The 71,870-nt window shown below is 32.2% G+C and overlaps 9 protein-coding genes across 11 annotated transcripts in view; 4 read left to right on the top strand and 5 right to left on the bottom strand.

The window, feature by feature from the left end:
• LOC119637802 (venom acid phosphatase Acph-1-like) overlaps positions 1-5,197 on the bottom strand; it is a 10,068-nt gene extending 4,871 nt beyond the window's left edge. For both annotated transcript variants that reach the window (XM_038034122.1, XM_038034121.1), the window contains exon 1: positions 4,945-5,197. In XM_038034122.1, the coding sequence (XP_037890050.1) occupies positions 4,945-5,115 (171 nt within the window). In that variant the 5' untranslated portion in view covers positions 5,116-5,197. The remainder of the gene's footprint in view (positions 1-4,944) is intronic.
• A 3,463-nt stretch (positions 5,198-8,660) lies between these two features.
• LOC119637905 (venom acid phosphatase Acph-1-like) lies at positions 8,661-13,780 on the bottom strand (the record flags this gene model as incomplete). The annotated part of the gene is made up of 7 exons (XM_038034347.1): positions 8,661-8,849; positions 8,910-9,251; positions 9,392-9,577; positions 9,679-9,837; positions 9,918-10,001; positions 10,077-10,175; positions 13,718-13,780. Coding segments are annotated over 7 exons (1,122 nt in total), but the record flags the coding sequence as incomplete, so codon positions are not given.
• Positions 13,781-19,619: 5,839 nt separating this feature from the next.
• On the bottom strand, positions 19,620-23,462 carry LOC119637964 (venom acid phosphatase Acph-1-like). Its single transcript, XM_038034446.1, has 7 exons — positions 23,292-23,462; positions 20,908-21,006; positions 20,765-20,848; positions 20,550-20,708; positions 20,281-20,466; positions 19,880-20,221; positions 19,620-19,808 (listed from the first exon to the last, which is right to left on the bottom strand). The coding sequence occupies exons 1-7, from the start codon at positions 23,457-23,459 to the stop codon at positions 19,620-19,622; spliced, it is 1,227 nt and encodes a 408-aa protein (XP_037890374.1). The 5' UTR covers positions 23,460-23,462.
• Positions 23,463-37,257: 13,795 nt separating this feature from the next.
• LOC119637904 (cuticle protein 19-like) lies at positions 37,258-44,261 on the top strand. The gene is made up of 4 exons (XM_038034346.1): positions 37,258-37,284; positions 37,354-37,378; positions 43,894-44,001; positions 44,062-44,261. Exons 1-4 carry the CDS (start codon positions 37,258-37,260, stop codon positions 44,259-44,261), a joined length of 360 nt encoding a protein of 119 aa, XP_037890274.1.
• Positions 44,262-44,563: 302 nt separating this feature from the next.
• Positions 44,564-46,023, top strand: LOC119637876 (putative eggshell protein). The gene is made up of 2 exons (XM_038034271.1): positions 44,564-44,939; positions 45,003-46,023. The coding sequence occupies exons 1-2, from the start codon at positions 44,666-44,668 to the stop codon at positions 45,203-45,205; spliced, it is 477 nt and encodes a 158-aa protein (XP_037890199.1). The 5' UTR covers positions 44,564-44,665; the 3' UTR covers positions 45,206-46,023.
• A 2,476-nt stretch (positions 46,024-48,499) lies between these two features.
• LOC119637903 lies at positions 48,500-52,113 on the bottom strand. Its single transcript, XM_038034345.1, has 4 exons — positions 51,671-52,113; positions 51,358-51,607; positions 48,805-49,172; positions 48,500-48,738 (listed from the first exon to the last, which is right to left on the bottom strand). Exons 1-4 carry the CDS (start codon positions 52,083-52,085, stop codon positions 48,512-48,514), a joined length of 1,260 nt encoding a protein of 419 aa, XP_037890273.1. The 5' UTR covers positions 52,086-52,113; the 3' UTR covers positions 48,500-48,511.
• Positions 52,114-52,543: 430 nt separating this feature from the next.
• Positions 52,544-53,124, top strand: LOC119637954 (pupal cuticle protein Edg-84A-like). Its single transcript, XM_038034430.1, has 2 exons — positions 52,544-52,823; positions 52,888-53,124. The coding sequence occupies exons 1-2, from the start codon at positions 52,547-52,549 to the stop codon at positions 53,085-53,087; spliced, it is 477 nt and encodes a 158-aa protein (XP_037890358.1). The 5' UTR covers positions 52,544-52,546; the 3' UTR covers positions 53,088-53,124.
• A 5,201-nt stretch (positions 53,125-58,325) lies between these two features.
• Positions 58,326-58,980, bottom strand: LOC119637974 (larval cuticle protein A2B-like). The gene is made up of 2 exons (XM_038034460.1): positions 58,661-58,980; positions 58,326-58,594 (listed from the first exon to the last, which is right to left on the bottom strand). The coding sequence occupies exons 1-2, from the start codon at positions 58,968-58,970 to the stop codon at positions 58,398-58,400; spliced, it is 507 nt and encodes a 168-aa protein (XP_037890388.1). The 5' UTR covers positions 58,971-58,980; the 3' UTR covers positions 58,326-58,397.
• A 12,375-nt stretch (positions 58,981-71,355) lies between these two features.
• The window catches only part of LOC119637973, a 16,140-nt gene continuing 15,625 nt past the window's right edge, over positions 71,356-71,870 (top strand). The window contains exon 1 of one of the 2 annotated variants that reach the window (XM_038034458.1): positions 71,356-71,391. In XM_038034458.1, the coding sequence (XP_037890386.1) occupies positions 71,380-71,391 (12 nt within the window). In that variant the 5' untranslated portion in view covers positions 71,356-71,379. Of the gene's footprint in view, positions 71,392-71,538; positions 71,566-71,870 lie in introns of those variants that run through there. The other variant, XM_038034459.1, reaches the window with a different exon arrangement.

Here is a 71,870-nt window from a genome sequence, read left to right as displayed (position 1 = left end):
GGTTGGTAAGTGTTCGAGTTGGTATGTCTTAGGATCGGCATATGTTGGGGTCGCCATGTGCTGACACCCTTTGCATACCCTTTCCATATGCTTTTCATACCCATGGCATACCCATCGAGCTAAGATCAGGCTACTGAGGGAACACGAGTGGCGAATTGTAATTGGGCTGCACGTAACCCCGAGTATATTCGTACTCTACCTGCGCATAACCATGAGTAATCCACGATCAAAAATGACAGAGGAAGAACAGCAACTAAAGAGCCCTGCAAATCCTCAACGACAAGGCGAGTATGGGCGTTATGAGAAGACACATTAGTCGCGCAACGAGAGCATAGGCAAATGAATTGAAGCAGCCAAGATCGATAAGAAAAAATGTCCCAGCAAAAAGCCTGGTGAGGTAAACTATTATCTTTCAGAGTTTCTAACTGATTATGGTTTTTTCCGAAGTTTTTTACACAGATTTGGATATGTTAGTCCATTAATGTGTCTAAACTGTGCAGGGACGGAAGAAGAGGTGAAGCATACGATATTCATATAAAATATAATTATTACTACTACTATTATTATTATTGTTACTGTTTTATGTCTGCCTCTATATATCTCTCTCTCTCTCTCTCTGTATCTAAGTATCTATTCCTCTCTCCGTCTCTCTGCTTTCTTTCTTTTAAAAATGCTGGTTAGTTATAACAAAAAGCGAATTTGAACAATTTTTAGAAATGAGTAGTTTTTTTTTTTCTTTTCTCCCATCAAATCTTGTGAATGAATTCATTTTCGTTTTTAAGGAAATTTATAAAAATTCGAGAGAAAACTTTTTTTTTTTTTATGACTAGTCACTTATGGGATGTCCCCTATTTGTTTAACACGTTGACTATATGAAAGAAGAGAGGGAAGAGAACGAGTTAGGGAGGTGGTGACCGCAGCTTAGTTGATAGGTGATCAAACGATAAGTGTTTCTACCCTTTACAGAGTGAGCATTCGCTATAGCTGCAATTAAAAAAAATTCTACCGCACATTACATTTAAACGTGCGAACACTGCCTTGGTGGGCGCGATTCGTACCAACTCGGCTCATCAGGCGGCTAAATTGATTGAAATTGATTGATTCACATGCGTCAATTTAAACAATTTATCTTAATTTCTCCATATTTGATAGTTCCAAAACTGCGGCATCTTTAAATATTTCGCTAATATATTTCATAACAATCTCACTGCAATATGACTTTAAGCTGTTGCCAACATTCAAGGACGGAAGACTTATATATCTCTGGCACCAGTTTTTAGCTTATTGTGCGAAAAAGTTTGAAATTGCGTGCTTATAAAATCGTAAATTGTAATTGTAAATCTTAAAATGTCAAGATACGTGCTAAAAATAAAATTTTTTGAGATGAAAGCGCAAGCCCTCTATACTTTTGCGAAGAAGTGCCTATATTTACTGCATTATCATTCTGAAAAAAGAGACTCAAAAAGTAATAAACCAAAAACCTTTGTTACTGATTATCCTTCAACTTATTTAGCCGGAAACGTATTAACTTTAAGTCAAAACTCAGTCGTTGCACTTAAAGTTGGATCACAAAATGGGGATAAAAATAACTCACTTTTCATTAATTGATTTTCACGATTTTTATTCTCTATATTATTTCACATCACACGTTTCACTTAAAACACATTAAAATTAATAAAAGTACACCAACTAATAATTCTGTCATTGAAAATTTACAGCGAAATTAATAGAAGCAGATATATATTTCATATATATATTTTTTTTTTTTTCTTCCTCACTCACATATTTTCGTTTTATGCAAATGTTATGTGAGAATTCTATTTAATTCTATATGATTCTACCGTGACAGTAGTTGGTGATGATGCAGCTTTCGTTGATTTGTTAAAAATCCAGAAGTTCATAAATATTCATATGATTGTCTATGAATTTCGCGCTGTACGTATAAACTATTTTAATTACAAAACATAACTGCATATGCAACGAATTTGTGTGTTTTGGGTGTATGTTTATAAAGAATTGAATAAAACATTACAAAATTTTCATATTTACATATTTGTTCGCATTTATTTGTAGTGTATGCCATAGTTAAACATACACGGCGTTTATCAATGCATTCATGCACAATACACAATTACTCATAATCAAATTCGCTCCATGATATGCTGATAAATTGTTATTATATGTTACCTATTCTAGTCTCGTGTCTTATAGTGAATTTTTACAAAGCACTTAAGAAACATTTCACTAAATAAAAGGCAACTTTACTTTTCCATTTAACTAAATTTATTTTCTTGTCCTAAAATTGTAATTAAATTGACGTTCAGATTACTAAACGTCCGAAGTGGTCGTTCAGAAGGCTGAGTTTATATTATAGATAGTTTTCATAAACAAATTCTCTGCGTGCATTTGACACGTGACTTGATAACAAAGAAAACTAATTATGTTTATGTAGAGAAAAAAGTTTTATTCTCACTTACTCACTACCTTACCTTATTCACTAACAGAGAGATATTAAACATATAGAAAACGTGTACGTATTCAGAATTGAAATTGAAAAAAATCTTTCTAAATTTTGGAAAGCAATAATTGTACTATTAAAATTTTCCTAAATTAAGCTTCAGTAATGCACTCTAATACCCATATGCAGAGTATATTTTAAGCAGCGCAAACTATAAAATTATTTCTATTCATTGTATTGGTAAAAAGTCGGGTTTTTTAATGATGGTCACTACTCTCTATTGCTCTCAATAGAATTTCCATGAAGAGCTATCGATAAATCAAACTATCATCAGCATAAACAACTTTGCTGCAGCAAAGTGCAAACGATTCATGGAACGGGATCTATTTAACACCAGTATATTGTTTTTAAATGGCCCAATCAGAACGATTTATCCGTAGCGTTAAATTTACTCAAATCGATACCAGTTACCATAAAATATAGTGCATAGCGGGCGAACAAAATTTTATAGACACAATAAGAATGAACAAATAAAGTAAAATAGAAAACTTGGCAGATACTTACTCATCGAAACCATAAGGTCTTCGATCAACGATATCATGCCTACTTTAAGAGGGATAAAGCAGTTAATAAAATTTATGCATTCTAGATAAATAGAACACGTTGATTACTTCTGCGATCGCTTAAAACACAGTTATGACATAAAATTTATTCAACGCAATTCGAATAAAATCTTTTTTATATTTTTTTCGTTTATAAGAGGCCAAGATACGCGTCAGATTCTAAGTTTATTTATTTGTTTGCTTGTGAAAGCCTTAAGACTTAAGGTCATCAAAATTAGGACACAAAAGTAAAACTTACAACATAAAATCTTCGGTCAATTCCACAAACTAAAGCCCAAAAAACAAACTGAAAAAAGCTCTCAACAAGCAAACTTTCCAAGTATTCCTGCGGCGCTAATTGTATATATATAAATTGTAAAATAATTCGAAACCGCCTAATATTTTCATTAGAATATGGTTAAAAGCACAACTATATAATATTTTAGTCTGTATTTAAAAACGTATTCACCAAGTAACCCCTCTGTTTTCAAACAAAAATGTGTGCAGACTTTGCACGCCTACTTTAAATGACGAATACTCAAGGTGTGCGTAGTTAATAACTAATAAAAGTAAATAAGTTTCTAAATATATACGTTTTTATAGAACGTAACAATATTGTTTAATTTTTCTTAACAATATCAGGAGAGTGAAATTTGCCTCTTCATGTACACTCTTTAAAATCAACAGTTATCAACAAAACAATTGCAAATTTTTGGATTGTTAAACTCTATTATGTAATGTATTGCATAGTATTTAATGTTTAATATTATGTAAAAGATTGTGAAATAGTCTTGCATAGTCAAATGAAAGAAGTGAAAAGTTAATAGTTGGTTTGCATCATATAAGGATTTTGGATGATACTTTGCGTGGATGTAGATACTATTCGCGAATAGTATAAAAATGATAATAGTAAGGAATAATTTAAGAAGAAATTTTAAGGTCTAAGAAGACTAAATGGTAGGCATAGATGGCTCTTAAACAAAACCTGAGGGAAATGTTAAAAAATAATGTAACGCCTAAGTTATTCTTCTGCAAAAAGTTTTAAGATAATCACGATTACAATAAAACCCGAACCGTCTATTCCACTCTTTAAAGTGCTAGTATATATTTCCTTTATTATATTTCAGATATTTTTCCTTCTAATTACAATTCAATATGCCTCATATAAATTTCTTGTAAAGGACTGCTTCGCACATTCTATGCATGGTATTTATATTAAGTCAGACATAAGTCTCCTCTGCAATAAGCTCCTGGGTTCAGGAGACAGTTTTGCCATCGGTATGAATGATTAAACGGCCTGTTCGGTATAAATGTGTACGCGCGGGGATGCTCTTAAAAAAAATTAGACGCAAATCAATATAAATACCGCAGTAAAGTTTGCTGTTGTTGTTTTTTTAGCTACATGTAAATAATTAAATAAATGTCTTTTCTTATCAGTTAATTGCACGAGACTTGGGTGTGAATATTATTATTGAAATGCTTAGAGTTCTGATGGTTTCACATGGTTTTACGGTTCAGTGTTATGAACGTGCAAACATGCTGATAATTAATATACTAAGAGAGAGAGAGAGAGAGAGAGAGAGAGAGAGTGAGAGAGAGAGAGAGAGAGAGTTAGATATGTAGCACTTGTTGGGTATTGGAGGTACATACTCCTTTCGGAAATCCCCTTGACGTGTGAGAAATGACCAAATTATTGTGCCGCTTGATATACTTTGTCTTATAAAATCCGCGGTAGATATAAAAACGTGCAAGATAGCTTTGACCCTTTTATTCTATGAAATTTCTTTTGTTTTCTTCCTTTTTTTTATTAAAAGATATTTACATATATATATATATATATATATATATATATATTATAAATATATTTTATATCTACAAACTTACCACATGCAGCAGTTGAAGCGAAGAAAGATCTTTTTTCGTAACACCATCTAATGAAGCAGATGTTTCCGTTAATACTGCGGTACCGTAAAAACTTAATGTGAACAATATTAATGCAAGTACGGAACCCGTCATTGCGAGACAAAGTTTTCGATTGCAATGCGAACGCGTCATTTCGATTAGCGGTATTTTATATTGAATAAAAAATTTCTGTTTTTTAATTCGTTTTTTATAAGCTTTTTTTTTTTTTTTTGTTTTCTATTTATTTTCTAATTAATACTTGTTTCGGTTTTTGCTCGTTTTACTGTTTTTCTTTTTGCTTATTCATGTTTCGATTATTGAAAATGATTACAATTTATAAGGAAATATAAAACTAAGGCATTCCAGTGCAATGGTATAAAAGCGACTTTTTTCTCATCACATCCTGACGGCCGCACAGGGAAGCCATTTCTCATGTTTCTATACGAAAAAGCTTAGTATAAGAATGTGTACAAAGGGGAAAAAATAGTTCGGGTGTCTTTCTTTAAGTGTTCAAGAAACTGGAAGAAGCCCCTTTATTAGATTATACAAATCATACATTAAACATGTCAATTATGAGTTACTTTATCGTACGAAGGACGAAATTTGCATTTAAAAAATACTGATATAAATTTAAGCATCAATTTTCCTTAATTGGAAAAAATTAAAACAAAATATCCCAGTTTCATGTAAATAATATACGACGGATTGACGAGTACTAGCTTCAAAAGTTAATTATAAGAAGTCAAAAACACTCCCGCTGTTTATTTTTACTACTTACGTCACGATGCGAATCTTTGAAGAGAAACTGAGAAAATGAAGTTTCACGCTTTAATCAATCTGAGATGCATTTAGCTTTTGGAACACGTTTTTTTCAAAATCAATTTAAAGAGTTTATTTTAATAGGTAATAAATACTCTGCGCCGTCATTCTCTCTATACTTAGCTTGGATTGCATTTTAGGCTTATCGATTATCATGTATGGAAATCATTCAGAATTTTATCAGAGTCGTAACATTGCGCATCTATTTAAACCTGATAAGTGTCCATATCAAAATTTACTATGCGATCTGTTACACTCGACAAGTAACAAATATTTGTATACCTTCCCTTTTTTTCTTACATAATTGTTTCAGGTTTTCAAACGTTCATATGGGAATCGCGATTGTTTTAAAACATCCACTTTCCAGTTTTTAAGGAGCTTTGAGAGTTCTATCGCGTAGACGAACAGAGTGCCATGGCTTAAAAATCTTCTCCTAATCAAGAATACGCTCTAATAAGAGCTATTATAGATTACTGGTGTGAAATCAGCCAACTGTACATGTCCCACATTTTTATCTTTGCTAAAAGGTCGGCTATCTTCACACTTGGTGCGCGCCTCTGTTAAGGCAATTGATAATTGAACTATACTGAAAAATAAATAAAATGATTTGAGAAAAACTAATCAAAAATTAAAAATGCAAGCATAGATAAAATGAAAGATCATACAGAAATGTTGTAAGAAATTAAAAAAAAATTTTTGTGCTACTATTTACCCATATAGTGCATGTGTAGTATTGGCGAAAAGTTACAATACACAAAGTGTTTATAAAAAATTTTAGCTAATACCGTAAATTAAAATTATATGCATAATGTTTTAGCGTCTTTTAAAACATTTCAAAAATCTATGCTTGACGGAATTCGTCAAGCGTATATGGAGAGGGCTGGTTTGGGGCGAAATTTACGGTAATGAACTGGACCCAGGGTAATGAAATTAGGTTCTGCTAGGTTGTAGCGTGTTGCACGGCATATCAAAAATGTATAGCCGCTTAATGTCTCTGAAAATTGTTATTGCGCAAATTGAACATTGCTTTCTTTTAGTATTTGCACTGCAAATTTTGCATGAGATTTAGTAGCAGTAACTTAGCTTTTATGTTTTATGTTCATAATTAAAGGCTTAATATGTTTTATATGCGCATTCTAGCTAATATTATTTAATTTTAGTATTTATTCTGCATGTTTGTTTTTTATTTCGCAATAAATCGTTACTTAGCGAAGACTTTTACTGAAGACACGAACCATAAAAATGTGCGTTATCTTGGTGAGCTATCTTCGCTTCAGTTGTAGATTGTATAGATTTCTTGTTGAAGAAGGAGAGGAAGTAACAATAATAATAACAATAATATGTATATAATTCTATTAAGCTTTACAAATTCGAATTGAAGTTAGTAGAAACAAAAATTTTTCCTTTTATTTATTCTCTGTTTTATTTTTTCTCATTTATTTATTTAATTTTTTTTTTGTAAAATTGTGAAACGTCAAGTATTTTAGCATAAACGATTTTTTGAATGCAACCATTACCTTGACAAATTCGCGAATGTTTTATATATAGTGTAGCACACACATACATATATTTAAACTAGTACGCGTTCACTTAAAAATTAATTTTAAAAATTTATAAACAAAAAAATTTATTACTTAATACGAACCTAATGACTAAATACGTTTTCTTTAAATAACTTATAATTTGATTTTAAAAAAATACTTTTTTTACTACCAATGCCCGCTTTCTAGTTTCGATTCTAAACGGCTACTCCACGTTTACTTAATTCTGTTGAAAAATTTTAATGTCACCGTGTGTATGGATTCACTCACTCACTCACATCAATCCAAACTAATAAATATATATTTTTTTTTTACTTATACGTATATTGTCTGCATACGAAGCGAGAAATATGAAATCGAGTCAAAGACCACTTAAATGTTTGACTAAATTTGTATTTACTTAAAATGATAGTTACTTGCATTCATACAGGATAGAAAGATATATCTGATGGCGGTGAGACAAACAGAAAGAGAGAGGGAGCAAGCGAGATATAGAGAGGGAGATACTGACAGACAGATAGAGAGAGAGAGAGAAAAAGAGAGAGAAAAAGAGAGAGAGAGAGAGAGTGTCATTTAGACAGTCGGATAGGGGGAGAGGGAAAGAGAGCAACTTTTCAGAACGGAACAATGTGTTTTCTATATAGAGAAAGTATAGAACCTTACGTTATTCATTTATTAATTTTTTTTCTTTTTGCTGCTGTTAATTACCGCAATCTTTGCTTTTTTTATTGTTGTATAATTTCTTAACAAGCATAAGATCACAATGTGATTAAATAATGTTTTATTGATGCAACACATAGATGGATAAACAGAGAAGGTGACTGTTTCTTTTTCTTGTTTTTTTCATTGCACACAACGTTCAATTTATTAAAGCAATTTGAAGTTTACTTTTAGCTCTTAAACAATTTAAATATAAATAAAAGAGCTGGAAAGACAGATTATTGGATGTTGGAATCACATATATGTAAGTCCAAATGTGTTCAAATTTCTTTATCGAACATAACCCTTAAATACCCTTTCTTTCTCTTTCTTCAACTTTCTTCTTCATATCCTCATAGACATTCTTTCTATGGCAACTTTACCATTATATCCGTCCGTATTTCCATTCTTCCGTTATAAGTGGTTACAATACAAACGAATTTGTTAAAAAAATAATAAAGTAAAATTTGCCTCCCCTATATGCTAGATGATGTTAGTAACGTTTTCACTAACAAGCTTACAAATGTTCATGATCTGATCAAAAAAGATCCCTACAATTTCGGTCATCTAAATTAGTAGTAGATAGAAATGCGAGAAAAAAGGAAAAATTCGACCCACAATTAAAGTAGGTTTTTTATTTTAATTATAATCGCTTTTCAGATACTTTTCAAATGCTGGGCCTTCCTTTAGTCGACACATCTCTTCGTAGGCAGCGTTTGGTATAACGTCTTTGACTAATTCTAAAACCTTATCCAAAGGGCAAGCGACCGTGCATCCGGGCAATATTAAAGGTTCCAAGATAGCTTTGGGATCATTTCTAAAGAAAAACTATAAGGAAAACGTGTAAACATACGACGGCAATAAAAATGTTGCCTCTAAATTACTCACCTTAATGTAATAGTCCTTACCGGACATTTGACGGTGCAACTCAATTAATACCAATGCCGAAAATTTGGGCAACTGCCGTTTCCATACTTTTAAAGCCATCAGAAAATTGGTTACTGACCAGTCATGAGCACAATACATATAAATTTTTCTTTGTGAAGGTCTTAAAGACCCCTCTGCCTTGCTCAGCATATGCTCAAGCATCAATTGCAGCAGAGGGCCTCCTTTAATTCTTTGCATCTCGGTAGTGTACGCATTATATATGTAACTTTGTTCAGCCATAAATTGCATTTTAAATGGATAATAATTTTGTGTCCAAGATGGCAAATTTAAGCCATAATCACGCTATAGAAATTTAATAGAAAAAAAAGGAAAAAGGGGGCAAAAAAAAAAAAAAATGCAGTATTTCAATATTTTCACAATGAAGTATTAGAATACTATAGGTATTGTGAAAATCTTCAATACAATTCATTGACTCAGTTCACCTCTGCCAGCAGTGTTATATAAATTGACGTTATATCGTGTGCCGTTGTTACATTTAGTCCCGTTATCTCAGTTAATTCCTTAAATAAATTCTCATGCCGTTTTAATTCCTGTTGCACTTCCGATCTTTGTAATACTTCCTGTAATGCTTGCTGGTAACGTGGGCAATCAGCTGTCATGCGCAGCCACTGTACAATAACATAAAAGCAATTGTTTCAAGTAATTCTTTTGTTATGCAATTCTCTTTTTCTTTTTTTCTTTTTTTTGTTTTCAAATTGTTTTATCTTACAATATCCCTGTCTAAAGGCTGTGCCTGAATGGGTATAGGTTGCCAATTCAGTTTTATGTTCCATTCCATTACTGTGTTCTTAGGTGGAAACATGCCCGCCAACACGGTAGCCATTGACATCAAAGTACGTGGTGAGGCAGATGATTGAACGTGGAGCAGCTGCACAAAAAAACTTATTATATAAAAGTTTACTTTTTTATACACATGTATATAATGTACGCATATAATGTACAACATACCTCTGGTGTGTAAAATTGGGTTAGAAAATTCTCATAACGTCTCGCCAGCCATTGACCCATTTTAAAGAGTTCACGTTTACCCGCCTTAAAAAGTTTGCGGTAAAAATCTCTTATCAAAAAACATGTACACCTTTAGGAACGATAGATTATTAGTCTTACGTTTGTCAACTGTCCCCAACCATAAGGATAAAATGTTTCTCTTATGTACGGGTCATTTGGGTATGTGTTGACCGGTGTACGCGGGCCATGGCGAAACAGCTGGAAAAAGAAAAAGAACAATGTAAAATTTAATAAAAAATAACATGACTTAAAAAAGTATTGAAGCTGCAAGTTAATAATACCATGAAGGAGGTTTTTTTAATAAATATCCTAAACGATAAAGAAACAAACAAGTACTTATGCCAGAAGGCCGACCATACCAAGCAGCTGTTTTCTTTCGGATTTCGGCTTTTATATATATATATATCTACTGTCAACCACAAGTTATTGATGAAATTGCATTTAAATTTTCCGACTATTTTTGGAAATAAAAAAGTTTTTCGAACTATACGAGTACGAAGACTGGCGGCCTACTATAACAAATTCATCTCACTACTGAATGATTCCACCTATCCTATTGTAGCACCTGACCCGACGAATATGTATCAATGGAAACTGAGAGATTATTGTTCATATGAGCGTTTTAGGTTGTATGACTATTGCTTTAGCAAAACGAGCGAAGGCGATTAATTAAAAGTAAAAATATTTAATAACTGCCTAATAAAAAACGTATAAATTTAACATACATGCACTTTTCGAAAATTTTTTTCATCGATCGGCTCACAACTTTTTTTCGACAATTGTAAGATCAAACTCGTAGATCTTGATAACTAAAGGCCGAAGACGAGTCTTTTTTTAAGACAGAATGTAATTGGTATGGAATAATTCATTGACTTATCCACGCCAAAGTGCTATCTATACTTTGGCCTTACGCTGCAGTGAAAGTTGTCTCGTGGAAATGTCAACGATATTTTAGTTTTGTAGTAGATGGCAAATAAATTCCATTTGCGAGAAGCGTTAGCTCTTTGTTTTATGTCAAAAACGTTGCTGTTGACTAGTGGCTGGTAATGAAAAACAAACACAATAGAATCTCCAACAGAGGAAAAAAAATTATTAAAGCCAAAAACATTAACATTAGCAGTAGAAACGCATACCCTATGCAATTTTTTTCTTTTATGACCAGCCATTCTCATGGAAAGTCTCTTGCGATGCTGGGCAGGAAGAGTTATAGGTAGAGAAAGATCGAAAGACGGTTTAGTGCCTATGTACCTTAAGCGCGATAACGTCGGGCACGTTGGTAAACACTGCTGAAATAATTTTCTAGTGAGTGGGAATGCTGACAAATTCTTGTGGTCCGTGGCACCGTACTTAATTGATGGACATATCACTTTTATCTCTGTGGAAAATATGCCCTGGATGTATCTATACATAAGTGCCACATAGCCTACAATAAGCCAGTGCTCCAGGGTGTCGAGAGTTTTGGATACACTTTCATCCCTTATGCGCATCTAAGCTATTCGCTGGATCCGGTCGAGCGCCTCCAAAACTTCTTTGTAGGCTCCCGCTTACAAATGCGACTTATGTTCTAACTTTGTCCGGATATAGACGATGTAAATAGCCGTCGAATGTAATAAAGCAATTGAGCGGAAAAATAATCTTAAAATAACCTCAGGAATGAGAGATGAATTGATTTTTCAGCATAACGCAGTCATTTCCGTTGTACCCGCCATTTATGCCCTCTTCGCGCTACCAATTAAGTTTCACTCAATTAGTCTTTAAATTCTTATGACCAGAACGCGCGTTGTACAGAATTCATGGGCTGCGCGAAAGGAGAGAAAAATAATGTCAAACGATAGTACTTTAACTAACGTACTATGTTTCATTTTATTTATTGAATAAATTGCTGTTGTGTTAAAATTCAAAGCAAAAGCGCAAATGTTCTCCTGAATACGTACTGGGGAGGATACGATAAGGATTGATTGCATTGAATATAACAAAGGATGACTATTAAGAGAAGGATTCTTTACTGGTTCACGCACTTCAACGGTGTTTGCAAACGGTTTATAAAAATTTTCGATCATATAACATATGAACGGACTTGCAATTTAACTACAGAGAGTTGACACTTTATCCATAATCGGAGTGAGCGTAAAGAGCTCAAAATATATTATCTAAAAAAAATACGTAAAAGGTATCGCTAAATTTTTTCTCCTCTTAATTATTGGCATTGCACTGAGCCTCATGTTGCTGCATTTATTTGTAAACTTTATTTTCCAATGGTGTGCGATTTTTTTTTTTTTTTTACAACGCAAAAACTAATTGAAAAAAAGCTTCAAATGCGGTTTTATGCCTTAAATAAAATTTCGTTTGCTAAATCATAAAGTTGCCACTCGTTCGTATATACAGACATACCAATTTTACAAAAATTTTGAAAAGAATCTTTCCATTTTTGCCGATCTTCAAGGGCTGTAAGAGGTGTCATCAACGAAAAACTTTCGAAGTGGGAAAAACGACAAGTAGGAATGAGCAACGAAATAAATTTGAATCGAAAAAGGGAAGAACTTTCATTTGTATTTAACCATTCCGGATAGATTTTACACACGTTTCGTATGGGGAACTCTACAGTCGTCCTGAATCAGAAATTCTCTTTGAATAAAAGCAATTTGTTGCTTTATAAGGGCATTCAATGGTGATTTTTGTTTTGCTTTGATGTTCCACGTGAACTGACAAAGTTAACATGCTATTTGAAAATAGCTACGCAAAACAAATAATTATAAAAACAAAGCTGAACCAAAAACTATTAAAAAAAGAAAAATTCAATTTATATGCATATTATTATATTATACTCTAATCAGCATATAGATAACATTAAAGTAATTAAGGAGAAAACACACGCACACAAGGCATCTAATTATGATAATGATTATAAAAATACTTGCAATGATATTAAAAACAATAAAATTTCAAAACTTTTTGTAAAACTTAATGCTATAAATTGAAGTTTCATTTTTTTTTCTTTTCAATTTACATTTAAAACATACTTGTATGCAGAGAGAAAAACTAGTTCCGTCTTGTTGAAAATCTTTTGTATCCTCGGCCTTAAACTAGTACATAAAATTTGCAAATTTTTCCGTTATTCGCAACCGAATGATATTCTCTCTCGATTAAGATCATTCTCGGGGATATGTTTAAATATTTGTACTAACTTTTGGAACAATATCTTTTATGATAAGCAATAAAATAAGCAAAAGAAGTCTTATTACGACGCTATTTATAAGAGGTTCTTGATATGGCGTGCGGTTTTATATATATATACAAAGTTTTAGATCAATACATAAATAGTAAATAATTACATTTTTCCTATTCTGGCGACTGCTATGGGTTGTGTCAACTTTCAAAATTCATCCGCGATCATTAAGTATTTCAATTTTCGTTGCTGAGGGCATTTCAACAACAGCGATAGATAAAATGAAGAAAGTATGCACAGACTGACATCAAAAGCGTAATTTTTCACTGATGGCACCAACAAGAAAGCGCGTTTAATATACCCCAATTTTTTTTGATAGCGGCCCCTAAATATAAAATGCATTTTAATTGAAAATTAAACTGAATAAGACCTTCAAGGCCGCCATCATAGTATGATTAGAAAGGTTGACTATATTGTAACACAGCTTGTCGTTCAAAATTACAATCACTTAAGAAAACAAAGCTAGAGAACAAAAGGAAAAAAAAAAAAAAACGAAAAAAAAAACTTTAATTACCACATGAACTAATTGCAACGTTGTTGGCGGTGTTGCAGTTGTAGTAATATTTAAATTTTCCGCATCATAATAATTATGATAATAATTATGATTATTGTATGTCTGAGATGCACTCAAATTCACAAACGGCAACTTGTAACCATTAAAACTGCCACAAAAAGTTTGTGGTAGCCAGCAACTTGCTATAATAGCCACGAAAATACTGCGAAAAGCCATTTGTTTGCTTTTTTTCTTGTTCTTGTTCTTCCAGTTTTCGGTGTTTATGAGACAACAGATCAGAACTAAGTGTGAGCCTAAATCAACCGCAATTGAGGTATATGAAAGGCATTCAGTAAGTTACCACCAGCGTCAGTCGCCACCGGCCGCAACTAGTCAAGCAATGCTGTTTTCTGTTAAAATTGCACGTACAACTCCATCATACAAAAACATATATCTATACATAGACGAAAAATGTTTGGTTTTGTTACCCATTTATGTGCGAAAGTTATTTTTTAATTGTACTCTGTCTGTGATGCTATCGGGCACTTGAGTCTTCACCTTACATTCTATTACACACATAACGAACCATGTTTAGATTTTGAATAACTTATTCAGGGGAAAATTATTCTAGTGTTATTCTAAAATTATTCACAAAATAATTTAATATTTAAATAACAAATATTTTTTATAAAAAACCCATAGATGTGAGAAATACTCAATTGCGTACAAAAGCGCACAATAGGTGCAATGAACAATTTTCTAGCAGGCGTAGAAGGTAGGGCGCATTAAATTTTCTCATTTCACTTGCGTCAGCTAGAAATTCTTACCAAAACTGTCTATATTCTTAATAAATGTGAGATATTTTGCCAAGTTCACTATACCCGTTTTTATGTCCATCTGTCCGTTTGTCCTATATTAAAGGAACAGCAGGAGATGAAATAGACAAAGAAAAGACTCGTGCATATATCCTTAAATTAATCATGATTCAGCCACAAAATATTGCTCAACTGTCAAAACTAAATCGAGAAAAATTCAAAATATCACTACTTTTCCATTAATAGCAATGCTTGCAACATGTTGCAACTATTCATTTGAAAACTTGTTTGAACATTTGTTTAAGCATTTGTGGAAAAATGCAAAAATGCTTACAAATGCCTGACGGAGAAACTTCAATAAACTCTTCAAAATTTCGCACAAAATGAGTGTATCTCTCGTATTAACTAACCACTAGTTTCAATAAGGAAATACAACTATGATTGAGGATAGTTGTTTATTAGCGTAGTAATTTACCTATATATAAGCAGGTTTAATTTCTTATAATATTTCAATTATGTTTTCTTTGAAAAGTAAATAAAATAATGTTGATTGTTTATTAAAATTTAAAATAGAATTAGTGAAGAACAATCGCTCTCTCATGAATATCATGTTAAAAAAAAAAAAAAAAAAAAAAAAAACGAATATTTCACAGTTAAATACAGTGAAACCAATTAAAAATTAATTTCGAAATAATTAACGTAATTCCTTCGTAACATGTCATCATTTTTCTTATGTTTGCTTTTTGTTTATGAAGCAAATGTATTTACATATCATTTATTGTAGCGTATTCGCAAATTAATAACTACAAAGCTATACTAGCTCCACAGCTGAGAAATTAGAATTAGTAGAAAGCCTGAATCCGAAATTAGGCTTCAAGTTCAAATGCGTTAATCAGACGAATATATTAAAGTCGACTGCATTGAGCTTTTAATTGGCGCATTCATCTTACTCTTTGTAAAAAACAATTCTAGTCGCAACTTTACCCTATACACACAACTAGCTTATTTAACGTTATCACGCAATAAATTCGTTATTCTCGAAAAAAATAGAGACAATATCAGAAATAGACTACGACCTTAAAACCACAATGAATCATGTTGCACAGTAAAATAAGTTGCTAGCTACCATTTAACAATGTAAACTCTGGAAAATTCCGCGTATGTTTTTCACCCTCTAATAACCGGCATCCGATTCAAGCGGCACTACACACAAATAGTGCCGATCATTCATTGTGTAAACAATTATCTACAAATGAATAGCGATGTTACACGAGGATATATAATTGATCTATGTATGACATCTCAACTAATGATCTGCATATAGCAATATTAACACCACATTACCTAACATAAACGAACGAATACATGAAATATATTCAAAGAGATTGTTGTAGAATGGGTAGACAATAACTACTTACAGCTCTTACTGAAATAAAAAGTCTGTAAAGCATCGACATTGCGTTTAGATGCATGCAACGCAATAACGCATCCGGCAAGATATGCAATATACTGCAAAAACTTTGAAGCGGTTTATCTACAAAATCTGCACTTTAGAAAAAAACTTACCTACTCACGTACCTCACATTTTTCAGCGTTTAGTTTAGTACTCGGACAGGAATAGTATGTATATAACACCCACGGCACTAATAATTATGAAAGTGGTTCAAGCGGAAAATATTGCGAATTTTTGAGTTCACAGTTTCACCTGACACGCTAAACTAAACTAAATTAATTCAATGCAGTTCTTGTTTCGTTTATTGTTGTGGTATTATATTGAATTTATTGCGAAAGTGGTTAAAATAAGAAATATGCAAAATGAATTTATGAATCTTCAAGAATTACCCGATGAGAACAATGATAGCGACAACATCGAGGGTTTTTCCAGTCTTGGCTAGACATTCGCGTGATTTATCGGTTGTTCCCGGGACGTATGCGTAGATCCTCGCATCATTTTCCGTAATATCCGTTTCATAACCGATTGATAGTTCTTTGCTCAACAAAATCGCACATTGTAAAAATCAGAAAAAATACATTCAGCGTCTAATGAAGATAATGCAAGCAATTTGCATTCTTTTGAAAACAGTATTAACGAACCTTTGCCAATTGTGAACTTGTAAATGATAGATAATATGCTTCATATTAACTCCAGTAAGACGAAAGCCTTACTTTTCAACTCTCTTCAAGCCGGGTCATTCAATCTCAATGTAAAAATATCAGGGTATTCCACTGATCTTGTAGATTCAATGGCTTGTCTTGTGGTAATTCTTGATCGCCAACTCAATATTGGCGCCCATCTGCTAAAGCTTATCTTACGCTCCGAAAATTGTGTAATCTAAAGCTATATCTGTCTATACCCTTTAAACATTACATTGCGCATACGCTTCCTTGTTAATTATTGTTTTGAAACCTTTTCTGGGCGCCCAAGACCTAACTTAGGTAGGCTTCAAAGTATTATTAACCATACAAGACGCTTTGCTTTTAATGTCTCACTTAGAGAGCACATCTCCTTCTCTGTTCATGCTTTCTCAAAGTTCTCCTTTCCCGATTATCTCCCCGGTTATTAAAAATTCAGGTTGTTTATCTGCTTTTACCAAATCGTTTAATCTGGTTCCTCAAGTATTTTAATAAAGCAACTGCAATTCTCTAAAACGAATAGAACTCTTTATGAGTTGGAAAAATGTGGTTTTATTATGATAACTCACCAGCCGCAAAATCTTTTACGGTGAAATGGCTTGATGATGCCTTGAATACGTTTAGAAGAAAATTGACTACACTACTCAACTCGTAACTCATACTTTGTTGCCGGTAGGAATTGATGATTACGGAATTTATTGAGTCAGATAGTTACATTTGCAGTCATTTAGCTGACTTGCATATTCATTTATGTTGTAGTTTCTTTTTGCACATAAAATGTGTCTATGTAAGTAGGTAATAGGCCTACGGCTCTATATTTACTTAATAAATTAATAAATGAAATAAAATAAAAATTAAAATGAAATTTTGATATTTATGAGCGAACCTTATGTATGCTGATGATTTTGATTAAGCATATTCAATCGGTAGGAGCAATATTGCAACATATAAATATTTGTGTCAAAATGTTGGCTCATTTTCAAGACTTCTTTAATTCTGACTGAATTAACAAATGTCACAATGTTTACTTTCGGTCTTAGCTATCTATGATTCTCACCGATTATACTTTGCACCAGAGCGATAGCATAGCTTGAAAGGATTAGTGTTGCCAAAAATACGCGACAATACATGTGCATTCTTTTTTCCTTTTTTTCTCTAAACGGGTAGCCAGGGAATGATGGCGATCAGCAAAGTTTTTAGAAAGAGAGGGGTGGGGAGAAGGAATGGCGTGTGAATCTTCATCTTGAAAACTTCTGTTGCAGAAAACGTTACGAACGAATATGAGTACAAGGTGCTCAAAAGTAAACTATTTCCCCGATATCGGACTACGTAACACTTGAAAGAAATGCAAAAACAAGTAAGCCATCATCGTTCTCCTAAACAAAGCAAAAGAAGTAAAAGAACGAAATTTTTATGCTCTATAATATGAAGTTTCCGCAGCTGTTTTTTACTATTTTCAAAATAAAAGTTTTTATCGTATAGACATATGAACTTTGAAGGCGTTTCTTTTGGAACGTTTAGGTCGATTCGAATCTCTTTTGCAAATTTATAGGCGATAACTGCATTTTCGCTAACAGGAGAATGTTTACCACAAATGTTACAAAATTGCGCCATCCAACAGATGGGCAGACGGCCAAGAATTTATGCACCTTATGGGAATTTTGAAGCTTGTCTCTGCGCGTTACAGAAGTATTGAAAGAATAATTAAATTTTAACACACTATAATATTGGGTAGGTGTGGTCAATTTTTTTTCGTTGTGTACGCAATTGCTACAGCATCGCCAATAGAATATGCGTCGAAATTTTTGTAAATTTATTTGCTACAGTTTATAAGTAATGAGCAAAAAAATCAACTTTTAATTCCTTTTGAAAAACAGAGGTGTTCTCAGTATACATTGTATTGTGGGCGTGTTCTTTCACCGTTTTTGCCCATTTTCAATACCAATCTGCATGCAAGAACTTCTAATGTTTTTGCGATTTAATTTTGCAGATGAATAGACGGACATGTTTAAATCGATTTAGAATTTGAGAAAATGTTTTCTTTTCGCGGCCTCTGATGCTTCCTTCTGGCCGTTGCAAACGTTTCGACAAAATGAATACACCTTTCACTGAAAGATGGAGGGTATAACAAAGTAACTATACTTTTGAAATGCTAAGATGCACTTTAAAACTTCTGTAGATGTTTCTAATCGTCTAAAAGTTGTTGCCTTTCGTCTAAAAGGAGAAGATGAAGACTATTATGGTATCACTACATACCAGTATACCCATTTTACCTATATGGTAACAACATGCCATTACTATAAGGTTCCAGAATTTAAAAATCTCAAAACTTATAATGGCAAAATTCTAAGAGCACGTAAAAGAGATTTGGTTTTTAAAAGTATTTAAAGCTTAAACATATAAGATTTGGTCAGAAGACCAATTACATTCAAAGTTAAAATGATATGCGATATAAAATTCTTTTTAATTCCTCCCTTATGTACCTTGCATAGAGTTTCTCATTGTCCGAGGTAGTAAATACTTGCTGATACAAATCCGTTGATGATAGTATTTATATTACTGCAAAGTTTCAATGCATTACGCATTGAATAAACTTTATTTAATATTTTTCTATATAAATTTATCTTCTTTAATCTAATATAACTTATCTCTCTCTTATCTAATGTAAACTTAAAAAAAGCTTTATCAAGTTGAGTGGCCAAAAATTTTTACTCATCTGAGCATATTCATTGACAATTATCTGGCCACCTTAATTAGTAAATCGTAGATTAAATCAAAAGCTATTGAATATAATAGAGATTGAAAACAGAAAAAATTTATTAACAAAAAACCATATGCCATAGACAGAAACTCACATATACATTTAATTTTCTCGTACACCATGCATTACATATAAATTAACAAGTAATTATGTTTAGTATAATAATACTGTTTTGAAGCAATTATCATATAATTTTTTCATACACGTATGATAATTACTGATCAATTAACCTGGGCGGTGGTTCGGTAAAGCTAGCATTCTTTGGCTTGCAACGTTCTGCATATAAATCATTAGGTAGAACATCATGACTAAAAGCAATTAATTTATCTAGAGGACACTTCAGTTCGCAACGGGGCACTTGTAGTTGTTGTAAACAGCCTTCTTTACTATTACGTAGGAAAATCTTAAGGGAGACAAATTAGTTAATTAAAATTAATTATTAATGTTTTTCTTTTTAGCTTATGCTTGCTTCACCTCTACATAATAGTCACCCGTCTTCGAATGCTTATGTAATTCGAAAATGGCCATTACTGAGAATCGTGGCATTTGTCTTTGCCATATTTGCAAAGCCATTAATATATTTCCCACCGTCCAATCGTGACCGGTGTAAATGAATAATTTTCGGTCCAATGGCTTTAATTTATTATCACGTTTCTTTAGCATTTCATCAAACATTTTTTTGAGGAATGGACCGCCTTTAATTTTTTGCATTTCTTTAGTGTATGCATTATAAATATAACTTTCTTCAGCTAAGAATTGCATTTTCTCGGGGAAGTAATCTTGAGTCCATGCAGGTAAAGGTAAACTAAAATCTTTCTAAATTTTGGAAAGGTTACACTTAACAATAATTCCTTTTTTTCCAACATAATTCTTACTTCCGCTTCTAAAGTGATGTATAAGGAGTTGACATGTTCTGCGTTGCTTACTTCCATCCCGGTGATTTCCGTTAGATTTCTAAACAAATTATGATATTTAAGCATTTCCAGTTTAACTTCTGGCAATTGTAAAACCTCTTCGCGTGCCTCAAAGTATCGCGGACAGGGCGTGCGTACTAAAAGTAACTATGATTTTATTTATTTTTTTTAATTTTAAAAAATTTTTGAAGAGAAAATGAATGAATGAGTTTGTATAACTCTGCAAATACCGAATCTTGGTCCAAAGGTTCTGAAAATATTGGTATCGGTTGCCAATTGAACCCACTTAACCAATCCATCGCAGTATTCAATGGTGGTAGCATACCAGCTAAAATCGTGGACAATGTCATCATCGCTCGTGGTGAGGCTGTAGCTTGAGCATATATTTTCTATAAATATTTTAAGTTTACTTTTCCTTCGAATCCCTAAAAATAAGTAAACTCACGTCTGGTGTATAATAGGGATCCAAAAGTTTACCATAACGTCGTTTTAATAAAACACCGAGATCGTAAAGTTCACGTTTACCTTTCTACAAGGATTAGGCTGATTAGGATACTTTAAACTGATGCTTTTCTCATTAATACTCACATTGGTTATATGACCCCAGCCAATAGGTTCAAATTTATTCTTTAGATATGGATCATTTGGGTACGTGTCGACAGGAGTACGAGGTCCATGACGCATGACCTGAAAGCAAGTAACAAAATGTCATTAAAAAAGCTCTTCTTCACTAATCAGAGACTGTTTATATTTTTTATGAAAATCTGTGCTTAGCTTTTGCAACTGCAAAAACATCTTCCCCATTTCATATTTAATTTATCCTAAAATTTGATCCGTTGCTTTTATATGTGCATCCCTGGGGCACAACGTATATTAAAAGCATTTAAATGGTCTCAGCCAGATCCCTATCTCCAGTCGAAGTTTCAGGTATACACAATTCGCCTTAATTCTAAAAATCGACTCTGGGTGTGATCAGATTATAATATAAAATCACTATAGCCAAAAAGTTGACATAACTAAATAATATAAAATCAACCTCGACCCAAAATGCAGTAAAAATGTCTACGGAAATTCTAATTGCAATTAGCTTACTGCTAAGCCTAAAAAGTATACAAAAATCTATGAAAGCGTTAAGAAATAAAGTTGTATCTGTGTCAATTATTCCTAGGGTCAGCAGGCAATAAAAGATTTATTCGCCATATATTGAACCGAACTTTCGTTCTTCTTCTTATTCTTTCCTTTTATTATATTTTTATTGCTTAAGGTTAAGGTTTAAGAAAATTGCACAAAATGATATTAATGGACATATGATTAAAAGTGAACGAACTCAGTTTAAATAAGTTAGCGTTACAGACATTTTAGAAGGACCTTTACAATAAGCAAATCAAAGTATTTATCTTTTATGTAAGACTTGTGCATAACTTTTTCTCTCGAATATCTTATATTTTTTATGTGGCTTTTTTAAACATGACTTTTTAAACGACTAGATTTTTGCATGTGGACTTCGAACTTATCCAATAGCAATAGCAAAAATTGGTTAAATATTTTTATACCATTGATCAAAAGATGAAACCATATTGCACTTCTTTTTCCGCTTTTTAAACAAATACATCCCATAATCCCCATGAAATAGATATATATTTTTGTTCAACTTTACTTTCTCGATTGATTTCGTCCTCGATCTCCTTCTCTTTGCCTGCCTATATTAGCTATTAGTCATAAGAGAACAAAACTTAGCGAGTATATAATATTAACTAGGAAATTACTAGGCAAAAAATCTGCCCGCAATAAGCCAGTGACTGTAAATTCCAAGCGGTAGTAAATGTTTGAACGCAAAGCCAAAGCAATGTCGCACTTTTGAGTCTTAAGTTAGCTTAAGTTATATTACAAAAAAAAAAAAAAAAAAAAAAAAGATGATTTTCGAGTAACGCACTAAATTATGAACATATATGCTATTGTGATTCAAGCCAGTCGAACCATTAACGTCAACGAAACTGAACAAATAAGAGAAAAAGACAAATAGAATCGATTATTGATGATATTCTGTATATGATAGAGATTGAGCTGATTACAATGTATTATGAGCTGGCCGATCACTGGAAAGCGCCACTCAAAAACAAAAACAGACGCAATTAAATCAAATAATGTCGCAATGTGCCAAAATGTAAAAATACGAGTTCGTTTTCAAAATTTCTGGAAAATCAGAAAGAGATAATCTATTTGGACAATTTTGTAGTCGAGAGAGATACTTTTAAAGAGGCATAAGTTCCTTATAAAAATATTTTCATATAGTCTGTCTTAGATAATTAGTTTTTAGGGATATGCTCATAGATCAGATAATGGTAATCTTTGTTAATTCATTCTTTATCATTAAACTTTCAACCTGTCGCGCTGTACTTGACGTTAATTCTCAACGATTCTCAAAACTCTCAACAAAAGTGGATAAATGAAGATTTAAATTTCAAACAGGTCAAAAATATATAAAAAACTTAGTGTCTCGGATACCAAAGATTATCAAGAATTTAATAAAAATCAGGAGCTTCATTATTAAGTATAATAGATGAACGTAACGTAATTTTGAACCTTTTGAAATGTATTAGGTGTTGGAACTAAAAAAGCTCAAAATATAAGTTATTATAACTTTTTTCCTCTATTCTCTCTATTCATTGGATATACAACGGAAAATATAATATTTGACAAAAACTGCTTCCCTTTATTAACATTCAAATCAAAGAACGCATAGATCGTAATTCCTTAATAAAGACCACATTGAGACTTTTTGCGTATTCTAGGGTCGGGAGTTTGTTTTTTGCAATTGTCAAGTTGCAGCTCGAAATCTTCATCGTACAAAATGAATATTAATTCTTTTGTAATGGAAGCTGCGGTAAAAATGTCTACATCCCCTTTAGAACTATGCGGTTTCTGTTATTTAAAAAGTTTGTAATTAAAATTATGTAAAAATAAAAACTTACAATATGTACCAATTCCAACGTTGATTGGCCGGTATCCACTTTTGTATTAAAACATTGATATTTTAATTTAGTCTTTGTGGTCACGTAGAAAATCCAAATTAGAAAAATTGCCATTAAGCTCAACCCCGCGAATATGAAAAATTGTTTACGAGAGAAATGAAGAATCATCTAGACTTTTAAATTAAAAAATAACTTCAAATTAATTATTTAATAGCTATTACTATTACACTTTATGTACATATTTATTAATATTTTATGTCAATTAATTTTTGTTTTATTTTAAAATTTTTCATTTACTTTCTTTTTTAATTCCAAAGATCGCTTATATTTGCAGCGCTACGTTGTCGATATCTATGTGTGCCAGACTTTAGCTGAAGATTATTTGAAATGAAATAAACTGAAGTGAATGCTTTTTAAATCCTATTTATCATAAAATATAAACAAAGAATATAATATGAAAATTGGTCACCTGTGCATGTGTATTAATGTTAATCTGACAGAGAGCATAAAAAAAAGATTCTAACGAGCTGCTTTGGCGAACAGTACAGTGAGTCAAGCAAATTACATGTTCCTTATAATTTTCAAATTTAGTTAACTTTTAAGTGAGCTCGAGGTTGTTCCATCGTTTCATGCAGCCCGGACTTGTAATAATGTGAAGCTACGTTTTAAAGTCAAGTTTTCCATGAAATAAGCCTATCGAACGACCTATTATAGTTTCCATACTCTAATACGAATTTTTCAAAAGATAGGCGGTATTTTACGCTATTTTGCTTAAGTCACGTGCAGAGGATAACCAATTTACTCAAATTATCTCGAAAATACGCCACAAATTGATAGCAAATTAATCCACTCCATAGGAAAATTGCGAAATCAATAAATTTGAATCATCGCAACTTTTCACAACTCTCCATTACGTTAGTGCATAAACATCGCACAGTACAGTCGGACGAGTTTATTTCTTCATCATGCATTTAATTGTTCATCTCTGTGGACAATTTTAAACGAAAGCGGGCGTAGTAAGAAAACTAAACTTGTTATGATATTGTAAAATTTTCATTGGGTTTTTTTTTTGTCACGCCCAGAGGATTCTTAAATTTACAACATAGTTTTTAAATGCACACTTGTTCATAATTAAATGAGAAACTTTCCCAAAATAAGGAACCCTCGGCGAAAAACATCCTACAACAACAAATTTAATACTAAACTCATCTAATGTGTTATGAAGTCGTGGTCGGTTTATGCAACTGTGCTAATGGCTTATGATTTAATTATCTCAGGCTTCGGTCCTCATTGTTCGTTGTGCTCATTATTCGATTGATATGAAAAAGAATATAAAGTCAAACAATAAATTGTTTATGATTTTGTTTAGTATAGTCTTTAAATACATAGATAGTATATGCACATGCACGATATTCAATAAACATTATAGATATATGAATGTTTACATATGATATCATATATGATTAATAAATTCAATTTATCTCGAAGGGTAAGGCAGAAATCATATCATTTTTATAACATTTCTAAGAAGATTTTATTTCATTTTATACTGCATTGCACTGTTTTAATTATAAAGAAATAACGCTACTATAATATATTGTATATATAACAAATATAAAATATTCAGATAAAGCAAAACAAAATTTGGCATATAATAATCTAGCGAGTGAACAGTTTCGAAAATTTATTGCAAAGGTGAGAAGAAAAAAGTAGACTGAGAGAATAAGAAAGAGAGAAACAATGTTTGTGACCGCGGCTAATAAACTTGTTGGTATCAAACGGGTTAACTTTGAAACGAGTCGAAAGAGTAGCAAGAGCAACAGACTAGCATGCAACAGAATGTTCTTATATGTACGTGTTTATTAAACCAGAAAAATAAACCTAAACATTGTGTTTATCAAACGTTAACAATGTTATTGTTTTCAAATAGTTAGCAAAGCAACGTTGCACTTGTCTACACACATATGTATGGATTCCTCTTACTCCTCACTCACACATTGGTATCAAAAACTTTAACAGCAAATGATACATGAAATAGTATATTTAGTGATATTTTAACTACATGTACGTATATGTATTTATAGACGTAACACATACATATACATATGTACACAGAAACTTCTTCTATATGCCTAATAGTGAGTGCATTTACTTTGTAACTCCGCTCAGGTCATATTGATTGACTCTCAATCGACCTACACAGTGTGATTAATATAAATTGTTTCACACACACAATTCGAATTTTCATATCCTAAGCTTCTCCACACACCAGCGCTTCCAGTCAAAACTCTCGAAAGTGGGCATTGCAAAAACTGTGTTGTAAATTCAAGAACCCTCTAGGCTTGATAAAAAGAAGATCTGATCATATTTTTACATAATTATTATCATCTTAGTCTTTTTACTACGCTGGTTTCCGATTAGAATTGTCCACAGAAATGAACAATGAAATGCGTAACGAAGGAATCGGTTCATCCGGCTATACTGTACAATGTTCAAGCACTAATATGGCAGAGAATTGTTTAAAGTGGAAAGAAATTGACAATGATTCAAATTTACTAATTTCGCACTTTTTCTAAGAACTGGATTTATTTGCTATCAGTGTGTGGTGTATTTTCCATAAGGCAGAGAAGCAATTCCCCAACAGAAATTCTATCTTCAAAAGCCACACCTGGAGAGGGTGTTGCAATTAAAAATCTGTCCTCTATTAAAATAAAAAAGATATAAGCGAACTGTTTTTAACCGGGACATTAAAAAGCTGAAATTAATAAATTTTTTAAATAAACTTATTATCTATCTTAGGCGCGTTAGCAGCAAAAATTTAACTATAAAATCTCTGCACAATTACTCTAGAGTATATTTATTAAATCTTGCACTGCTTGCGATATCGAATGCATTAAGTTTGTCAGGATGTGTGTAAGACCCAATAGGAACCAGCAGGACTTAAGATAGATCCACGATTTAGATTAGAATCTGCATAATCTGCATTAATCATGTCTACATGTCCGTCCGCCTACTTCTCTGATATTTCTCTACATGCGTCTATAATCAGTCCCAATTTTCAAGATATTTTGACGAAATTTGCGACATTGTTGTAAATTGACCCGAGAAACTAATCGGATATTGGGCAATGTATTCCCAGTTTAGATGTTACCAATAGAATAACAAAGTTGATATGTTTCCCAGTTTGACGACAGATGAAAAATTTCGGTTGTTTTTTAGTTTATTTCCTAAAGTATGGAAAACATATGCATTGATATATATAACAATTTCAAAAATTTTGATATCTTAATTGTTGTCTAGTTTTTGCTTTAAATACAAAACCGGAACTTTATTCGATTGACAATTTTAACCTAATTAATATGCAACAGTATGCATTTAGAAAGTTAGCTTTAACTGTAAACACATTTTAAGTCTTTACTTACTTTACTTATTGTGTTTAATCGAAATTTTCTTTGTTCGAAAATCTTAACTACATTTCTACACTCTCTACAGCATCTGAATGTCTGAATGTTTCAAATAATGTAGTCAAGTCATTATGTTACCTCAATAATCCATTAGAACAGAGTTTATCAAACTTTTTCTTATGATCTCGCTGTAAACCTTCTAACTTAAACTAACCTATCCTAACCATACATTATTTCAAAAAAGTGTCTTAGCGAAAAAATTTGATTAAAACGTTTACAAAAAAATTGTTGAAAAAATATACCAAAGCTATATATGTAAGTATGTTTGTATTTCAGAAAAATTATCTTTTAATATGTTTGCCCAAGCTCTCTTCATAATATAGATAATACGGTGACTGAGAAAGACTTCTCTCTACTAGAAAATTATCTCTTTTTAAAGACATTGTTTTTTTCTCTCCGCTGCCCCCGCGAGCACATTGATAACACTTTGGTATATATTTTACTGTACCAGTACATTCGTTTAAAAATAGCAATAACCAAATCGCAGAAGGACGATATTTATACTATTTCCACGCGACCGTCCGTATTCATTCAACTCAGCAGTGTTTTCGCTTACACTTAAACGTTTTAATTACTATTCGTTTTAATTAATTTGTTTTTTGGTTTACTACTATACCAATTACAAAAACCAAACCTCCTCTCCTATTTATAACAGTTAGCAGTCCGTCTGAATTCAAGATAAAAAATGTTGGGAAAATTGCTTAATCGTTTAATACTGTTTTCACACTAATAAATTTTATCTGCGTAGAGAACAACACAATTTATTGCGATTATAATTTTTGTTATCGAAAATTTTTAAGATTTGGATAATGATGCATTCTTGAAAAGCACTACGAAAAATATTGCAGGCCCCTTGTATAATGTAATTTAAAGTCTTCATAAGATTTTCTTTAATTATTTTACCAAAAACTTTATGGTGTTTGCGAAATTACAAATTCTCATTCAATATGAGACAATTATTTCAAACAAGTAAACGCATATCTATATGTTATGCGCACATTTCTCTTATATTACACTATCATCAATTTTAGTCCCAACACCCAAATCGAAATATTCGGTAGTCGGAAGTATTATAACACACTTTGATAACTTAAGTAAGTCGCAAGTAGATTGAAACCCACAAGCGATACATTGAACTCCAATACAAACGACAAAATTGTGCTCTATATTTATAGGATATAATGAAGCTTTTCGTAAAATTCCTCAAAAGCTAAAAACGAAATCGGTCGCAAAGTATATCTTGCTTGGTTCACCGGTGCCAGGAGAACACAATTTCAACTCTAACACAAACTGAAATAAAGTAAGTTACGACTTCATAAACAAATCGTTGTTAGACAAGAAAAATGGCATTTTCGATCATAAATATATAATATAGAACCCTCATTGGGCGTCAACTAAGGTCTATTTCTTTGAAACCACATAAAATGGTGAAATTTTTACCGATTATAACAAAGGCAGCGTCGCACTTATACGAAAGCGCGAAAATTCTGGTAGCGCGGATTTATGGAGCTACCAGAATGATAGTAAAAAGTCTTAAATAAAGTGTCAAATTTTGACTGTTTGTCATTCATTGAGATATTTTTGCCGTTCTTTCGTCTTCGCCTTCGCCTTCCGCTATTGCTAGTGCATTGCTTACCGAGATATGAAGAAACCATTGATCATATAAACAAGGGGATACCTTGATAACTAATGGGACTAATCAGGCTAATACGAAAAATGAGAAATAAAAACGCGAAAGCATTCCACATCCATCACTAGAACGTCCACACTCACTGAAAAAAAATCTATATTTAGCAAACACGCGTTATGAGTTTTCAGACATTGTATGTATATATATTCAAATATTTTAACTTGTAAAACGAAACTCTGTCATAGCAACATGGGTTACAAAGTGTTTAGGTGTTTGTGCGTACATATATATGCATTGATATGCGTGCGTGCATACGTAAAGATACTTATTGGGAATAACCATGGACAACCATAATATTGGTTTTATTGAGAGGTATTTCAAAATGTACACTAAATAAAAACCATACGTACATGGATTCTAAAATCTATATAAATGTGTATATGTATATATGTGCTCATGTGCGATTCGGTTTAATACTCTAACATAACATTTTTACAACACACATCACATAATTTTGGCTTAAAGTACCATTAAAGTGTACATTATTTTGCGGATTTTTGTTACGTTGTTTTTGCTGCTGGTGCTATTATGCTAGTACTTTCGGTTGTTGGTTACTGGTTTGTTGACAGCAATTTCATGATGCTCTTTCAGAGCAACTATTTAGTGTTCCTGTTATACGTATTCCCTTTATTTTATTTTTATTTTGTTTTTTTCTTTTTTTTTTTTTTCATTTTCTTACCACACACCGATCGTCAACACTGATACTTGTGCTGTTTTAGATGTTAGATGCTGGCGAAAGACAGAGAGAAATGTTTATAGCTGCATGTGTTGGCGTCTGTTTAAGTTAAGCTAGTTAGCTGACCAACAACACACAAATAATATTTTAAATGCGTATGTAAGTAGATACACACGTATATACATATACACATATTAATAATGATGATGATTACAAGCCAAAAATATATTATCAAGTTTGGTGTTGTGTTACACTAAAGAAAAGTCAACTTTTTATGACAATCATTTTTCTATCGTAAAATCCACAATCAGGCGCATACTCCCAGAAAAACGTATACAACCTACTGCCAACACAAATACATATATACATGCAGGAAATTATTTGTTAAAATGACACTGTACCTTTAAATGCTATATGTTGTCTATACGGCACGTTCCATCGCGTTTACACACAACCAGTTATTGTAAATTTTAAATTAATTGAAGACATTAGATAAGACGCCAATTAATAAATTATGATTACATTCTTAATTAAATTTTCAAAGGACTGTAATTTACTGAGAAATGAAGTAAGTATGCCTGGCTAAGTTCAATTTGGGTGATTAACAGATTTAAAACTCTGATCCCTCTTTCATTCTCATTCATATGATGATAGAAGATTTGTTGTTGAAATTATTTATTATTATGGTATGCTTCTAGGCACAGTTGAATGGCTGCAATGCACGAATCTTTCTCTTCGCTTTCCCGTCACGTTACTGGATATGTATATGAACGATGATATTCGCTCAGCTATAGCGAACCTCAGTCTTAATATCATAAGAAGCAATCAATTCAATTTCATGCATGGAAATTTCTGTTGTATTTGTTTTTAAATTATATTTAAAATCTTTTATCCGTTCTTTTTTTTTTTTATTAAAAGCAAACGAAAGTACAAATTATTTAAAATTTCTCTTTAAATTCATTGCAGTCGACTTATGTGTATATATGCAAAAATAGTTTTAATGAAAATTACATTATAATGTTTCAAATGTATGAATGAAAATTTTTTCACTCTAAATGTACACTGCAGTGGTTCGTATCAATGCGTGTCTCACCCAATAAAATGAAGGCATTGACAACGGAAGAATCGAATAATTGTGTACTTCCGAATAAATTAATGTCGGTCGAGATAATAACAAAACAAAAAAAAATGCGAAAGGCTAAAAAAACGAAATAAAAAGTAGTAAGTTTCGAATAAAATTTGTCGAATTTTGTACACCTTTCATAAACATTAAGTATATAATATACTCAATTCAATACAATACAAAAAATATGCCAATTTCCGCAATAGCTGCTGAAAGTGTGAAAGAATGAAAACAAACTGCTTTCTATTTGCGTTGCGCGCGCACTCACATATACAAAAGCCATAAATATTTACCAAATGATTACCAAAATTAAAATAATAACTGTGGTGTATATAAAAGATCAATTTTTCCAAGACCATATTGATTCAATTGCTTTTGAGCGCAGACTTTACGTCGATACAAAAGATGTAAAGCAAATGCTGGCAAATAATGGAGTATTTTAATGTCATTAAAATAAATTGCCACTTAATCGGTTTAAAATATCTTATACGCACTTTCTCATCTCCAATCCCTTTGGCATACTCCTCTCGAACACATTGCGATGGTATTGCACCTTATTCGTAACGTATTCCTTTTTACCGTCCTTGATTGTCCAACAATTTGTAACATAAACAGATTGAAATAAAAGCAACAATAACTGAACAATGATAAAAGCATACATGTATATTTTAATGTTTCTTTCGATGTGTGCATGAATTGCTCTTTGTTAATATTTTTTGTTGTTTTTTAACAATTTAATTGATATAGTCGAAAATAAAAGAGATTCTCGTTTACAGCCACGCATATCTAAGTATTACTTTCGTTATAAATAAAAATTTCAAAGCAACTCAAGGAGACAGCAGTATAGCAATCTCAAGAAATCAGAAATAGTTTCGAGAAAATTTCAACACCAAAGGAATATTGACTTGGCTTTTATAATATCCACTGCATGCACCATACAATTAGTTAAATGACCTTGCACAGCGATCGAAAATCGATCCAATCAATAAAATTTTTGTATCATTTTTATACATAATAGTTTAAGCGGTCTTTAAGAGAATAAAAAAAAAGAAAGAACAACAGCAAATATTACAAGACGGCATTACTCTTTAAGCACCATTTTGGTTTGCTTTACAAACTGTGTAGAAGAAGAAGACTTGATCACGAATAAAACAGAGAATTGTGAACGACGAATAGAGATCACTGACAAGGCTACCTAAAGGGTCAAGAACACGTTGCAGTTTATTACGCCTGCTTTTAAATTGAAACATATCGTGGTAATTCACTTCATTTCATATATATATATATATATATTAGTTTGGGGAAAAAGAAATCCATTATTTTTATATGAACTTCAGGACTTTATTTAGCATGCTTCGGATTGTCCGATTTGGGTCAAATATGCACCGTTTTGTTGTACGATTTGTTGCCATTTTAAAGGTAACTTCAAAATGCCTCTCTCATAGAAGTCCTGGTCTCTATTTGCAAAAAACTCTTGTAGTCGATTTTCACAATCCGCCCTAGATTCCAATATTTTATCATTAAAGAAATTTTGCAATGCAAGAAAAAGATGATAATCGGTTGGTGCCAAGTCCGGACTGTATGGCGGATGCATTAAAACTTCCCAACCAAGCTCCCGAAGTTTCTGACGAGTCACTGTAGATGTGTGTGGCCTAGCGTTGTCCTGGTGGAACACGACACCTCTCCTGTTGGCCAATTCTGGCCGTTTCTGGTCAATCGCTATCTTCAAACGGTCCAGTTGTTGACAGTAGAGATCAGAATTTAGCGTTTGGCCATATGGAAGCAACTCATAATAAATAATCCCCTTCCAGTCCCACCAAATGCATAGCAAAACCTTCTTGGCCGTTTGAGGTGCTTCACCGCTCTTTGACCACGATCGTTTTCGCACAGGGTTATCGTATGTGATCCATTTCTCATCTCCAGTCACCATCCGTTTAAGAAATGGGTCCATCTCATTCCGTTTGTCCAAGGCTTCGCAGATGGAAATTCGATCCATCATGTTTTTTTCTGTTAATTGGTGTGGCACCCAAACATCGAGCTTCTTTCTGAATCCAGCTTTGTGTAAATGGTTTAAAACTGTTTTATGGTCGATTTTTAGCTCCTGGGCGATGTTACGACTGCTAACATGCCGGTCAACTTCGATCATTTCTCCGATTTTATCGACATTTTCGACGACCGGCCTACCTGCGCGAGGTGCATCTTTAACATCAAAAATTCCTGAACGGATTCTACGAAACCAAAATTGCACATAATTGGCTGTTACAGTATCGGAACCATAAACACCATTCAAAATTTTAGCCGCCTGGCTTGCATTTTCGCCTTTGTCAAAGAAAAACTGTAAAATGTACCGAATTTTCTCTTTCTTCACTTCCATTTTTAACACGCTGTAACTCACAGCTGAATGCACCAAACAAAAAACAGCAAAAGAATTTTATTTACTGAGAAATGTCACCTTTCCAACGAGCATAAATCTGAAATTGTTTGACGCGATACTTTACGAGAAATCTATCAGTGCAGCCATCTACCGAAAAAATAATGGATTTCTTTTTCCCCAAACTAATATATTCTTAATAATTGAAGAATTGGTGCAGAATCATCATTTGTGGAAGAAGAAACCCTTATGTAAACGATATTTTGGAATGGAGAAAATGCACACGTGCACATATATATATTTATATACAGATATACGTAAGTATTTCTAGCAATTTTTTTTATTTGAATAACTAAAACATATTTACTTCGCGTAGATTTCTAAAGGAGAAGGAGGGAAATGAAAAAGAAAAGCTATTTTTATTTTAGATTTACGATATGAGATATAAAAAGGAAAAAGAGACGAACACAAATTTTGGCACACTTGACTAATAAGAAATTTTCTGCTATTTTATACATATTTTCACTTTTAATAAACTGGAAACACGCACGTATGGCAAAACAATTACAATTTTTCTTTGCGATGAAAGTATTTCTATTGCAATTCAATTATCTTTTTGTGAGAGAAAAGCAAACCTCCCACAAATCGAATAAAGCCGTGTAACAACAAAGTGGACTTAATATTATTTTTCAATGGGATGGAATCCACCATAAATACAGTTTAAAAACGGAATTTGCTACAGTATGTAGGCGATGTTCAGGTTTTTCTTCTTAAAACTAAGACTAATTGTAGGATTCACCAAATCGAATCGACTATAAAATGAATAAGAGTTAAATACTATACTTTATTTTATAGCCTAACCAAATTTTTAATGGAGGCAGGATAACGAGCCCGCGAACAAAAAAATTTATAATTAAAACCAAATTTTTTTTTTTTTGTTCTTAAAGGTTATATAATAAATAGCTATATATTTGTTTTATAGCCATCGTAGGAGAATGAGAAAATAGCTTCAGTGTCCCCACAAAGTGTATATACTTTTGATGAGCATCAAATCCTTAATCGAATTAAGCATGCCCGTCTGTCCGTCTGTCTGTCTGCGTTATGTCTGTTGTAAACATTATTTTGGCCGTAAATGTGAGGCTATCTACTTCAAGTTTGATAGAAACATTTCAACTTCTTGCGCACATGTAGGTATTAAAAATGTGCCAGATCGGTCAAAGCGGACGCCTACAGTTCCACGTAAACTAAGAATAACTTTCTTTTTCGACAGGAATAACATATTGTTTTTTTTATTTAGTATCCATAAAGTACAGCAAATAAATGTACAAAAATGGGAACATAAAATCTGTAGACGATGTTAAAGTAGTATCAGCACAAAAATGGGAACAAACGATTCCTTGTTTTGCAGATTGTTAGCGACATTTTGGGCTCGTTAAACACCTTTGAGACAAGCACTTACACGTCGAATAAAATCATTTTTATTTCTTCTTGCCCTCTTTTTAGTCAAGCCAGCTTCGACTGTCTACTTATCGTTAGAGTTAGTCAAAATTAGCAAAATATCTGCTTTTTATGTTACTATATAAGCTTTCCTTATTTCTTAGACGCGTTTATAAGTCATTGTCATAGGTGCTAGGAATATTGCGTTAACAATACTGTTACGAAAATCCCAAATCCAAATATCAGCTAAGTAATTTTCCCTAATAATACATTCCCTAAAGAAGGGAAAACCAAATGAGCATTCGCAGACGCGTCATGCAGCTGCAGGCCGATGGAAACGATTAGAGGAAAAGCAGGGTGGGATTAGAAATAAAACCATAAATTTAGGATAGTAATATGCTTGTAAAAATGTATATAAATAGAATATTTGTGGAACGGAGGGTCAGTCAGGCAAGAACATTTGAGCCGAGAGTACGGCCAAATTAAATTGTGAATAATTCTACTGTTAGGAATAATTGTAAATAATTGTAATAATTGTAAATAAACACTCCTACTGCTGTGAAGGACAAAGTGGTAAAATAAAAGAACTTTGAATTGAATTTCGCGAACTGTATCTTGTAAAAAGCGAATTTCATAACAATACTTTCAATGCATGTTAAAAGGCAACGAAAACTGATGCATAGGCAAGTAGAACATTTATGTACGGCTTAGTGCGCATTCTTGATATTCAGCATATCAAACTTCTCTTCCATGCAACCAAAGATTACGTTTTAATTTGCACATTGAGCTCTCTTTCAGTAAAGCTAGGTCCGCGCTTGATTCCTGCTGCTCAAGACACTTTATTTTCATTAAGCTGGGTCAATGTAAACATAATTATGAGCCTTTTCACCCATTTAGAGTTGTTTGCAGAAACCTCAATGATGTCTATCGTTTAATCTCAAATTTGGATTCTATAAAGTCTATCAAAACAATTTTGTTTAATACGCGCGGTTTGCCTATGTCATATTTAAACTAACTTGCAATGATTCGAAAATTAACTGGCGTTGTTGACTATTATCAATTGCCAGGCTATTGCGTGTTTGTAATGGTTTAAGGGTTCACTTGCAATTCGGTTCTGTACTGGTTGTGGGTATGTCTCTGTATTAGTTGCGTATATGCTCTTTTCTTTTTATCTTAAATGATCTAATGACCTTACCTTATATGACAAATTGCCAACCGATACTGGAAAAAATCATATAGTGTTCTGTTTTTTACACTGGCAAAAATCCTAGTACCTACCACGACGATTATGGAGTCGTGCATTGCTCGTTGCTAGATATCAATGCCAAAATTTTGTGCCATGAGTCCATATAAGAAGTTTATTTTCCAGTATAATTTCACATCATTGACATAGAAACAAATACAGTTACTTATTCCCAAATAGTTGACATAGCGTAAGATGCATTTTCTTCAAGGTTAGTCTCTTGCCTAAGCGATCTCCAAGATATATGATTGCCGTTTAGAATGTGATAGCTGTCTAATTTCATGAAGCTTAAGTTTCTTCTCTAATTATAAACTCTCTAAACCATATCTCTAACTCTAACTAACTCTAATTTCTAACTAAACTCTAACCTCAGAATGCTGACTTCTTCGTTTTAAAATAAAAATCTTTTTTTTATGAAAATTCTTTTTGTTTGTATAACTAAAGGGAAACCATTGCGTTTTCCTTCAGGGAAAGATGTAGTTATTTCGTGACATACTTCATCATCTTCATGATATGGCGAAAATATACTATGTTTTAAAAACCATATCCAACAACAATAATTGACTGTTTATACGTTTTGAAACGAATCTTAAAAACCAAGCAGCAACAATTTAAGCCCAATGCAGACTATTGAATTAAAAAACACAAATGCAAAGAACTTAAACAAAAAGTAACAAAACAACAACAAAAATCGTTTATTAATATTAATAAGCCGAGACATATCAAATACGTCTACTAAAAATTGCTGTACATTTAGCCCTTTTTTCCTTTAAATGCTTACGTTTTGTTTTCCGTTTTAAAAGAGGAGCTCGTGTATTAAAAAAATTGGTTTCGATCCTTTTCATTGACCTTGAATTATATCAACATATAGAACATACAACGCCTCATATTATTAGTTTACAAAACAAAAAAAAAACAAAATGGCCTTATATAAGTTCTGGCACTCTTTAGTCCGCTTACTATTTTATAAAACCTTTCACTAGCACCACCTTTACATTTAGAGTTTAGAAAGAGAGAGAGACCGAGAGAGAGAGAGTATAGCAAAAACCGAAGTATATATGTATTCAAATAATTACAGAGTTCTTGCATCGAGTTACCCCAAATGTTGATTAATCTGAAACATATACCATTATTAGAAAATGATACTTTAGGCTATGCCAGATATGGAGTTTAATATTTTAGGTATAGAGAAATATTTTTATATTCGAAAGCTTTCCTTCTTAAAGTTCTTTTTTTGTTTAAACTGCTCTAAGGCGGTTTGATTATTGCATTCCAAGCAATCATTTTCCAGTTATAATGACTTAAAAAAAGAAGAAATTCATTAGAATTTAACATTGAGTACCTGATCATTTTGGGAATACATTTCTCATAAAAAAGTCTTATCCAATTTATCTTACCCTTAAAATGATTTCAATATTTTTTTATTTTTTTTTTTATATAACTTTAAAACAACTATTCGGACTTTAATTATTGAATTAGGAAGTTAATATCAGATATTCCTGTAGGTTTAGTTAACTTATTTGACTCCAAAAAAATGTCCTCCACTAAAATTAAATCACTTGCATTACTATTCTTAATGTAAATCCAAAACGGTTTGAACCTTTTATATATGGATGGCTTAAAAACCTTCGGTCTGCTACCTACTTGTGCCATAGTACATACTTCAGGACAGGTTCTTCTTAATCACATATTTCACGAAAGTGCTTCAACTTTCACACACGAACCCAGAGCTACCCTTCACGCTACGAACCTTCCTCATAAAGATATTATTATTAATTATCGGTATTAAAAGCTGTACGGAATCCTTCGACTTCGAGACGGAGCACCATCAGCAAATTAAGGAATATCATTACAACATCCGGCGATAAAATTAAAATGCTTTGGGTATCAAGTCATATCGGTTTATTGGGAAATCAGCAAGCTAATCCAGCAGCGAGATAAGCTCCTGCTGCACCCATAATTATGGATGATGTCGTGAAGGAGTTAGATGTACAAAGATACATTGGAAGAAAAATTAAAGAGAAAATCATGGAATGAAATCTACAATACCATCATCAGCACGGCTCTTCTATTAATCCTCAATTAATTTCAACTTTATATCCAAAAAATATTGAGAAACTCAAGATCAAAACATTTTCGAGAACTCACCTTGGCCATACAATTGCAACTCAATAATTGATCTTAAAGAAGTCTTCTTCCCCAATCTTCAATTGCGGAATAATTCTCACTATAAAACACGTTGTTTGTGACTACCTTAACTTTTCCTTTGCTAGAAGTATTGCATTTGAAGGAACTAATCCTATGGACATCCTAAAATCAGCTACAGAACGGAATATCAATACAATATATTACTTTATTAAAACTATTAGGCTTCATATCTAATGTTTTTTTCTAAAATAGAACCGATGGCCTGTGTTGCTAGTGCTCAATGCCTTTTTCTTTTTAATCTAAGAATTTACTTTACTTACTTTACTTTAAGCGAAAACTTTATAATCAATAAAAATTTTTATTCTTAGCTCTTTAATCCATAAAAAGTTTTTGAATTATGTGTCAAAAGTGACGAGAATTTTAGAGTTTACTTTTTATTTAATAGCAAGCACCTAATATCTTTTCCGGTTTGTTCTTAGCTAAAACAAGGGTCATTAAATCATTGAAAACTCCTTTGCCTACTTGGAGCCAAAAATTATTGAAAGCTCCGTTGGTTTTTTTTGGACACTTTGGCGGCTTAATGGACACTTTGCATTGCAGAGCATCACGCAAATACCATTAGTGCGAATATGGACTATTTGAACCAAGACAAAAACTTGGCCTAAGCACAATGTGTCTACTTCACGTCAGTTAGTTTAAAGTCCTTCCAGCTTCGAATAGAAATATATTCACGACACAAGTAAATCCTAAAAATAGGCAATTTTTACTTGTTTATGTTTCATAAAATAAATCTACGCTAAATATTCCCTTGACTTGCAAATCGAATGACGGCAGTAATATGCCACAATTATCTTATAGAGTTTCTTTACAAAAAAGAGAAAGAAGAAAAGGCGAAAATACGTATATGTGGCTATGTAGAGGCTGCTTTGATGTACAGAGCCAACTACACACTAATAAAGGCACATACGTACACTCATCTCAGCAAAGATATGCTTGGCACTTTTTTCTCTTCATTCATTCCCTAAGGATTGTGAATGATGTCCTTTTTTTTTTTTGTTGTTACTGCTGTATTGCTGTATAAGTATTCTCGTGTTATATTTGTCTCTACATTTGTATGTAAACATATCTGCATTTACCCGCACAAATATGTATTTATGTATGTACAACGTACATGTAAATTTTTGTACACGTATGTAAAGCGTATTTGTGTTGCCAGGGCATTATATTCATTTCGTTTGCTTTATACATTTCTCAAGATTCATTTAATACGCTCCAAATAACTCAATTAAAATCTCCTATTTCTCGCGAAATGCTAAAGCACACACATGCACACATTTTTGTATTATGTACAAACGGTTCACAAAAGTATATAATACTTTTTTAAGGATGTTATTGTTAAGTAGGCAATCTGAAAGATTGCGCACTTGCAGCTTGCCACTTAAGAAGAAAATATGTTAAAAAATGCACAATTCCCTTTTAAAGCTAGCTTAAACCAAGTCTCTCTTTTATTTAAAATAAAGTTTACTTTTACGTGTTTAAAAAGGAAAAAGAAAAAAAAAAACTTAAATTCATAAACTTTCATATCATACATAAATTTCTCATAGTACTTCGTTTCTTTTTTTTTCCATTTTTTTTTTTTTTTTTTTTTTTTTTCATATTTTATATTGGTTTGTCATTTGTAGGGCAAATGCGTTCACATAGGCAAACATGAACGACTTTTACGAGAGTTTATGTTGTTTCTCTCATAATCCTCACATATCCTCGTGCTCTATAGCCAATGTGTCACATCAAGTTTTACAATTTCAGCAGATATGCTATTAAAAATTGAAATTCCACTAAAAGCTTAGAGAAAAAATGCTATTTTGTCTCTATTCAAGTGGTAACAAATCTTAACTATTGCTCCATTGAGTGCTATTTCAATGCGTCCAATCAATAAATTTTATTTTTAGAATTACTTTTTTTTTAGCATAGAAAAACTGTAATATTTGTATCGACAAAAAAAAGAACAGAAAAAAAAGCAAAAAGAACGTTCTCCTCTTTTCTTCTTACTTTCTATGCCGCTATTGTTTTTTTATTCATTATATAGCTACAACAAAGCGTACAACATAAGTTTTATATGTTAGTCCTTTCGCTCGTAACGCTTCGAATTCAGACTCAACAATGATAACATGAAGTATCGATATTATTGAATATTATGAGGTGATAAGTGAATTCATGTACGCTTGATAGTAATAAAAACCGTATATCTCTAAGTTATTTATTGATTTTCGCATAAATCATATTTAGTTCAATAATTGTGATTAAAATATGCTAAGAATAGAGGAGGAGAGATGAAAAAAGATCGACTGACCGCATTTATAAAACATTTGAAAACTCTGTACAATTCTGCTGCTCTTGATCGAGTTATGATTAATAGAAATTTTTTTTAATTCATTTATAAATTGGATGGATTCTTAAGCATTAGAAGGCATGTTCATAAACTAAATTAAATTTTATTTTCAAATTCAATCTCTTTAACTTTATTCGGTTTCTTATCCATTATTCATTCATTAGAAAGAGAGACACTCTATGTATAGAAATTTAAATTCATTGCCCCGCAAGTCAGCCAAGAACTGAAATAGACTTTTGGCTAATTTTAAATTTAGCGATTAGTATTGTCTTCTCGCAGCATTTTAATACCACGTATACAGTAGCATACAGTCAATGAATCGTGAATTTTTTTTTTTTTTTTTACCAACCGCATTAGTCCAATAGATGACGTAAAGTATATGCCAATAGTGAAATTGAGCTAACAATGCCTAACAATGTCTGTCTGACTGCCTCCTAAAAAAACAGAATATAACTCGTCGTAATTATATTCTTGCCGTTATCAAATCGATTCATAAATACGGCTCGTGTTATCTAAGCTTTGCTCGTTTTCTTCTCTTCACGACCTTTTTAAAAATTTTCAAATTTTACAGCCTTTACGCGTAAAGTTTTATAACATTATGACATTAAGTTTCTCAAAAATATGATCTTTTTTCCAAAATCGAAAATCAACTTTAAATATGAATTACATACAATTAAAGCAAATTATATCAAAAAAAAAAAAATTTTTTTGCATACAATGCGATATACTACATAGACTGAGCGAATGCATCCGCCGTTTATTTGTGCAAATAAATATCGCTCAAAAACCACTAACACCAAGTGATGAGTATCCAAAATTCGTTAAAGATCGCTCACAACTTTCCTACTTATGTTTTGTTTTGTCTTGGATCGGTGTCAAACCGTCTTTTTTCTTCTTATTTTTTTGCAATTATTACTTCAGGTTAATGTTGGCGTTTTCTTAATGGAAGCGTGCAGAGAGACAAATATAAATATTAGTAGAATATTAGCTTATAAATGTTATGAATCAATAATATTTATTCGAAAAGCAACTTTACAAACATTTGTCGCATTGCAGAAGTTTTATTATATTTATTATTATTATATATATAATATATATAATAAAAATTCTTCACAATATCAAATAGTTTTTAAGTATTCTTTTTTTTATTGCCATTTTCCTTAATGAGTATTGAAATTTTTGAAGTTGTTAAAAAGAAATTCGTTTTCTCAAATATTACTCTCTGACCAAAATCGCTAAAAAAAAGTAATTAAAGTAATTAAAATATCATTCATTTTCATTCTTAAAGTTTAAAAGAGAAACTGATCCGTCTATATAACGTTATACATGTTATTCCCATTTCTTGGAGCAGTGATGTTAAAACAGTAGCTTTCTTCACATACTTTTAGGCTTCGCTTCATTGATTCATTAATTTGAAAACTGGAAGGAAAGCTTGAATTTCAAGTTAGCATTAAATAAATTACAACAAAGGTTTGGGCTTAAAATACAAAAAAGATATTAAAATTTTAAATAACTATATTAAAAGCTTAAATTTTCAAATCACACTGGTATGATTGCGTTAAAAGCAATACATACACTTTTGAGTATATGTTTTGAGTATATTTTTGAGTGAGAAAACCCCATCTTACTTAATATAACCATAAATGAAAAATTTGAAATCATTAGCTTTGCAAATTTAATTATTTTTATTATTATTACTATTATTATAATTATTATTAATGTTATTATATAAAACTTGTAAAGAAATATTCTCCAAAGATGAGTTTCGAACTTTCGAAAGAAGTGAACAAGAGAAATGAAAACGCGTTTTAATAAAATTTTCTATTAAAATCGGGTACCTAAATTTCACTTTTAGACTTGAGTCTTTTTTATTTGAACTACGCACAAATTTCATTTCTTAACATTGCTGAAAACCATTCCGATCCCAATTTACACGATTATCGAGTCGGCGACTTAAAAGGAAGTTAATACGTATCCAATTTTTACATATTTCTTTGTAATTTTTGTACATACAGCAACGACTTTTTGATAATTCAAATTGTTTACCAAAAACTATCCCAAAAAAAAAAAAAATGTCCTCTTATTTTCAGTAATATAAAAATCGCCGTCGAGGAGATAACTTCTAAAGTAGTAAGAATGCAGATCTTTCTCTCTACTCAAGAGTTCCCCTAACGTGATATAACCCATGTCATATAACATATTCGTCACTCTACAGATCCTAGTTTTCCTGGAATGTAATGCGTGTTAATAAAAATTCAACCACACCTCAAACAATCGATATCAACTTTATAAAGACATCCATCAAAGGATGTCTTTATTTTCAACGGGCCTTTAGCAGGCGGTGCTTCTCAAAGATAAAGAGAGAATTTGTTTACAAATACTGTCGATTAATCATGACCAGAAAACTTAGTGACCCGAAGTGGCTTCATACTTCCCCCTCCCATTTCATTTTTAATTTTTCTAATGTCTAAGATTAGCTTCAGTCAACACTCGCTTATTTTTTTTATTTCTTTTAAATAATGTTTATAACTGCAACACCTTAACCTTAATTAAAAACAAGTTTTTTGACCAACGTTTGCTTAAATTCAAGTTAATTAAATAATTTGAAAGGTTTTCAAATACCTTAGACACTTTAATCACTTATTGTACGTCTTTGAGGCTTAATTAATATCTACATATATTAAGTTTAGAGGACGAACAAAAATGATTGATTAAAATTAAAATATGTTTTAAATGTTAAGACATTATTAATTTTAATATATGGCTGGACAGAAAATACATAAATAAATAATAAAATATTATAAAACAATATAATCGCTCCTTCCCATATATGCCCCTTGTTTCGTTCATTCATTCTTAACATTCTTGAAGTCATGAAACTTGAAATTCTTAAACCAAACCTGACAATCGAGATTGGAATTGATTGGAGTCGGCTGAAAAATGCGTTGAAAATAGCTAAAAAGCTAAAGTTATTTCCAAAATAAGAAACAATGTTTAAGTATTACCGCCAGGTGCCCCGCAAACACACATTTCGTAATTATACATGAACAATTACATGATTGACCGTCTTTTGAAGCAACGCTTCAACTTAACATAGCGCTTAATATTATCATTGAAGTACTCTTTTTCTTTTAAAATTATCTTTTACATAAAGACACAATCCAAACCATTTTTTATTTCTGGTTTCAACTTTCCATTCGGAGAAAAGAGTGCTTCCATCACGGTATGGCTCAGATAGTTGTCTGGGGATCGTTCCGAACAAAACAAAGCTCCAAAGAGCCCCCAATCCATATGAAATAAATAAATGTTTTTTCTAAAGACAATGATTCCTATCTATCATATTTTTGAAAAAAGGTAATTTCGTCAATAACGTACAACTTCTAGCAGATATTTAGACAGAACTTCAGTGCAAATATTAATCACCCTTAGTTTACAGAAAATCTTAATTTTTTATTATTTATCCAGGAAAGCTAGGATTAGTCATTAGGTAAACAAAGCCTTCTAACTTTTTCATTTTTTTGTAAAAACAAAAAATGAAAAAAAAAACAATAATAAAAAATCACTTAAACAATCTTCTAACAAGAATTTAAAAAAATAAGTAACTAAAGTATTTTGTAGTAGTTATAACTTAACATCATGAGTTTGAAGGATTCTTCACAATTATAGAAAAAAGCCAAATTAGTTTGTTACGCTTCAGAGACTTTAAAACTTAATAAATAATAAATAGTTTTGAAAATTTTGCAAAGTTAACCTTAGTTTGACTTGGAATGTTAAGTCAATGTTAAAATACTTCCATTTAGTCTTTTCCAAAGAGTCCGAAATACTATAAAAACACTTTTGTTGCACGAACTAGAACTCAGTTATATTTTTTGAATAATTTAGAAACGCAATTTAACGAAAATTGAATTTAATTTAAAAAATCATGATCTTTATGCTTAACAGTGCAGTTCTGTTAACGATTTGCGCTTTTTTTGCGGGTCTAGCAATTAGCCATACCTCTCTTAATAAGCAAAGATTACCCATAAAAGTGTTAGCGCATACTCCAGTTGATTCACGTATTGTCGACTATTACGCCTATCCGAAATATGAATTTGATTATGGTGTAAAAGATTTGAAGACGGGCGATATCAAAAATCAATGGGAAACACGCAATGGTGATGTAGTTAAAGGTGATGATGGGAAATAGCCAACAAAAAAATTTCTTTATTGTATTAATTTGCATTCGTCAGGTAGTTATTCTCTAAAAGAATCTGATGGCACTACACGTGTAGTAGAGTACACGGCTGATGATCATAATGGTTTCAATGCTGTGGTGAAAAAAGTTGGCGTTGCTTCTCATCCCATAGTCTACGCGAAGACTTTCGTTTATGGTCACGATTTGGATAATCTTGCTCACTCTGATAATATTATTAAAGTTAAACATTTGTAAGACAAAAATTCTATAGCACTGGAATAAATTAAAGAACAACATAATCTCTTAAGGATTTAAATATACGAAATAGCGAAAAAAATCTCAATGACGTGTAACTCATGAATAAGCAAATAAATCCAATCTTTGCAGAACACTAAATGCCTTCTACTTTTCAACCACTAGATACCATACCATGGCGTAAAAAAATTGGAAAGTAAGCCATCGTAATTAAATTTCATAAACCTTCACATAAGTTTGCGTATAAATAGTGTTTACAATTAATTACTCTATAAAAAATTAGGTATAAATAACTTGTCTTTGTTGAAACGAGATATCAGTTTTTGCATAGCGTTCAAAGCAATACCGAAAAGAAAACCGTTAACAAAAAAAGCAAAGCAAAAGCAAAACTTAGTAACAACAAAATGCAATTGTTAGCCAGCAGCATATTTTTAGTAACCGTTTTCGGTTCAGCTTTGGTAGTTTCGGTTTACGGGCATTACACCGGTCATGCCTCCTTATCGAAATATGATTTTAAAGGATATGAAAAACATCATGCCAGTCATCATATCGAAGATCACGATCACGATCACGATTCTTATAGTCATCCAAAATATGAATTTGATTACAGCGTTAAGGATTTAAAAAGCGGTGATAATAAAAAACATTGGGAAGAACGTGACGGTGATAAAGTAAAGGGTGAGTTAGCGTTTTGATTTTCTTTCCTAATGCGGCAAAAATTAAATTTAATTTCAATTATAGGTCACTACTCCTTTACAGAGGCCGATGGTACTACACGCGTTGTAGAATATAGCGCTGATAAGCATAATGGTTTTCAAGCTATCGTTAAGCATGTCGGTCATGCTACTCATGACAAAGTTGAAGATCTAAAGTCACACCACTCCAAGGATCACCATAAGCATCATCATCATCATTATAATCATCGTAGCCATGCAATTCATTAAATTTTTGATTTAGAGACCCAACGAATAGAACTTTATCAACAAAATCAGAAATTTCTTCGCATTTTTATATTTTCCTAATTTAAAATTTGTCCTTTCACAAATTCTTAAAAGTCATCTCAAAAGTTAACAAATTGATTAAAATAAATATTACGTCATATTGAAAATTCTCCACTATTTTCTCCGCGGGATGGTGTTGATGGCTATAGATCGAGCAGCACTCACTTGTTTGTCTTAACCAAACTTGTGCTTGAAAGGCGGCATTTTAACTTACATTTTTGGTGCAGATAATTTTCTAATTCTTTGCTCGTGTAGATGTGTGTTATATTGATTTGAAAATGACTGAAATATATGAAGAAATGCACTGCTTTGTAATGCTTTTTTAGTATAATAAAAATAAAAATGCTGCAAAAAAATAGTTTGTGAAGTGTACGGTGAGAATGCTGTGGATGGATGAAGGACCCAGGATTGGTTTGCTCGATTCCGTTCCGGAAATTTCGTTGTAAAAGATACACCTCGCATTCACTGATAAAATCTATGAAATATTACAACTGGCGGAACACGACCGACACGCAGGCTGTGAGGAAATAGCGGAAGCACTAAATATCAACTATACGACAGTACGGAACCATTTGAAAAGAGCAAGGTACAAACCGAAGCTCGAAATCGCGCGAAAAACCACGGAGACTTTTCAACATCACCCAATACTATATAAAATCTAGACTTTCAATAATGTACATTTCTTCTAATTCTATGAAAACTTGTAAATTTTTTTTTTATTATTAAAATGTTTTCTCTTTAATGTGCAGGTTATGTTTAATAAAAACTATCACTGTTTTGACAAAACTTTCAAAAAATGGCTACCATAATTGTTGGAAAACGTTCGTAAGTTTGCAATCAGTACCTTTTCTTTCGACTATTTTTGGTTTATTATTTTAACAATAATTCCGAAAAAAACGCAGAACAGATCAATATCAAGTCGCATGATCTAGATGGCACAATCAACTTATATTAGATATTACATTTTTGTGATAATGAATACAAAGTTTTATTGATAGTGGGCTCCAGGGCGCAATCTTGCTGTAAGCACATTTCTTCCATATCTACTATAATACTGTGACCAAAAAGTAATGCCAATGTTCAAGTTAAATATCAGAAATATATTCTTTCTACGTTGATAGCGCTGTGACAGAAATCTGTGTCAAACCTTCCATCATATATGTCGTTGGTTTAGTGCGCCGAATAAAATATTTATTCGGATTTTTGCAATTTGTGTGAGGAGATGATTTCTTGGCCACGAAATGCATTATTACAGGAGATGAAACTTGGATCTACTCATACGACCTGTGAAGAACCGACCCAAGACTGAAAAAACCATGCCAAAGTAATTCAAAAATCAAGGTGACCTTGACAATTTTTCTCGATTCGATCATGGCGTTGTGCACCATCAATTGCTTTTGCCAGGCCAATATTATTTGAGTTTAAGTACTGTCAAGGCAACAGTATAGATTTGGAATAATAAATAGATTTAAAAAAGAAAAAAGTTAAATTCGTCTTATTTTTTGGGCACAATCGTATATGATAAATTTTTGATCATAAAACATTTGAAGTTATTTCACAATATCAAATTGATCAGTTCGCTTTGTAATCGTACTTATAAGAATGTAAACAACATATAAAGAAAATGTAAGACAGTAAAACTGTTTTAATTCATTTATCACGTGATGCCTTTAGAAATGAAATCTCTATAAAAACTTCAAAATTAATATGTAAGAAAGTTAATTCGGCGAGGGCCGAATCTCGCATACCCACCATTATGCTTTTCGCATTTTAATCTCCAAGTTCGTTTATTTGATACCCATATCGGTGATATTATTAAGGAAAAATTGATCGCGGTGTGTACCATATTCATTTTAAAATTAACCCATTTTTAGGCAGATAACATATCTTCATTTGAGTAGTGTACAAAGTAGTTTTAAACGCTTTGTCTGATTTGCTTTATGATAAATTACCATCATAAACATCAAAAATTTGAAAAAAATTACATTTAATTATTCGTAACTTTGTGTGGACGCCGCCGATTGGTTCCATTTTTAGACCTAGCGAGTAAGGTGTCTCGCAAAGCAAATATGGAAAATTTCAACTTTCTAACTTCAATAATTTTGAAGTAACAAACAAAAATCAAGAATTATTGTTAAAAAAAAACTGGATTGCCTTCGGTTTACGCTCCAGTGCGCCCTTATGCTCTCACCAATTTGGCCCATTTTCAATATTAACTTGCGTCCAGAAAGTTCCAATGTTTCTACTATATTTTAAGTGGATATCTTCATTTTTGCGACCAACGAATGTGCCGAAAACACTGACGAACACGACGGACACACAGACGGACATGGCTAAATCAACTCCGAATTTCACGGTCATCCAGAATATATATACTTTTTAGGATCTCTGAAGCTTCCTTTTGGATTTTATAGGTATTTGGAAAGAAAAACATAATGAGTATACCCCCATCTTACAGCGGTAAGTATATGGTGGTAAAATATAAAGAAAGAAAAACAAAAGCAAATAGTATGTTGTATTTAGAAATGAAAGAATAAAATGCCTAAGGTCTCTTGAAGTTTTATTTTTACGCCTAAAAAAAAAGCCTCACAAAAAACACTTTTTTAATCTTTCCTTAAGGAATCGAACGTTTCATTGTTATGTAGAATTGTCAAGAGTAGCAATTTATACCATTTTTGAACAGCCTTCAAGCCTTGATAATATAACATCTCATAGCTAATGCAAGACCAAGCGATTCTGTTTTATGTATAAATGATTTCTTTTATCAACTTTTGAACCGATTTAGGCGATTTTCAAGCGTGAGATTGAGAGAGAAAGTTGAAAATTAAGCGTGATGACTAATACAGGCAATGTATTAACATTATATAGTTTGAAAAGAAGGAAAATATATCTTCAATTTTTCTTAATTATGATTTTTTGGTTTAATCTGACACTAAGACAATTTTGCAATCAGTCAGACAAACGAAGGCACTTAAATGAATTCACACTGATGGAGAATGTTTGTATGAATTTCAGGAGGAGAACAAATTGTTTTTTCTGCTCATCCTTCTCTAGCTAAAATATATAAAAATATGCATCTCAGAATTATTTTCACCTGTATTTTCATAAACTAATAATAATAATAATTAAAAAATGTTCATTAAATAAAAACAGTATAATTTAGTGATCATCACGAATTCGAAAATTCGGAAAAAAAAAATATTTGGCCTTGGAGGATACAATAGATAAAATTGAAATTCTTCGAAAAGCTTAATAACCGTAACCGTAACCACCATGGCCAGCGTCATAGCCACCGTAACCGTAACTATGGCCATTATTCAAGCCACCAGCATAACCATAACCGCCAGCATAACCATAGACGTGAGGGTGCACAGCATGGCCCACTTGTTTAACTACTGCGTTAAACCCGCTGTGCTTATCTGCGGTATAGTCTACAACACGAGTAGTCCCGTCGGCTTCTTTAAGGGAATAGCTCCCTGTAAACACAGAATGTTTAAAAACTTGTATGCAATGCAAGTTTAAGTAATAAACAAAATCTATACCTTTAACCAGATCGCCATCACGCAATTCCCACTGATTCTTAACATCACCGGTATGTAGATCCTTCACGCCATAACCATATTTATACTGAGGATAACTATAATAGTCCAAATGTTCATAACCACCGCCACTACCACCACCCCTATGGTAAAGAGCTCCACCGTAGCCTCCAATATAGCCACCGTGGTAGCCAACGCCATAGCCACCGCTGTAGCCAACGCCATGGTCAGTTCCGTAACCACCAGCATAATGGAAAGGCAAATCATGTTTAGTTAACACTGAATAACTATGAGCGCCCCCGTGCAAGTATCCTGCAGAAGCCAGGCTGCAAATGGCCAAAAAAACCGTGGCAATTTTTAACACAACCATATTTTCGTTTACGTTTGTTTTTATTAGTTTGATTAAGGTATTAATGAAAAGCAAATTAAATGATTATTAACGATGAACTGTTATACATTTTCTGATTTTCAGCTTTATTTATATCGAAAAATATAATATCGATTTCTTTGCATTTTCCGGTCGCAAGTCTATCTACCCATTTTGTTTGCTAATCGATTTCTTAAAGGAATTCTTTACAATTAATAAATAAATTAATTATGTAAAAAATCATTTTACATCAAAATATTATTGTTATTATTAATGAATAATACGATTGCATGTGCATGTTACCAACATTATAATAACAACAACAATAACAGTCATAGTTGACTAATTAATTGATTATGTATTTACGCGAGCGAACAATTATATTCGCTGCGTATCTCTTTATTAGCTTTTTTGTAGTTTTGTTTTTTTTGTTTTTTTCTTTTGTTTGCTTTTCTTCTTGCCTTGTTTTTACATTTTATTTCAAAATTAATCCATTTTATACTAACATTCGTTTTAGATTGTTTTGTTTTACTTATGCATTAAATTTTATTAATTAAGTTATTTTGTACACACATACATACCTACATATATTTTATTTAACAGTGAAGGTCATTGCAATTTTGTTGACTTTAATGCAAAATTTATTTGCTTTTTTAGTTTAAATAATTGATTTTTACAGAAAATACCTACACTTGAAAAGAATTTTCAATCCACAACTATGTTCTTGTTGTTGTTGTAAGAATGCAACAAAAATAAATCAACATATTTGAAACTGCCCGTCAAGTTTAGGTTTAGCTTTAGGTTTAGCTTTATTTATAGAATTTTTTTTTTATTTTTTCTTGTTAGATGTAGTGACTATTTGCTCTATTGATTTTATTATTAATGTTTTTTGAAAGATAAAAATAAAACGAAAAGTAGATTCGTTTAAAAGCGAAACTTAAGGTATACAAAAATTAAGCAACTTACATCTGACGTTGTACTCTTTCGAATTAAAATCTTACACAGCAGATCGCTTAAATGTTTTCCTATCTATTCTTTGCCTTTTAATCAATCAAAATCAGATTAGCAGAGTATAGCTAAAATGTAATATAAAAATATATCTTCCTTTCACACAATATGCTTACTTTTTATATTCGAAGTCTGAATACGAAACACAATCAATGGAAATTTTACATAAATAATCTTAATTTCTAACCAGAATATTCTTCTGGAAATAATTGCAAAGATTAGATTAAACAGATAAACATACCGGATAAACACAGAAAACTGTACCAAGAATTTAGAGTACAATTATCAGCTTTTTACTTCATTTCTTGTTGAAGAAATCTTCTTTCTTTGATTGAAAAACATCAACGTATAGTGAAAGATCCAGAACTTTGATAATAATTGTTTTAATGACGCTGCACACGAAATTCAAATTTGTTTTACATTGTTTTACAAAAACAAAAGCAGCGTAACTAAAGCAGCCCCAAAAACGTTCAGAATGTTATGAAATTGTGATACATTTTGTTTAAAAGTTAACATTATGTAAACATCATACGCATTCGCCGTGGTGGTGACGTTAATATATTATATTACTGGCTTACGTTCACGCAATCGTATCCATATGTCTGCATATTCGTCTGTATACAACAATACTGGAATAGGGTGAAAAGATTTTAAAAAAAAGAAACCAAACAATATACAATAATTAATATCGTGACCTTAGCAAATGGCTTTCCAATCCTTGCCGTAATGATTAATATATAAGCCGTAAGAAAAAATTATTTAAAAGAGATTTGCATCGCAGTAGCTACAAAAAGAGTGCAATATCCCTTGGTATATAAAAATGTATTTACTTTGAATGCCATCGCTATAACTGCAAATAGAACTCACCTCTTTACTGATATATCATAAAAGGTATAAACAGGATTTAAATTTAATTGAGTTCCCCAAATTGAGTTTAGCTGACAAATAATTTAAATCTTGCAAGTGGATACGCAGAATTTAGTAGTATCCTAAGATATATGCATAGCTTTCTCAAGTTTTGGATACTCTTTTGTATAATTCTATCTATCACTCATTTTACATTCATATTTGAATTTTTTGTGAAAGCAAGCGAAACTTTATTGAAATTCTAATAAAATATTTTGGGTAAATTTACAAATTCTGAATTAGCCACAACATAGTCCAATATATTGAATTTTTACCAATGCTTATCATCATGACCATGATGATAATAATGAGTTTTGTGGTAATTGTCGTAATGACTATCATGATGACTATCGTGATGACTATCGTGACGGTTGTCTTTGCCGTGATGATTGTCTTGTTCGGCATGGCTTTCGGGATGTTTAGAATGGCCAATGTGCTTAACTACAGCGTTGAAACCGTGATGTTTGTCTGAGGAATATTCAACAATGCGTGTAGAGCCATCGGGTTCGACTAACGAATAATAACCTAAAAAAGCAAGAATTCATTTTTTCACCCTTAGCATAGTAACATAATTTTTTTTATTTTTACCTTTAACATCATCACCATTACGTGATTCCCATTGATTTTTAATATCACCAGTTTTGGTATCTTTAACGCCGTAATCAAAATCGTATTTAGGATGACTGTAATAATCGTGAGATTCATCCCCATGACCGTGACTATCATCATTATGTTCTTGATGGTGCCCACTAGCGAAATCACCGTGATGCTCCAAAACGACGGCGTGAGCCAATTCCTCATGTCCGTGATTATAATCTTTATGGGCGAATTCATAACCCTTATGATCCCATTCATAGTTATCATGTCCTTTCTCTTCATGTTTAACCGGCTCAACATGTTTAGTAACAGTTTTATAGCTGCTGACATGGCCCTCGTGTAATAATCCTGCCAAGGAAAGACCAAAAATGGCTACCAAAACTGTACAAGTGGCTAAGAAACGCATGTTGATAGATAATGAAACAAAACAAACTGATAACATTTTCGCATTTCTTCATCCTATTTATACAAAAAATTTCGCAAATCGAAACTTAGCATACTTAGTAATCAGATTAAAAACTAACTTAGAGAGATACTAATAAAAATTTTTATGTTATTAATTAACATGGAATGATTTTCAATTGTCTGAGAGGAAAGAGTCAAAAAGTTAAAATTGTGTATGATATGAAACGGTACGAACTATAGTATAACCTTAAAAAACAGCTGAAAATTTGAATCATGAAACCACCTTCACTTAATTAGTTATAATTTTATTTTATATTCGTATATTATTTCGTTTATTATTTCGTGATTTTTTCATTTATTTGTTGTTGTTGCTATCTTTTGATGTCTAAAATTTAGTATAAATATTCTGTCGGAATAGAAAAAAAGTAAGTTTTAAAACATCACTTGTTTAGAAGATATACAATGCGTTTTTTAAGTTGCGCTTTCCTTTTAGTAACCATTTGTGGTTTGGCTATGGCAGGATATTTGCATGAATCTGCCAGCAGTTATGCCGAAGTATCCAAACATGAAGACGAAAAGAATGAACATCATGAGTTTCACCATGAAAACCAGGAGCATGGTGAAGAGGTTTACGACTATCATAGCCACCCTAAATACCAATTTGATTACGGTGTGAAGGATACGAAGACCGGTGACGTAAAAAATCAGTGGGAGTCTCGTGATGGTGATAAGGTTAAAGGTACGATTTTTGTTTTCTATCACATTGCGGGCTATTAATATTATAATTAACTTCAAATTTTTAGGAGTCTATTCCCTGATAGAACCCGATGGTAGAACACGTTTAGTTGAGTATACATCGGACAAGCATCATGGTTTCAACGCTGTGGTCAAACACATTGGGCAGGCCGATCACGCCGATCATGCCGAACATCACGAACATTATGATGTACATGGTCATGAAAAAGGTCAACATCAATGGGACAGTTATGGCAATAAATTGTAAATAATGATCTCTAGCAGCGTAGCTGTGTGATATAGAATTTTGTTGCAAAATTTTACAAAAATTCTAAACAAAATAAAAAATTAAACACAAAATACATAAAACAAGTAAATAAATTAAAGGCCTATAATAAGACATAGCTGACCATTCAATAATCACGATCCAAAGTTAAAACAAACCTTAAGTGGGAATGGGTCTAAAACATAAATCGACGGGAGTCGAACTCAATAAAGTGGCTAAATAAGTTATCACTCTTCATATATCTCGCTACAAAAGGTCACTTTTCATAGAAAATTTAGAATAGTAAATTTGTATGTGAAATAGGACTAATTATTTCATAACATTAAAATTGGCAAGAAAATTACCTATGTTGAATTTGAAACACGTCAATTCAAATTTCATCCCAAATCCATTCAGTAGCAGATATGATCTTCTAAATGAATATGTCGGATCCATCGAAAAATAGCATTATCTATAAACACGATATTGTCTGCATACGCCACGTTTATTAACAATAGCAACAAGTTCAAATACCCGTTAAAGCCAAACTCATACTACAACAATATCAACATGTTGAAAAGGAAAAATATATCATTTCAATTTCTATGGTTAGGCGATCCCCTACGCTGTGAGGCAATTTTCTACTCATTGAAGTAAATGAATATCTTCCAGGTAGTTGGACTGCTGGCTGACTGCAGCTTATGTCGAGAACCATTGAACATAGTATATACCTTACAAAATTTGGTTTTCACATTTTTTTTTTTTTTTCATTCTTTTTTGACCAACCACTCAGGGGATGTACTCTACATATTTAGGCACGACCATTTAGGCGTGATCAAAAGGGATTATATTATAGATGCTCAAGGAGGAAAGCAGAGAGCAGTATTTGTGTAAGTTCGACTTAAAAGTGAAAATATCTACAATGGTGGATAAGTGGCGGGTAAGCGCAATTGAAGAATGATGTGGTAGTCTGTCGTACGGTATGTGAGTACCTCTAGAAAGAATAGATAAGAATACTGGGAAAGCCGAGCACTCCTCTCAAAAGACTTATTTGGTGAGAGTAATCTTTCCTCAAGAGTATAACTCTTATTCCACAAGAGTTTTTTTTTATCTTAGTCCCTATTGAAATATCTCAGTAAAAAGACACAAAATTAAAAAGAAAATATGCAACGCTCTAAATCCCAATAAATTTCTTGACTAGGATAAGATGATAAGCTCCAAGTAGCGGCCGTAGACAGCTCAAATGGCACAAATGATATAATTATGGAAAAAATAAAAACTAGGGAAGGAATTCACTTTTTTTTCTACGTCCTTTATATACTTTTACGACCGTCCGTCTTATTTTAACCCAAAATTCGTTTTCCCAACTGTCTATTTGGTGGGTGCCATTGTGAATTTGTAAAATTTGTATGCCTTATAATTCGCAACATGTCAACAAAAATATATAGTGATAGTTCGCGGGCTTTTTCCTAGGGCTTTGATGCTGTACTTTGGTCCGATTCCTTCTTCGTCAAAGACATTAGGTTCCGTTAAGTAATGAAGAGACTCTGGGTTATTCTATGTTATAACTCATACCTGGTAGTTTTGTTGGTAATTTAACATGTTGAATGATTAAACGCAAGTTAAACGCATACGGTTTAACGAAATATCAATGCCTAACTACATAGGTCTTTCTCTTAAAAGGTAATTCTAACATACTCCTATAAAGTATAAACTTTATGACTATAAATCCTGATGCTGTAAAATTATATCTCCAAATGTTTGTGTCCACTTGTCTCTTAAGCATTTTTCTTATACCCAATGATCTTAGGGAGCAACTCTAAAGTTACACAGATTATAAGCCAAACTCTCGAAAAAGAAGAAGAAAAGAGAAGAGAAAATGAACGTAACCGTATCCAGCTAACTTCGCTTCCAGCTAATTCTTCTTGCTAACTTAGGATCTGCGAATTTAATCTGCGCTAAATATTAAGTATTAAGACTTAAGAAGTAAGTGTGAGATCAAAACGAGCGCAACGACTTTGGTCCTCACAACTTTCCATTTCATATGTCAAAGCAGGCTAGTTGCGTAAATTTTTACTATTTAAATGTGCTAAACTGTAATGCGTTTGCACAAAGTTGCAAGAATTTATGTCTTATAAGTTCAAAAGCAATATATAATACAAAATATGGATTTTTTCTTTTTTAAACTAAAACCGAATACAAGATATACAACAACAAAAATCTCGAAATTTTGAATGAATTCAAGAACTACATATTCTGTCTTATAAAGTACTAAAGCAAAAAGAAAATTATTAATTCAATTGAATCCATTGTCATTACTATTATTATTTTAGCCAGATAAATAATTACTAAAACTGAAAGCTTAAAACACTAGCACCTAAGGCTATCTATCTATCGGCTTATTGAAAACTCTATCGCACTTAAGATTTTAACCCACAACCGTTGAGTTATTCGTCTTTATCCTTTGCCTGCACGGCCACTAATAAATAATTTTGACTATTTTTCATTGGATATGATAAATGAATTAAACTTCTTTAACTGCTTTTTATGATCGAATTTTTACATTCAACTAAGCAAATAAACCAGTCTCAAATTCTTCTAAGAAGTCTTTATTACCTTTCGAAAAATTTTAATAAAATAGTATTTTAATCGTAATCCATTATTTTACTTTACGTCATCTATTTTTAATTTACGCATTACCCAAATAAAATATGAATTTTTAATAAGTTTTTGCAATTAGCTGCTATGATATGAAACATTTTAGCTCGTTCATTTATTTCCTTTTTCAAAAATTATTTAATGTAGTAAGTATTCATTTAAAAGTCTTGAGTAACTTTTTATACCCAACAACGACGAGTCGAAGTATATTCATTTTTTCAAAACGTTTGCAGCATCCAGGCAGAAAATTCATTGACTCTTTAAATTCATTTTCAAATTACTGAAAATGAATACATCGCCTACACATTTTGAAAATTATGTAAACTACGTCTAGAACGCTCGCACGCCTATAAATATATAAATTAAATAGAAATTATCAACTGCACGAACATATTGTAGAGCGTAAAAATGTAGTTCTTTTCGGGTATAAACTATTCGGCCACGACGGAATATTTGTTAACGCTGTACGACGAAAAAAGTTTTGCTAAACTTGAACCACGTCAACTCACTCCTTATATGGAAGCAGTCCCAAATAGAAAGCATATCTTTATACGAAAATAGGGTATAGTTTTTGGTACTTTATCACGAAAGTAATGTAAAGTGTTAGATGAAGTCATATAGGGCATGTAGTAGTCGGCCCTGTCCGACTATAGTGTTTCTACTTGTTTTATGTAAGCATATATATATAGATGTATATTTGTATATATTAAACCTGGTTTACACTACATAGTTGCTCGCAATGTTTCTACGTGCGGCTGCGTTTTGGTATTATAGGTTTTAACTGCAATTATCATGAAATGTATGTTTTACTTTTAAATTATTATTTTTTTAACTTAAATCAAAACGTTTAAAATCAATTCTGAATTTTTTTTGTATTTATATTGGCACAGCTTGATTTAACATTTATTGTCTCTGCATACCCTTAAGCGAACGAAAGAACGAAAGAATTTATACAAATTTGATGTGATGAGAACAGTTTAAAAACAGCTAAAACAGATAATTGTGTATAATATCGCCTATATTGAATTTAGCATATCCATTTGACCGACTTTTCTTTCGAAGTGACCTCGGTGCTTTTGTGTATCAATATTTTTTTCGATATTGTATTGTGCCCGTTCGCCATATTAATAATACATGTTAATTATATTAATTTGTTAAACACCGTTAAGCGTACTAAGCCGAAAGTAACAATTCAAAATTAGCAGCTTCTTTTAACGCATCATTTCATTTTAAATTCGGCGCCAAACGAAACCTTTGTAGTTTGTTAGAACCTAATACTGGCGTAACTGAAAAATTTTGAGTGACTTCTGTCTTATTTGGCGTAAGCCAAAATTGAAGCCAACCTCCTGGTCGATATTTATTTTCAAAATATTCAAGAAACGATGGGTCTTTTGCATGAAAAATTTCAAATGACAGATCTAGTTAAAAGACGTTACATTAGATCTATACATACAAGAATGTTTCGATTTTCTATTTGATACATCTGTGACACAGAGCTTTTGTTTGTCGATGTCAGTTTCGATTTTGATTGTAAGTTGCGCATTTGTTGAAAGGGCACTTCTACATGAAACTTGTAGACGATTTTAGTGAAACCAAAAATCAAAAAATCAGTTACTACAAATTTTGCCTAATATGGGCACGTGTATGTATTAAGCTTGACATCAGTCACTCAGTTTCTTTTCTTAACTTCAGAGACGGTAAACTATATTTTATAAAAGGAAAGGCCGATCTAGCAGACTACTTCCCTTTCTTCCTTCCTTCTTTAGTGAGCTTATATTAAACATTAAACGTGATAAGAGAGATGCCGTTTTTTATTCCCAAACTCATTAAAATATAGTATAGATATATCATTTGATCTAAATAAAAGTAAGTGGCAAAAGTTATGCGAAGCAACAGTAAGTTCGAAAAGTATGAAACGATTTTGAAAATACTTCATCGCGCCGGATTGTATTTTAATGCCTTTTTATTATACATTGCTGCATTTATTTATGCCTGCAATTTCAATGATAAATTTTCACGCCTATAAAGCGATCCTTCTCTTATTCTTAGAATATTTAGACAAGGGTGCAAGGTGGTCGTTCGTTGCAAGTGTTTTGTAATTCCTTCAGTTTTGGTTTAATTTAGCCTGAAACTCTTAAATTTTGATAACAGACATTTTCGAGATACGGGTGTGAAAATTTTTATAATTTTGTGAAATAGTGTAAGTCACCCGTCAAGTATTTAGAAAATATATTAATAATTTTAATATAATTGATCTATGAAGGCGTTTCCACAATTTGCAGCGTATCCAAGCAAGCATTTTTTTTTTTTTTTTTTTTTTTTTGTTATTATTTATAGAATTTATTTTTACAACAGACAAGCCTTCAGGGTGCTATTAAGACAAGTTTGCATAAGTGACCAGGATTTGGATTAAAAAAAAATATTTTATGATTTATGAGTGACTTTAAATGAAAAACTAGTTTAAAACGCAACGAAATGCTTTGTTGAATATACATAATTTTGATTAATTGATTATTTTATTTTCATATTTTATTACACTGTTTGTAAATTTTTTTGTTTTTTTGCTATATGTTATGTTCTTTTATAGATATCACATTTAACTGCTTGCTTTCGATCATCTTAAATACTTTCTGATCCTGAGATATAATCTTTCGTTCATAAATATTTAACATGAGCATAACTATCAGCATGACCGTGTCCATAATGATAATCGGGAACGTCAGCATGTTCGTAAACTTTCGAATGTGCGACATGACCCAATTGCTTGACCACAGCGTTGAAGCCATGATGCTTATCAGCTTTATAATCCACCACACGAGTGGTACCATCGGCTTCTTTCAAACTGTAAGTGCCTGAAAAAGGGGAAAATAAAGAAATTAATTTTTAAAACAAATTTTAAAAGATTTTTGTTAACATACCTTTGACTAAATCACCATCACGTGTTTCCCATTGTTTTTTAATATCGCCGGTCTTTAAATCCTTAACTCCATATTCGAATTCATATTTTGGATGGGAATAGTAATCATGTTCGACATCAACATGATATGGCTTGTAATCGTGGTGATCGTGGTGAACATGGTGAACATGCTTATCGGCCCATTCATATTTAACAGGCACCTCATGCTTAACCATTGAAGCATAGCTAGTAGCATGTCCATGGGATAAATATCCGGCTGAAGCCCAACCAAAAATGCTTATTAAAAGAAAAGTGTTAATAAGGAAACGCATTTTGCTTGATTTATACTTTGAAACACTTAGAACAACTGCTAGCATTCGATGCAACAGGCCACTTATTTATACCAAAAAATGTTGTTAATTAAGTAATTCACGTTCTCTTAACTTTTTGAAATTTGCATGTTTGTGATTAATAATTTTTAATTTACTTACTTTTTAATACCATTTACTTAGAACAATTCATTGCACACGCTTACATTGATAGATACAATCTAAAATACATACGTTGCAACAATTTATTGTTTTTCTCGGTTAATTACTTCCTGACCATCAAATGGCTTATTGAACAAGCATTACAAAGGTTTTACACATGTTTAGGTCCGAAACAAGCGAATTAACATGAATATTTAGTCAATTTTTTTTAATTATATATAAATTTCAATTGAACTATGTAAATTAAGGAAGCGTATGAATTAAAGCAAACAAGAAAGAAAGAAATTATTTTGTCCATCTGCGCGATGTCAATCTTGGATGTCGATCATCCCATTCATCTGCATCTTACTCGTTAGCGATAATCGCCAGTATTTTTCATCCTATCCCTTTAAATATGACACTAATAACTATTTAAAATTAATGTTGTGTTGAAGGTAATATTAGACTATTGATAAAAAAATTCAAAGTTTTTTCTTGGACGTTCGAGATTTTAGACATTGTTAACGACGTTATGTGCGATTTTTGTTCATTTCCAAGTGTTTGATTTGTGCGCATAAATCATTTCGGCCGTTATAGTTCCAATAACAGATAGACGGATGCTTAGACAGACTGTTCAAATAAAGGATAATAGGAATATGGATATATCAGCTCAGTAACTAATACTATTTAAGAAGTTAGATATTACGCTTCACAAAATCGCTATAGTGCCTATGATTGGATATTATATATGAAAAAAATGAATGCATACAAAAGTTTTATTCTAGCTGCCATTCTTCGGCATTAAAATATAAGCGAAAAGACACTATTTATAAATAAGAGAAAGGTAGTATTCAATATCAAGACAAGGAATTTATTAAACTTTTTTTTTTAATATCATAATCAATGAAGTGTTGTATATTAAGCAGTGTTAGCATGTGTAAATTAGTCATGTTCGTTATCATTCATATATGTGAACGCGATCTTTATTGGTTCGGAGTGAACGTAAGAAATTTTTAAAATCACAAAATTAAATAAACAATTTTATACACAAACATTCACTTCCTCCAAATAGTAACAATTTCATTTATTTTGGTCAAAACTAAATAAACAGAAGAACTGTGCAATGTACAAGATGCCTTATAGAGTAAATAGAACTTTTTGAAAATGACATATTCCAGCGACACTCGAATTGGAACAAGTACATACTTTACTATCCGTGCCATCAAATGTGAATGACAAAAGCGGCTGTAGAATTCCAGTTGTAGCGTTTCAATTGACAGCGTGTTTGCTGCATTGACACGAAACGAAAGTAAATATCGAAGAAAAGTTCCAAGATTATGTCGTAGCAGAATGAATAAGTGAAGAATGGTCATCAAGACGTCAACGATAAATAATATGCTAGATAATCTAAATTAATGATAAATCAGAAATCAGGTCAAATCTTCTTCCAAAAAAAAAAGAAACTACAAAATCAATTCATCACAGATTTTGATCAAACATTGGGCTTTTCAATTTTATGTCGTTTACACTATGGTGGGCACAAATTGACTGACGTACCATAACTGCACCGAAAAAGTCGCTCTTGCAACGGATATCTTAATCTGAAATAGCATTTTAAGCATCGATTAGTCGCCGCATTCACTTCATTTAACACTATATGATCTTTACTTGCGGTATGTTGACATGGAAGCCATCGAAAAGATTTGCATCGCAAGCAACAATTTGCTGGTTGCTTACACGTTCGATTTCGATGCAGATTTCAAAAAAAATTCACGGCAGCCTCCAATAGTTCGCCACGTCCCAGAAGTAACTGTTTTGATCCATTTCTCTATTCATAATTTTATTTGTCCCTTTTGGGCGCATTCAACCTAATAATAATGGTAGAAGTGAGCTGAAATAGTATAAAGGCAGTTAGCTAGGAAAGGAAATAGTATCATATAGGTCAGCGATACGTTTAACCTCTTTCCAGGTTTACATAGAATTTTTCAATAAGAGAAAAGATATCGGCCGCGCTGCTGATGCCGTCCTTGACCCTCCTAAAAGTTTACGATGGTCATGTCCTGACTGCAGAAAGCAGCACATTGATTTCTACAAACTCTTCACGGAGACGAGAAATTGTTTCTCAGATTTGAGCACAAATCTCGGCTCCTTGTGGGAGAAATTTGAAATAATCAAGACTAGGTTTAATTGCGCAATCATCTCGCTCTCCAGCTAACAAAGTTTCAACTCGTAAGTCCGTTTCGTCGGTGCAAGTTAGCGATTCCTTAAAATCTACAAAGAATGTTAGCGTTTCTGCTACGGCTGAGTCGGTCGGTAACATAAGAGTTGCAAAAAAGCCGGGAAGTCCTTCTGGCTTGAGCTATGCTGAAGTAGCAAGGGTATCTCCTCCCATTGATGTCACTCAATCTTCTCAGAGGTCATCGCCTAAAACTAATAATGATAATAGTAAATGCTCCTCTCCTCCTGGCTGTTCGAGTGTGAACGCCGGTCGCAAAACTGAGCACGTCGCACAAGCTGCTCGTGCAAGTGTGGTTACCTCTTCTATATTTTCCCCAACTCATAACTCCCCATCCCTACTGCTTCTAGTAAAGATAACATATGCTTGAAGGCAGTTCCTCCCAGAAAGGCAATATTTGCGTCAAGACTGGCACCACATACATCTGTTGATAACATAAAAAGTTATCTGGCAGCGAAAGCTCTTCTGTCAATTTAAAGCGCGTTAGTATTTTTAAATTGGCTTCTTCTCAATCTAGAGCTATCTCATCTTTTAAAATTCTAGTTTCCACTGAAAATATGGATTTGATGTTAAATAAACCATTTTAGTCGGTTGGATCCTTAATTAAGGAATTTATCCCTCGGGATCGACCCCGTAATGCTAATGCTCTTTCCCCTTCAAAAAACTAAATATTTCTTCAGGCTCATTTTCTCTCATTTATCAAAATGTTAGAGGCCTAAATTCAAAAATTGGTTCTACCTTCCTAAATTCAGTGAGCACGGAGTTTTCCTGTTTGGTCTTCACTGAAACTTGGTTAAAGCCGGATCTACATTCGTCGGAACTTTTCCATAATTCGTTTCAAGTTTTCAGAAACGATCGATTATATCGCAATTGTGGTGGTGTTTTAATTGCCATTTCTTCGGCAGTCTTCTCCTATTCATTTGAATTTCCAACTACTCCCGATGTTGAATTTATCGCCATTCGAGTGAAATTTCCTAATAAACACTTATATGTGACCTGCTCCTATATTCCCCCAAATTCGGATATCTCTGTGTATAAGAAACAGGCCGCCCTCACTTGTGAAGTGGCCAAGCAATCTAAACCTACCGATATAGTCATTGCGTTGGGTGACTTCAATTTGCCTTAAGTCACTTGGTGTAACAGTGATAATTCTGGCTGTTTAATTCCTACTTCAATATCTGATAGAGCTGTTGTGTTCTTTAACGAATTATTTGCTCATAATTTAGTTCAATACAATGGTACCCCTAATTGCAATGGTAGATTGCTTGATTTTTGCTTTGCCAATTTTCCTGAAATTTGCGTTAATCGTTGTCTTCCGTTTAGTTTACCTGACGATCTATATCATCCAGCATTGGGTATTTCCACTCATTACAAGCATGTTGGTTCGTTGAACTTCTTTCTATAACGTTCCAAATTCAAATTTTTCATATAAATTTTATGATTTCCATAAAATCAATGTTTCCATGCTAAAATCACATCTTTCTCATATTGTGCTTGATTTCTCAGTGGGAAGTATTGATAGCTTACTGTCGTCGTTCTACAATATATTAAATCAAGCTACTTATGCGCCCGTTCCGATCAAACAGTCCCGACCTCGGAGCAAGTGTCCCCCGTGGTTTAATAAAACAATTAAATATTACAAGAATAGTAAAAACAAGCTTTTCAAAAAATTTTCGAAAAGTGGTTCTTCTTTCGACTATTTCGCTTACTGAGTGGCAAGGCATCAATTTAATTCCCTCAACCGCCAATACTATTGCAGATACCTTCAGCTTGTAAAGTCCTCCGTGTTTGCTAATCCTAAACAGTTTTTTAAGTTCGTTAATTCCAAAAGAAAAATCTCCACAAATCCCTCGCATGTGTCTTTTAATGGCTCCGAGTCCTCGGATGATTTTGAAACCTAAAATCTCTTTGCGGAATATTTCCGACAGAACTTTTCAACTGCCAATTTCGATTTATCAGCGAGCTATCCATATCCGATTTCTAATTTGATTTCAATTCCTAACTTTGTTATATCTGAAAATGACGTTTTTGAAGGATTGAGCTCTCTAAAATATAATTGGACCTGATAAAATCCCCTCATATGTACTTATATCTTCTGTTGGTGGGCTATGTGGTGTTATCTCAAAGGTTTTTAACAAGTCCTTGAATTTAGGTGTTTTTCCTTTGTATTGGAAGACTTGTTTCCTTATTCCTATTCACAAGAGTAGTAGTAGGAAACTTGTAGAGAACTACAGAGGCATTGCCAAGTTGAGTGTCTTGCCTAAACTGTTCGAGCGAATTGTGACTCAGCATATAGCCTTTTCCTTTCCAACATGATTTTCGAAAGGGAAGATCTACGGTCACCAATTAATTAGAGTTTATTTGTCATGTTTTGAAGGCTTTTTCTAGTGGCTCTTCCACTGATGTCATATACACTGACTTTAGCAAAGCGTTTGATTTGGTTAACCATAGACTACTTATCTTTAAACTCCAAGCATCTGTCTTACCTTTCTTCTTAGTGGAATGGTTAACCTCTTATCTGCATGGTAGATCATTCAGGGTTTTGTTTAACCTCATTACCTCGGATGAGTTCCCCGTAACGTCTGGCGTACCTCTAGGTAGCCACTTAGAACTCATTTTATTTAATTTATACATCAATGATTTGCCCTCCGTAATTAAATTCAGCAAGATCTTAATGTGTGCTGATGATGTTAAACTGTTTTCTTCCTTCTCTCTACAATCGCAATCACATCAGCTTCAAAGTGAATAATTTCATTGCATGGTCTTCTTTGAATTTTCTGAAAATAATTCTAAATAAATGTAGAAAGCTTTCTCTCTCAAGAAGAAAGTCATTCATTACTCAGTGTTTCATTGATTCGCATAAGTTGGAGGACGTCGTTCTATTTGACCATAGATTACGTTTTAACTTGCACATTGAGCTCTCGTTAAGCGAAGGTAGGTCCGCGCTTGGTTTTATTAAGAGGTGGTCCAAAGAGCATGATGATCCTTACATTACTTAAAGGCTGTACATGTGTTTGGTTAGACCTATACATGAGTATGCCTCTATTGTGTGGTCTCCTTCATATAGGTACTATGTAGATTCAATTGAATCTTTTCAAAAACAATTCTTGTTTTTTGCCTTTAGGAATTTGGGTTGGGATCCGATTGCCTGTCTTCCCCCCTAGGAAAATAGGTCGCTTCTGTTGTCCTTACCGTCACTGGAGAAACGTAGATTTGTCCTTGGGATTTCCTTCGTAATCAAATTAATAAATGGTGCAATTGACTCGCCCGCATTACTTCGTGAGATGGGCTTTAATGTCCCGAACCGCTTCTCTAGGCACTTTATCTTGATCAAGCTTAGTCAATGTATATATAATTATGAGCTGATTAACCCGCTCAGAGTCGTTTGCAAGAACCTAAATGACGTCTATCACTTATTCTCGTTATCGGACTCTTTAAAGTCCATTAAAGCAACATTGCTTAATACGCGCGATTTACCTATGTCGTACTTAAATTAACTTTTAACCTTAAAAAGTCATTATGGGTCGAAAATTAATTGTTGTTAACTATTATCGGTTGCCAAGCTTATGCATATTTGCGATGGCTTAGGGGTTCACTTGCAATTTGGTCCTGTAGCGGTTGTGGGTGTGGCTCTATGCTAGTTGTGTACACGCTTTTTTCTTTCTTTCCTTTTTCTTTTTTCCTTCTTATAAGTTTTATAAAACTTATACTTTTAATATTAATTAATTTAAGATTTACTTTAAGAGTCAATTGAACTCGACTGCCATTTTATTGAGTTGGGTTTCTTGTATAAGTGGAATAAATAAATAAATAAATAAATATAAATATATAAGAAAACATTAACAGAAATTTTTTTTTCTTGCAATGTATTTGAAGCCATTATTAACTCTAAAGAGAAGAGCATAGCTTGATGAATCCAATATTCTAGCAATTTTGGCACTAAATCTGACTTAATTTCAACTATAACATGTATAATAGTATTGGTTTTAATACATGAATACAATGCAGTTTACTGCTGTAGACAAACGACTTAAGCTGAAAACTTTTTTTTAATTTTTTTTAATACGACCCATCACTCCAAGGATGATGCCACACGATGATGGCTACAAACAAGTGGGGAAAGAAACGGTTACTGCCTAGAGAGTTGTTTGACCGATCGGCAAATATTTCTACGCCTTTGCCGCATAAGCACTCTCTACCCACCAAGTTTTGTCTGCTAAATTGAAATTTAAGCACGCGCGCACCGAATCGGAGCTCTTATTTACCTGACTATATCCGAGGCGTAACGCAATAATTCGAAATCAGAGTATCTTGGCTGACGTTCGTTTCTTCATTGTAATAAATCAAAAGTTTGGCGACCTGACATCACACCTTCTTTAGATCAACCTTTTCCAATTCACGTAATAAAGCATTCTTCATCATTAATCCACAGCGCTCTCTCTCCATGGAAATGAATTCAAAGACACGAGGAACAACAATGGCCAACAACGCCAAACCAAAAATTCCTATTAAGAAGCCACTTTTACAGTATCTAAAAGTGTCTTGTGCATTGTGCAGTGACACTGCACCAAAAACGACAACTTTGCTTAACCTCTGAGCTAACTTGAAAAAGTGATTTTTTTAGAAGCAGTTGCAGCATGACAAACAAATTTTAATAATTTCCATAATTTACAGAGCACACCGCGCAACGTCAAAATGAAATCATATCATTCGTACTGAAAACTGGCATATATTGGAAATCCCGATTTATATAAAAATATATAACAAATCTGAAGTGGGGTTTTCCTCGCATTTATTTTTAAAATAACAGTTTACATAATTCTATGACCTCGGCAATTATGTGAAATAATGCGTACAACAAGGTACCATAGTAATTAAAATTTTTAGTTTTGTAGAAAAAAAATTTTTAACATAATAACGTAATTTTGTGTCTATCTCTAATGTTTCATCATTTTGAAATTAAATATTTATTAAAACCAATATCAAAATACAAACGAGATCACTTTATGTGGCGTTACGAGCCCTAATCACGTAAGCTTTTAAAACTTTATATACCGGTACGAAACGTTTAATAAGGTGGCGTGATCGGATCAAGTGGACATAATTGGTGGAAAATATCGATAATGATGTAATGAATCTCTTTTCGAATTGTTCAGTTTAAATTATATCGGATAGATAGCCAGAGAATGGAAAACTTCGACGATATCAAATCGCACAATCTCAGCGAATAAATGCCATCATTTCGCACACAGACAGAATCGCAGTAATCGACATATTTTCTTACCAATGTCTGAACGTCACTCATGACTAATATTACTTTCACATTTATTCTTATAGTATTCTCTGTTCACGGCGGTAACAATTGCTATCTGCGGACCAATTTAGTTACTTTTTTATAGGGTCCGAACCTAAATGTGAATAAAGCACATTTCTAATTGAAATTTGGATCGAATTTTCTTTTCAGTGTAAATAAATATCGTGAGATACGCATATTCGCTTTTCGAATTTTTTTTTTTTTTTTTTTTGCCAGGTTTTATTTTGACAAGTATAATGGTTAGACGTATTTTGGCGTACTTAGCGATTTGCTCCTATCGAAATAATGGATTAAGCGAAGTGTATAAAATTTTGTGTAAAAAATAAAATGAAGTGCTTTAATCACATTATATTTTGGCTGTGGCATTTGATAAGTTTACCTTGAGCAAAATAAATGTTTATAAGAGATGCAAGTTGTTCACAGAAGACCGAGAAGATGTTAATGAAGATGTCCACCATGGAAGCCACAACACGTCAACTATCGGTGAAAACTTTAAAGTTGTGAAGAAAATTGTTATGAATAATCCTCGAATCACTATTAGAGAAATTGCTAAGGATGTCGGTTCATGCCATCCAATATTTTTTCACGTTTCGAACGTAAAACGTGATGGATATTACATCACGACAGTGCACCAGCTCATATGTCGTCGTTTGTTCATAACTTTTCAGTCAAAAACAACGACACAATCGTGCCTCAGCCACCGTAGTCAGCGTGCTTGGCCCCCTGTGAACTGAAAAGATCCGTGAAAAGTTGGAGTTACGGCATGATCAAGGATCTAAAAGCCGCATGGCGGAAAGAGCTCCCGTCCATGACAAAAAGAGCATATCAGAAGTGGTTCGAGGATTGGAAAAAGCAATGGCACAAGTGTATTAGTTCTAAGATTACTTTGAAGGGGAAAAAATATCACTTTTTTTGTAAGCAGCCCCGGGCTGCATGCAACTTGCTATTATTTGCGGTACACAATACTTACACAGTTTTACAAACATTTACATTTTTAAAAATTGTGAAAAGTATAAACCCACGGTCACGTCTTTCACACTTATTTAACGATTCTATATAATTTTTCATTAAAAGTTCTGTTAAGAAGGATGGACTTCTGATTTAAAAGCAAACAAAGTTCCATCAAAAGACACGTTCTTATAAAATTATTATTAGATCAATTTAAAAAAAAGGAAGACCAAAAAATTTAAGGAGCCACGAGCGAATTGCAACGAGCCATAACGATTGAATTTGGTGCCTCCACATTCGCTCACAGCTATATAAAGCATGCAAAGTTTTTCTTATTATATCGTAGGTGTGCCAATTAGCCGATAGAAACAATTTCTATGTTAATCTTTAGAATGATCTCGGAATTATATTTATACTAACTTTTAAATTAATATATGTTATGAACCATAAGTATGAGTTCTTGACTTATTGCGGGAATTTTTGCGGACGGATCAGGACTATTGTCAAAACTCGTTTATGACCACTAAAGAAAAACGCATAAGTTCCCGGCTTCTTTCGTGATTTTTACATAACGTTACATTACGAACAAGCGAGGATGTGTCGAATGATCGTCTAAAGCTAATCAAAGATATTTCCTTTTATACGAATTCTAAGCTGATATCCTGAGAGTTACGAAATGATGGAGTATTCTAATGTCATTTATAAATTTAAAATGGAAATATATTAATAAATTAGTTGGTTACCTATAATAATATAACCATATATTTAGGCAGAGCATAGAAAAGGAATACCGCTGTAAAACCATATTATGTTCAAATTTTAAAAGGACACATTTTAATGTTTTTGATTTATCTTAAAATCATATTTACATTTTTGAAGAATCAAAGCTAATGTATTTTTTCAAATCATATCGAAGATTCGCAGTAAGTTTAAAGTAACCAAATGCAATGCAAATAAGCTTTAGAATAATTTTACTTGATAAATTCATTGCATTCATTCAATTCATATCCAAATACATTAAGAGTTAGAGTGTAAATACCTGTGGAAAGATCAATTGGCGTTGTTAATAGATATTAAGCCATTAAGTTCAATATTTTTTAGACTGCGGAATCTATGACAAACATTACATGAAAAGTAAATAATTTCATATGTATTTTCTATTAATAATAATACTTTAAAAGACTTTTCAATTTAAACGTATAGCAGAGAGACATGTTACATTTTTTGACAGAATGCATGCGATAACGAAAACACATATAAATAAGAAAAAAAAGAAAAGAAAAGAAAAGAAAATATATATTCATACAGCTGAGAGTAGTATAGTCAGCCGTAACTTATTACACGTAACCAACCACCTTCTTTTACTACGAAATATTTTTATACTTTCATTTTCATTTAAAACTTATCGCATTTATACACACAACGCATTTCTTAGTTTATCAAGACACCCGTCGATGGCATGACTAAGTCATGTATTTGTTTTGTGTTTAATTTGGTTGTTTCTTTCTTTTTTGCTTTTTTCTTTCGTAAAAAGCAGAACAACTAATTTAAATTGACATCAAACTTTATTTTTTGTTGGATTGCATATATAAACAAGCATATGCTTGCAAAGTTGTATGTGTGTATATATGTTAGCATTTTTTATATGCGGGCATATAAGATAAGATCGTAAGGCAAAGGAAAAAATATGTATAAAACAAAAAACAAAATAAAAAGCAATACTAAGCAAAAGTTACGAACACCAAACTGACAAAGCTTAAGTTGTAGCCGTGATTATGGGGTTGATTAGTTAGATTTAAAAAAAAAAACACACACACACACATTTCTACACCCGTAAGCAGGGAAAAGTATATTGACTTTGATATTTCGTTTGTAATATTCTCATTACCTACCGATTTATTTGGTTATTCGCTCAATCAAACGATGCTTAACTTTTCAATCCGAACAAGCATATTTCAAATCACGTGTATTTCAAACTGTACGCTGAAAAACGTAATTGATTCGTTGCAGCTCAAGCATGCATTTTCAACATGCGTGCGTACACCAAAAGAAAAAATAAATAAATAATTACACAGAAAATTATTTAATTGATTAGTTAATTGATGAGTTAGTTCTATTATAAGAACATTTTTCTTATTTTCTTCGGATCTATTACTCCTTTATTTGTTTCTGCCTCGTATTTACCAAGATACCTACTAGTTGTCCTAATATGAAGCCTACTAGTTACCCTAATATGAAAGTTTGCTAGCATGAATCTAACCATACATATCCTTTAGAAGCGGAAGCAAGATCAGCTCGATTTAATGCTTTAAAGACATTTCTTTCTTTCCTAGATAGAATTGTATAAATGCGCAAAAATGTACTTAAAATCAATTTTGCAGTTTTTTTATTTAAATTTAAGTAAAAGGTTAAAAGTTCGTAGTCTTAGAATTTATTATAAGTCAACTTATTTTTACCATCTCTCATCCAGACTTGCTGCAAGAGTCATTTACTGTGTAAGTTTTCTAAAAAGAGACAAAAAGCTAATGCAGGGAAAGAGGGGATATTAAAAGTTTCGACGTAAACCTTTTTTTTTTCTTACTCTCCTCTCTATCTTGTTTGCTTTTCTTTTCTTTTTTGGAAAACGTTAAATTAAAAACAACTTTTACTTTTTCAAGATGACAGCTTACAGAGCGAGCCAAATAGCGTACGCGTGGAAAATGAATCAAATCAGACTCGAACATTTAACATTATGGAGGAAATACTACAAATTGAATTTGAATAACCTCCTAAATAATAAAAGAAACTAAACCATTTGATAATAAAAAAAAGGAATAAAAATAAGTAAAAATTCCATTTATATCTCACACTCGCCGGCGTGTTCACTCGATATCCTTAATGATTTGTAAAGTCTTAAAGACAGCAATTCGTTTACGTGTATATTACTAATAATTTTCGTTATTGTTGTTCAATTCTTCGTTAATTATATAAAATATTATTTTCAATAGGAGTATGCTTTAAATAGGCGGATAATTATCCAATTATTATCACATAAGCGTCATTTAATCTTAGCAAAGTACGTTAATAAGCAATAGAAACCGTTTTCATTCTGCTTAACAACTGAACTCACAGATACATATTTTCAAGTTCATTAAAAAAATAATAATAAAAAAAAAGAAGAAACTTCTTCACTAATATGATTTTTTAAGTTGATGATGATGATGATGATCATCAACGGACCGGTATGTCAGGAAAATCTAGCTACTGAAGAAAAACTTAATGGATTTTATAATAATTGAATGCCGGTTCTTCTTGATTTTATGCATCGTGACATGCAATGCAAAGCGATGACGCTGCATTTTTTACCTCTACATCAGCAGCGTTTATGTGCATACTGCCAATGTACTTATATGTACAGAAATTTGTATGTATATATTTATTTATATGCAATATATATATATATATATGCCATATACATGCAACGAAACAAGTTCACTAACCATTTAACGTTTGCATATAAATACGTTGGCTTTCAAGCATTTTAGCTTTAATAGTAATTTTGTCCTTGACATTGTGTTACCAGATTGTGTTTGCTGATATTAAATACATATATATATATATATATATATATATATATATATATATATACATATATATATACATATGTACATATGTATATTTGTATATGTATTTATATGTATATATATTCGATTATATGTGCACACATATAATTAATTAAAAGAGAAACTATCTTGCATTTATTTTCGCTCATAATTATTGAAATTTAAAAAACAATGTCGATTAATGTAAGTTGGCGGTTTGTTATTGCTCTATTCTTATGTAATCGTTTAAATTCCTTTTCAAAGAAAAAAAACAAAAAAAAAATAATTTATCCCGAAAAAAAAAGAAGTGGAATATCGTCATCAACGTAGAGAAAGTGTAGTGCATTTGTGCACAAACAAATCTATATGCTTGCTAATGTGCGAAAGACAAAAATTACAAAATATTGTAACTTTCACAAAAGTGAAAGTTCAGTAAAATAATTGCAAGAAAATTTGATGTTCATCAGCCTCGCTCACGCACCACAGAAGTGTAAAATGTGAACGTAGAAGATACATTTGAAAAAGAAAACAAAAATAAATAAATAAATAAAAAATGAAATTTTGATTCAAAAACCGGAAAGCGAAGCGATTATTAAAGAATCTTCTTTGTTACATTTTCTTTTTGCGTGTATGTTTTTGTTTACGAACTCTTACACATATTGTAAATAAAACGACCAGAACAA

This window comes from Glossina fuscipes, unplaced genomic scaffold (genome assembly GCF_014805625.2).
Source record: "Glossina fuscipes isolate IAEA_lab_2018 unplaced genomic scaffold, Yale_Gfus_2 61, whole genome shotgun sequence".
NCBI classification, from domain to species: domain Eukaryota; kingdom Metazoa; phylum Arthropoda; class Insecta; order Diptera; family Glossinidae; genus Glossina; species Glossina fuscipes.
The sequence above is the reverse complement of the archived record's forward strand: the minus strand, read 5'-3'. Positions and strand labels throughout refer to the sequence as shown.

Coding starts and splice junctions, on each gene's coding strand:
- LOC119637964 (XM_038034446.1), bottom strand. CDS start 23,459: ATGATTCTTCATTTCTCTCGTAAACAATTTTTCATATTCGCGGGGTTG. Junction 20,709..20,764: donor ATCCCTATTATACACCAGAC/GTGAGTTTACTT, acceptor AAATATTTATAG/AAAATATATGCTCAAGCTAC. Junction 20,467..20,549: donor AACCTTTGGACCAAGATTCG/GTATTTGCAGAG, acceptor ATAAAATCATAG/TTACTTTTAGTACGCACGCC.
- LOC119637904 (XM_038034346.1), top strand. CDS start 37,258: ATGGATGATGTCGTGAAGGAGTTAGAT. Junction 37,285..37,353: donor ATGTCGTGAAGGAGTTAGAT/GTACAAAGATAC, acceptor TACCATCATCAG/CACGGCTCTTCTATTAATCC. Junction 37,379..43,893: donor CTCTTCTATTAATCCTCAAT/TAATTTCAACTT, acceptor ATTCACGTATTG/TCGACTATTACGCCTATCCG.
- LOC119637876 (XM_038034271.1), top strand. CDS start 44,666: ATGCAATTGTTAGCCAGCAGCATATTTTTAGTAACCGTTTTCGGTTCA. Junction 44,940..45,002: donor TGACGGTGATAAAGTAAAGG/GTGAGTTAGCGT, acceptor TTTCAATTATAG/GTCACTACTCCTTTACAGAG.
- LOC119637903 (XM_038034345.1), bottom strand. CDS start 52,085: ATGCGTTTCTTAGCCACTTGTACAGTTTTGGTAGCCATTTTTGGTCTT. Junction 51,608..51,670: donor TAATGGTGATGATGTTAAAG/GTAAAAATAAAA, acceptor TTGCTTTTTTAG/GTTATTATTCGTTAGTCGAA. Junction 49,173..51,357: donor GGTCATGATGATAAGCATTG/GTAAAAATTCAA, acceptor CGTAAACGAAAA/TATGGTTGTGTTAAAAATTG.
- LOC119637954 (XM_038034430.1), top strand. CDS start 52,547: ATGCGTTTTTTAAGTTGCGCTTTCCTTTTAGTAACCATTTGTGGTTTG. Junction 52,824..52,887: donor TGATGGTGATAAGGTTAAAG/GTACGATTTTTG, acceptor TCAAATTTTTAG/GAGTCTATTCCCTGATAGAA.
- LOC119637974 (XM_038034460.1), bottom strand. CDS start 58,970: ATGCGTTTCCTTATTAACACTTTTCTTTTAATAAGCATTTTTGGTTGG. Junction 58,595..58,660: donor TGATGGTGATTTAGTCAAAG/GTATGTTAACAA, acceptor CCCCTTTTTCAG/GCACTTACAGTTTGAAAGAA.